At 46.9% G+C, this 65,788-nt stretch overlaps 4 protein-coding genes across 10 annotated transcripts in view; 2 read left to right on the top strand and 2 right to left on the bottom strand.

Annotated features, from left to right (window-relative positions):
* Positions 1–7,960: 7,960 nt before the first annotated feature.
* Slc13a5 (solute carrier family 13 member 5) lies at positions 7,961–32,307 on the top strand. 4 transcript variants are annotated; one of them, XM_021213529.2, is made up of 12 exons: positions 7,961–8,096; positions 12,425–12,553; positions 12,827–12,963; positions 14,207–14,394; positions 15,457–15,625; positions 17,136–17,258; positions 21,246–21,464; positions 22,287–22,387; positions 23,683–23,801; positions 26,254–26,415; positions 28,878–29,015; positions 30,709–32,307. In XM_021213529.2, the coding sequence occupies exons 1-12, from the start codon at positions 7,995–7,997 to the stop codon at positions 30,838–30,840; spliced, it is 1,719 nt and encodes a 572-aa protein (XP_021069188.1). In that variant the 5' UTR covers positions 7,961–7,994; the 3' UTR covers positions 30,841–32,307. The 4 variants fall into 4 exon arrangements, with proteins under 4 accessions (XP_021069188.1, XP_021069189.1, XP_021069190.1 ...); XM_021213530.2 differs by having other exon boundaries at positions 14,258–14,394; positions 30,709–30,968; XM_021213531.2 differs by lacking the exon at positions 12,425–12,553 and having other exon boundaries at positions 30,709–30,968.
* Positions 32,308–55,349: 23,042 nt separating this feature from the next.
* Positions 55,350–58,395, bottom strand: C14H17orf100 (chromosome 14 C17orf100 homolog). 4 transcript variants are annotated; one of them, XM_029546164.1, is made up of 3 exons: positions 57,698–58,210; positions 57,515–57,613; positions 55,350–55,969 (listed from the first exon to the last, which is right to left on the bottom strand). In XM_029546164.1, exon 1 carries the CDS (start codon positions 58,197–58,199, stop codon positions 57,798–57,800), a length of 402 nt encoding a protein of 133 aa, XP_029402024.1. In that variant the 5' UTR covers positions 58,200–58,210; the 3' UTR covers positions 55,350–55,969; positions 57,515–57,613; positions 57,698–57,797. The 4 variants fall into 4 exon arrangements, with proteins under 4 accessions (XP_029402024.1, XP_021069219.1, XP_029402025.1 ...); XM_021213560.2 differs by having other exon boundaries at positions 57,515–58,395; XM_029546165.1 differs by having other exon boundaries at positions 55,350–55,966; positions 57,515–58,395.
* Positions 57,947–61,841, top strand: Med31 (mediator complex subunit 31). The gene is made up of 4 exons (XM_021213562.1): positions 57,947–58,577; positions 59,577–59,654; positions 59,886–59,982; positions 61,494–61,841. The coding sequence occupies exons 1-4, from the start codon at positions 58,550–58,552 to the stop codon at positions 61,684–61,686; spliced, it is 396 nt and encodes a 131-aa protein (XP_021069221.1). The 5' UTR covers positions 57,947–58,549; the 3' UTR covers positions 61,687–61,841.
* Positions 61,842–63,853: 2,012 nt separating this feature from the next.
* The window catches only part of Txndc17 (thioredoxin domain containing 17), a 2,199-nt gene continuing 264 nt past the window's right edge, over positions 63,854–65,788 (bottom strand). Inside the window, exons 2-4 of the mRNA XM_021213534.1 lie at positions 65,278–65,359; positions 64,828–64,903; positions 63,854–64,226 (exon numbers count right to left, since the gene is read on the bottom strand). Coding sequence (XP_021069193.1) covers positions 64,158–64,226; positions 64,828–64,903; positions 65,278–65,359 — 227 coding nt within the window. The 3' untranslated portion in view covers positions 63,854–64,157. The remainder of the gene's footprint in view (positions 64,227–64,827; positions 64,904–65,277; positions 65,360–65,788) is intronic.

Genomic DNA, 65,788 nt, shown 5'->3' with positions numbered 1-65,788 from the left:
AGTGCTGGGATTAAAGTCATGTGCTACTACTGACCAGCTAACACATACCTATTTAATAAATTCTTCATAGCCTATATCCTATCAGCTCAAACAGAATCCTGACTGATACAGATATGTATTTTTTTCTAGTTTTTATCCAACTGTTAAAATAAACTTAAATGAGCCAGCAAAATGGCTCAGTTTAACAGCCCGTGTTCAATCCCCAGGACCCATGTGGTGAAAGGAGAGAACTGACTCCTGCAAGTTGTCCTCTGACTGCCACACATGCTTCATACATGAACTTGAATACACACGCACATACAATGGCACAATGCAAGTAATTAATACAATTTCAAAAAAATTCCAAAAAGGGTCTCATTATGTAGCCTCAGCTGGCCTGGAACTCTCTGTGTAGACCCGCTGGCCTCAAACTCACAGAGATCTGCCTGCCTCTGCCTCCCGAGTGCTGGGATGAACGGTGTATATGGCTACATCCAGTCTGCGATCTAAAACTTTTTTAATTAAGTGAACATAATTTGAATATTTTACTTTTTAAAATGTATTCATAGGTCGGGTGTGGTGGCGCAGGCCTTTAATCCCAGCACTCAGGAGGCAGAAGCAGGCAGATTTCTGAGTTCGAGGCCAGCCTGGTCTACAGAGTGAGCTCCAGGACAGCCATGGCTACACAGAGAAGCCCTATCTCAAAAAAAAAAAAAAAAAAAAAAAGTCAAAATGTATTCATAGGACTCTAAACAGCACGGTAATTTAATCTTTTTTTTTTTTCCCCTGAGACAGGGTTTCTCTGTATAGCCCTGGCTGTCCCGGAACTCACTGTGTAGACGAGGCTGGCCTCGAACTCAGAAATCCGCCTGCCTCTGCCTCCCGAGTGCTGGGATTAAAGACGTGCGCCACCACACCCGGCTAATCTTTTTCTCATTACTTTGTATTTCCATTCTACTTAACTCATAAAACTTCCATTAGTGGATGGAAGGACATCTCAAAGGTGAGCATGAGGCCTTGAATTCATTACCTACAACTCCAAGAAACAAACAATAGTCCCATTAATATATTTTATTAAAATCTATTGCCCCGCTCAGATCTTCCCATAACAAAATTATGTGTATAATTGGAATATTGCTTTCAAGCTTCTTGTGACAGTAAGATTTAAGTTTAAACATTTTCCTTGCTTTGAGTCATCATTATGTAGAGATCATAAGTGTGCATTTAATCAAAGTAACCCAGGGGTAGCAGCACATATTTGGGCAAATTATTATTATATAAAAAGTAACCTTTGCTTGGGCAGGGAGCCCAGCTGGGCTGGGGGTATCTCCACCGGGTCACTGGGTGGTGTTTCCTGTCACTAGTTGGAAGCAGGTCTCTGAAGTTGTCCCAGCCTTATGACCTGGTGTGAATGTGCTATTGGAGAAATAGTTCCATGAAATGAAAACACAGGAATGAAAGATGACTTCTTAAAGTAGCCTTTCTAAAATCTATGAGCTTTCCCCAAGTTATACAGCCCAAATCATATAATGTTTAGCCACAGAGATCTGTTTGTTTATTTTCTTGTCGTATCACTTGACAATTCAATTGAGGTTTCGTCTGTCTGTCTGTCTGTCTCTCTCTCTCTCTCTCACTCTCTCTGTCTCTCTATCTCTCTGGCAAATACTTAGAAATCACCTGACTTGGGAAAGTATTTGTTGTTCTGCCTATTGTAGCTCTTCACTCTGCTTTTGGGAAGTACAGTCTTAGCATGCTTTGGCTGGGTTGACAAAGTACTATAAAATGAATATCCTATGAAAGAGAAGGGGCAATGACTGGGGTTTTGGCAATGGTTTATCAAGAAAGACAAGCAATGCATTAATCCTACTATAGAAAGTATTTTAGGGGCTGGTGAGATGGCTCAGTGGGTAAGAGCACCCGACTGCTCTTCTGAAGGTCTGGAGTTCAAATCCCAGCAACCACATGGTGNCTCACAACCATCCNTAACAAGATCTGANNNCCTCTTCTGGAGTGNCTGANGNCAGCTACAGTGTACTTACATATAATAAATAAATAAATCTTAAAAAAAAAAAAAAGAGCACTGACTGCTCTTCCAGAGGTCCTGAGTTCAATTCCTAGCAACCACATGGTGGCTCACAACCATCCATAACAAGATCTGATGTCCTCTTCTGGAGTGGCTGAGGACAGCTACAGTGTACTTACATATAATAAATAAATAAATCTAAAAAAAAAAAAAGAAAAAAGAAAAGAAAGTATTTTAGGTAGATTACTAAAAGTATATGTCAGGTTTTAACAGAACTTTTTTTGGTCCCCCATTAAGATGAAATAAAACTTTTAAAAACATATGCAGCCTTATTTAAATATAATGTAAAGGTCATAAGCCTGTATTTGATCAAAGCGACATAGATGTAACAGCAGATATTTGGTCAAATTAATATTATATAAAAAAGTAACCTTGTCTACAATGTATGCATGCATTGAAACTTTACATGATACGCCAGAAGTCTGTATGATGCTTTTATGTTTTCGTATATCAGTTAAAATTTAAAAATAAAGTCAAAATTGACATTGATAAAATATTACCAACTCAACTAAGGACCATGCTTAGATCTGATGGTTTTTACATATGCAGTTGGTAAGTGTGTAAGTGTGTGTGTGTGTGTGTGTGTGTGTGTGTGGTGTTTCAGAATTCCATCACACATATAGATTTGGGTGTTGGTCACCACAATCTGGCCATGAGCCTGACTGCTTACCACAGAGTCACCCTCTAGTTGTCTTTTTTTTTTTTTTAAAAAAAAAACAACCCCAAACCACCACTAGTAATATTCTTCCTTCAAACCTCACCCCTGGCAAACACTGGTCTGTTTTGCTTCTCTTTAATTTTGTCACTTGTGGCACATTCTATAAATGGAAGGACACCATATGTGACCCTCTGAGATGGCCTTTTCATTCAGCTCAGAGCTCTTAGTGGTGTTTCAGTCTGTGCATATGTGTCCCCGTCATAGCTGGAGAGTCCCCCTGTGTGGATATGCCTGTTTATCCACCCATTCTCCCGACAGGGACCTGTGGGCTGCTTCTACTTTGGGACTGCTATAAATAAGCTGCCAAGGACATTCCTCCAGAGGTGTGTGTAGGAATGCAGGTTTGCTTCTCCTGAGGATAAGTACCCAAGAGAAGACCCGGGTCCACTGTAAATGTATATTTAACCTGCTAAGAAACCTACCAACTTCAGCACCCCTGTAATGTTTTACATTCCCAGCAGCAAGGAAAGAGAGTCAGAGATTGCCTGAGTGTTCCCTGCGCAGTGCAGAAACGGTTTAATTCCTTGCGGTCTCACTGGTCAACGCTTGCCGTAGTTTCCCCGAGCTGTTGGAGCCCTCCTTGGAAAGTCTTTGCCCATGGCTATATCTTACAATGCCCGCCTTCTGTTTTCCTCTGCTGAATCCTGCTTGGCTCCAGACAGTCATACCTGAGGCTTCGAGAGAATGGAGAAAAGACAGCTACGTGGACACACAGAAAAGCTGGGACCAGGTAGACTGGGTTTTCTGTTGGAGAAGCCCCAGCGCTCTGGAAGTTCAGTGTATTTATTGTGTAAATTTGAAGAGAGAAGGGAGGTCACTGGCTTTAGCTGGATGAGGTGGCAGGGCTATTCCATACCTGTAAATGAGGAAGCAGCATCAATGGTCTATGTCTGGATCAAGGAGACAGGTTTAGCTGACCTGGCTAGGAGCAGCCACTGGCAGGGGGTGGGGTGTGGGGTGGGGGGTGGGGAGATTTCAGGTCATAAACAACTGGGGGCAGAAAGCCTCTGTGGACATTTTCTGTACAACACTGACACCTGGACTCCACAGGAAGGCTCTCTCATTTCTCTGGACTTCACCACGGATTGTATATGGGTGTTTTGCTAATTTCCCTTGGCTCTAAGCCTATAGTCCTTTGACAGGACTGTCCTGGGTCAGCAGCACACTCAGGGCTACACTCACTCAGGGACTTCTCATTTTTCCCACATCCATCTAGCACAGTGGTTCTCAACCTTCCTAATGCTGCGGCCCTTTAATAAGTTCCTTATGCTCTGGTGACCCTAGCCATAAAATGATTTTCATAACTACTTCATAATGGTAATTTTGCTACTGTTATGAATTGTAATTTTTTTTTTTTTTTAAGAGATAGAGGTTTGCTGGAGGGGTCATGACCCACAGGTTGAGAGCCACTGCTATAGTAGTTTCAAAGTTGCATGTTTTTAGGACTTCAGTCCATTTTAACCTTCTTATTGTACAGAGAGGGGGCGGGTCTAGTTTCATTCTCCTATAGATTAGTACTTTTCCCAACACCGTTTGTGGAAGTCTGGCCTTTTCTCCAAGGGATATTTTTGGTAACTTTGTCAAGAATAAAGTAACTGTAACTGCTAGAACATTCCATGGATCCATACACACATCTGTTTTTATGTCACCACCTTGCCATTTTTGTTTCTATGGCTCTGTAGTACAGTTTGAAATCAAGTGTCAAGAGCCCTCCAGCAGCGAGGTTCATTTGTAAGGTTTCTCAGAGTAGACTTTGATTGCCTCATGGAAACATCAGGTTTCTTGACTCTGTTGAGACTCTCCCCGCCCCGCCATGTAAAATCAATGGGTACAGTTTTAGAGGCAGTTTCCCACTTCGATGCTTCTGCTCAGTGGATGGTTTAATAAGCCATCAATTTTGTTTGTTCCCGGTCTGATTTGCTTTGTATTTGGTGTTTTGTGGAGCTGAAAGCTTTTGCTGGCTGGGTTTCTGGTTTGGAGATCGTCTTTGGAGAAGTGCACCTGCTGCCTCACCGCGTCCTGGAGCATTCTCATCCCTGTTTTTGTCACATCCCTCTTTGTAAGAAATCTACCCTTTGGGGCTGGTGAGATGGCTCAGTGGATAAGAGCACCTGACTGCTCTTCCAAAGGTGCAGAGTTCAAATCCCAGCAACCACATGATGGCTCACAACCATCCTGAACAAGAGCTGACTCCTTCTTCTGGAGTGTCTGAAGACAGCTACAGTGTACTTACATATATAATAAATAAATCTTAAAAAAAAAAAGAAATCCACCCTTTGATTGGTACATTTTCAAAACTTTAATGTTGATGTTGTTTGGACCACAGAGTAAAGGCTACACTTTGAAGTTGGGGCTAAACTGGTGAAGGACTTTATTCTAAAACTCTTGTACTAACAGTAGACTTTTGGTATGTTAGTCTTAAGATTAAAATGGTTTGAAATGATTCAGCAGGAGGCAAAAGATGATCATACTGTATAACTGTATGACCCCAAAACAATTTTATGTGCACCATGAGTATTCTTTTCCGTTAACAATTTGTGAGTTCAATAAATGCATCTTAATGTTTGAATTCATATTTTGAGAGCTATTATTTTCAGTTGAGAGTGTGTGGCTGGAGAGATGGCTCAGCAGTTAAGAATGCTTGCCACTCTTCAGAGAACCCCCATTTAGTTCCCATCCACTTTGGGTGGCTCACAAGCATCTGTTATTCAAGTTCCAGGGGGAACCTGACACTTCTTCTGCCTCCTTGGGCACATGTGCGCACACTCACGCATGCCAACACACATGTACATGTAATTAAAATAAATGTAAAATCTTTAAAAAGACATTGAGTACAGAGCTCACCCCGAGGCAAGGTTACTGATGTGGTCATAGAACCATCAAGATTCTAGAGATGCAATGTAACTTACGTGCTTTATAAGTTGTCATGAAAGCTCATTTAAAAAAAAAAAAAAAGTCTGCCCTTGTTCGAATGCAATGTGATGTGCAGCCAGACTTAGTTGTGGAGCAGGACACAGATGGAGCATCCCTTTGGTAAATGGAGTGCACTCGTGGATGAAAATCCCTTGCAAGGTGGGGTATGGGGTGCTGGAGAGATGGCTCAGTAAAGCGTTTACTGCTCAAGCTTAAGTACCCGAGTTTTGTTCACAGCACCCATGTCAAAGCTGTGTGGTAGTCTTCTTGTCCCTGAACCTGGTATAAACTCTTCACTGACTTGTGTTTTGCTGTTGGGACACTAGTTTCTGATATCCCTGAATTACCTTGGATAAACTGCTTTTTGAAGTTTACATTTGACTGATTTTTAGGTTAGCATTCAGGGTACTGGGTTTCAATGTGGCATCTTCATGCATGTGTGCCATTTGTTTCTGTTTGTCCCTTCCCCTGTTGCCTTCTCTGTGCCTCATCCCATGGCTCCCTTCACTCCCTAGGCAGTCCTCCCGTCTACTTTTAAGTCACATTATGGATCCTATTGCTGTCTTTCCACCTCTGGTAGTGCTCCTCCCCCAGGATCTTCCTGGTCTCACAACCCCTTATATGTTAACACACACACACACACACACACACACACACACACACACACACACACATGCAAGCAAAATACACATACACATGGAGTCTTGAAACATACACCCACACAAACAAATCAAAGCAGGAACTCTAGTTTTAATTGCCTTGGGGGAAGGGATGGGCCCAGGGCCCCATAGATGCAAACAAACAGACCCAAAATAGAGAGGGCCTGAAGACTGCAGTTGCAGACTTGAGGGCAAGGTGACAGACAGGTCACAGGAACAGAGTCAAAATCTCGTTACAAATGTGTGCTCTGTTTTAGGGCCTCCGACATTCACAGGCTGAGAAGGTGGGGAATTCAGTAGTTCTTACTTGGTAGTGGTGGCAGGGCTAGGGGTGGAGAAGTGGTAGGAGAGGTTAGTCTGCATGATTCGTAGCAATTGCATATAACCTATCCTTTACTTCACCTCGATTGCTTGCAACACCTAACACACAGGTAAATGCCGTGCTAATAGTCGGTCTCTGTATATAGTTTAGAGTACGCCAATGGTTTCCATGCTTAGAACAGAAGCAGCCATCCTAGGCCCACACATGCTAACCTCGTCAGCAATTAGACAGCATCTTGATCAGTGGTGAGAGTTGACTGTACAGGAATCTGGACTCAGCCATGTGTCAAGTAGTCTGTGGTGCATGGGTAAGACTCCCCAAAGGAGAATGAGAGGCAGGCAAAAGAGAGAAAGAAGTCACCGAGGCGTCAATAATGTCATTGCACCCTCTTGTGTTGGTGTCCCAAACAGGGCTTAGCACAGCAGGTACTACACACAGGTCTGTTAAGGGGAGGATTAATGAATGAACGAATACCTCTCTCGTGGTTGGCAGGATTATGCCCCCTCTTTTCTAAGGCCCCGTCTCCCACCATAAAATGACACTAGCAAGGTGGTCGGTAAGTGGGCAGCAGCAACTACCTGCGCCTGGGGCAAAGACCGCCGGCTGCGCAAGCGCGTTCGCTGGAGGATAAAAGTCGTTCGGTCTGCGAGGACAGCGACCGCCTTCCTTAGCGGTCCCTGTAGAGCGCCTAGGATGCGCTGGGTGGGAGATGGCACGAGGAAGGAAATGGGTTCTATGTCTAGAGTAGGGCTAACGCTAGGAGGAAGCCAGCGGATCTTGGAGGTGAGAAGACCGCGGTGGCTCAGGGCTCGGTCATCGCCTGTAGGAGACGCCCCTCCGGGATAGGGATGAGAAGGAGAACGCTTTGGAGAGAGAAGCCTGAGAATCCTACAGGCTGGTGTTTTTCATCTGGGACATTCCAGAGTCCAGGAGAGAGCAGGTGAGAGTACACAAAGGGTCCTCACGCTTAAGCTGGCTGAATGACCGGCACACCCTGCACGGTACTGACGACCAGAGCAGCGCCAACGGGCTGGCGAGCGATGAGGTACCAGGGTCCAGTCTTCTCCATAGACGGCTGGTGCCAAGCACTGAAATCTGCAAACGCCTCCCTCTGCCGCGGGGTGGCAGAGTCCTGGGACAGACACTCCCCACAGACACCGAGGGGTGGCTCCGCCCCAGGACCGCAAGGAGGCCTGGCCATGGGGGGTGGAGTTGTAGCCGCCCCCAATCCGGTGGGACCGCGCGGCCCCCTTTTAAGCTCGTGAAGCTTCTAGCTGACTCGCAATCTTTTCTCCCTCCAGTCAGTCTCCCTTTCACGCGATGGATTCGGCGAAGACCTGTGTGACCAAGTTCAAGTCCTTTGCGATTTTGCTCTTCACCCCGATCCTGATGCTTCCACTCATCATTCTGGTACCTGACAAGGTCAGTTGCGTGTCTGGGCAGCCTGGCGGAACCCGGGTGCCCAGTGCAATAACGGGCACGGAACCCGGGGACGCTGAGCTGGAACGCACGGATTCCTCCGTGGGGACAAGCTCCACGGATTCTTCCGTGGGGACAAGCTCCCCTGGGACGCGTGCTCAGACGCTCCAGGCACCAGATAGGAGGTGCTCTGCAAAGAATCCGAGGGACGCAGAGACCCTAAGGTGAACACATCCTAAAGTGCACCGATTTCAGGGCGCAAGAGCCGTCTGGGCAAACACGGAAACCTGGACGTTAGAACAGATCTGAACCACACAGACCCCTCGACAGGCTTAGCCTCTGACTCAAAATCTCCTCCCAGAGTGCACAACCGACGCTAGTCCAGCTCAAAGATAATGCTCGAGCTAGTAGGGACTCTGAAGGCTGGGCTTTCCCTCTGTGCCTCTTCTCCAGGGAAGAGAGATTTTCTAGCTGTAGATGCCCTCAGGCAGGGAACTACAGGAACAGAGTGTCACCTATGTGGATCCTGCCTTTGCCATAACCTGGCATTGATTTTTGAAGCTCAGGTTCCCCATCTATGATCTATATTTCTTTCTAGCTCGGAAGCCAAGGAAGCCACTCAAATCCTGCTGCAGCCTGAAAGACAGGTCAGGCACTGCCCACCGCCTGCTGTGGCCGTGGCAGGAGGCAGGACGTGTTCCCAGAGCTCACGCCTTGGGTGGCATGGCTCTGGGTTGCTGGGGAAGCCGAGAGTCCCATTCCCTGGACTCCCGGGTGCTCCTGGGAGGAAGGGAGAGAATGAATGGCCTTGGCTGCAAAGCAGAGGAGGGCGGCTCTGTCAGGCTGTGTGCAGCCAGTTTGGCGAGGCCGGAGCTCTTTGAAGCCTTATGTGGCTACCCTTTCACTCTCAGCCCAGACAGGAAACCTTGCTCCGATCCTGCTTCCCCTCCACAGGCAGGTTTGAGAAACAGTGGCTCTCTTCAGGGAAGGTTTTGAGAGGAGAGGGGTGTCCCCGGGTGGGCTTCTAGTCATTTCACATTGTGCCTTTCAGCAAGACCCTTGGCTTTCTGGGCCCGGGTGCTTTGATGGGTACAATGGGGTGACTGGATTCTGGGAGTAAAAGGGGATCATTCCGGCTCCTAGGATGGGGGAAGGAAACCCACTGAGCAGAGGCTCCACATGGGCCAAGGAGAGCGGAGCAGCTGTGCGGACTCTTCTGCTGCCACTCTGTTCCGAGCATCCAGAGATTCGGGGCCATTCCTGTCTGTGGGAGGCATCCAGGTTAGGAAGCTGTGATTTTAGCTCTGCCGGTGGGGAGTGATGTTCCCTGGAATAATTATAGTTGCCTGCTTGACCTTTCTGGTCGAGGACAGTGTAACCAGGATCCCACTTTATCCCTGGCACATGCATGTGCGTGCGCACGTGTGCATACACACCACACACACACACACACACACACACACACACANACACAGAGAGAGAGAGAGAGAGAGAGAGAGAGAGAGAGAGAGACAGACAGACAGACAGACAGACAGACAGACAGGCAGGCAGGCAGGCAGGCAGAGGGGGAATATAAATATTAGTGAGTTAGGTTCCCAACCCGGGGTGTATTAATACATCTATATGCCCTGGGAATGAAAATTTAGGGACTGGGAGGCCATAGTGAAGGTTCTTCCAAAAATCAGTCTTCCTGTACCTTCTCTCCAAGTGGCTTGGCACCTAGAAGCCTGGGTCTTTGGCTCCCTATTTTCTCCCTCTGCCCCTCTTTTTGGTCACCACCAAAGAGCACCCTGTTCTCACTCGCCATTCCACCTTCATTGGGCAAGAAGACCCAGAGATACAGAACACTCCAGGACAGAGAGAGAGAGTCAGCCGGTCCCCAGGGGCAGCCTGACTGTCACTGTCCCCACCAGATGATGGCCCCCAGCACACACTGCCATCTGTGCTCCATGGCCCATCTCCAGGCTTTCCTCTTCTCTTCCACCTTTCTTGCGTCTTGGTCCCCCCTCTGATCCACTTTTTTCTCTGAGCCTTCCTCTGCTTCTAAAACCCTTTTTAATAAAACCAGTGACAACTTTAATCATGTACCTTGTTAATCTTGTAAGAAATCCTTATTTTCACAAGTCTAAAGTATCAAGTAAAATAAATAAAGTACCCTCATTGCCTTATTATTAATGTTTTAGTGGGCAGATAGTTCTCCAAATACCAGACACACACACACACACACACACACACACACACACACACACACGGGAGTACAGAGGGACAGGGGAGAGTTTTGCTTACTCCATTTTCATTCTGTAGCATGAACCATATAAGGGTATTTTACTCAACACTGGTCTCTATTTCCAGTTGTGACTCTATCAGATTGAATCATAGAGTGATGTCATAGCCACATCACTCTGCCTTAGTTGACAATAAAGATGCCACCTAAGGCTTAGAACATGCCCCTTTTAGACCAGTGTGTGAGTGTCCTTAGGTGAACTCTAACCCCTGGCTGATTACACTGTGCACCTCTATGTGCTGAAGGTGGGTCTTTCAACTGCAGTGCCTCCTTCCATCTCAGCTTCCAGTTGCTTTTCCAGTACGCCTTCTCAGTGCTCCTGTGTGTGTGTGTGTGTGTGTGTGTGTGTGTGTGTGTGTGTGTGAGCTTGCACATTGGGGCACCGTTTCCTCAGCTGCCATCCAGCTGTTTGTTGAGGCGGGCTCTCTCAGTGGCCTGGATCTGGCCACACAAGCTGGGCTGGCCTGTCTCCACATTCTTAGTGCTGTGCCACAGAACCTGGTGTTTTCCTTTGTTCTAGGGATCAAGTGCAGGTCCCCATGCTTACAGGGTAAGATGTTCCCGATTGAACTCTCTCCAGTTCCCTCCCCAGACTTTCCCAACATCCCATTCCTACTCTGCATTCTCCATGGACACTGTGGGAGTTTGTATTAGGGAGGGTCTAGTATGTTAATTGATTCATCAGGGCTGAGACATCTCCTGGGCTTCCTGCTGGTGGGTGGAAATGAGGAGTCAGTTGGCCTAGTGGTCCGTCTTCTTCTGGGGTGCCCTAGGACATCTACTGTCTGAGTTCTGAGAATAAAGGTTATTAAGAAGTTTCTGGGTGTCACACATTCTGTATGGCCCCTCTGAAGTCATCAGTTTACAGATAAGGATGGGAAAAGAGGAACTAAGATTGGGAGTGGGAAAGACTTGTTAATGACAATGTTTAGAACTGTTATAACATGGTGGTAGATGCAGGCTGACTTTTAGCATCATTACTTAAAATTACTCTACAGCATACTTCTTTATTATCCATGCCCCAAAGGAATCCCCTCTACCACCCATCTCTGGAGCTCACCCCAGTGGCTTTCAACTGCTATCTATCCTATAGGAGATAAAGAGAAAGCTCACCTTTGCTCTCTGGTCATAGAGTAATAACTGAAGGGGGTGGGATCTACAGGTTCGTTATTTACAGGAAATGGTTCCTTCCCCATAAACCATAGTGACTCCAAAGCTCACATACCCTGTTCCAAAGGGGTGGGGGACCTTGGGGCTGTAGACGTGTTTTGGGGGAATATGAAATGGTTTTTAGGGTACTCTAGTGAGGTTAAAGAGACAAACAGTGGCCAAGGACAAAGACCACTGGGTCTCACAGAATAGACAATGAAATGGTGCCTAAAATGGAGGGCAGTGACATTTGACAATTGTTTCTAAGGTATGTTGACAATCCTTGCAATTTTGGTTGTCACGTGATCCGTAGCTTTGTTATTGTTTCCATGGTAGTCTAAGTTGTCCTGAAGCTCAGCTCACTATATCAAGCTGACATCAGATTTGCAAATCCTCCTACTTCAGCCTCTGGATGCTGGAATTGCAGGCATGTGCCACTGAGCCCAGCCAGACTTGGACCCTTTAGGAAGATAACTCTTTGTTGTGACTAGAGAGACCACCGCTGGCATCTATTGGGTGGAGGACAAGGGGATGCTAAACATCCTACTGTTTTGAGAACAGTCCCCACAACAAGGACCTGTCTCTGCCCCAGAAGCCAGGGCACAGAATGGGGAAATACTTCTTTAGTCAGCAGGGAGGTGTCCTGGGATGTTTACGGGGTGCAGTCTTTCTTTGAGAACATTTGTGTGTTTATTGTGGCACTAGGACCACCCGGAAGGAAAGGGGGTGACTGGAAAGGTTGGACTTGGGGACAACCTGGCTCTCCTTGGCTGTCCTTAGCCTTGGAAAGCCACCCTACCCACGAGCAGGACATAGCCTTCCCCATCACAGAGGCAGGTGCCCTGCTGTGAGGTTGGTATGCAGTGAAGCCTGTGAAACCTCAGAACTGTCTCTTCAGTTTGCCAGGTGTGCCTATGTCATAATCATCATGGCCATCTACTGGTGCACAGATGTCATCCCGGTGGCTGTCACCTCCCTCCTGCCTGTCTTACTCTTCCCACTTTTGAAGATTCTGGACTCCAAGCAGGTGAGTAAGCCGAACAGGGGCTGGCAACGTCCGGTTCCCTCCAGTGTACTTCCTAACTCCTCTGAGTCCCTCTGAGCTGCTGAGGCCTAGGGATAGCTACAGAAGTCCAGAAGTGGATCCCTCAAGGATGAATATGGAGACAGATCACTTCAAGCTGGCTTTGAAATCAGTATCTGTCTTGCTTAGCTATCTAGAGGACTTGGGTAGCAGCTTTGGACCTGTGCTGTATGTGATTGAGGACTTCTCTGATGGGACATCCCTGTAACCCTCCAGGTATGCATCCAGTACATGAAGGACACCAACATGCTGTTCCTGGGCAGTCTCATCATGGCTGCCGCTGTGGAACGCTGGAAACTTCATAAGAGGATTGCCCTGAGAATGCTGCTCTTTGTGGGGACCAAGCCCTCACGGTGAACACACTTTCTTTCTCTGGCTACACGGCTCTCTAGGGGACCCTGGAACAAGGGAGTGGAGGGTGACAGATCAGGACATCCAAAGACAGGGTGGAAGGTTGACCTCTGGGTAAGGCAGAATGGTTCTGCTTAGGTCTTCGGGATTTAGGAGAGAAGAGGCTATGTAGGACAGTGGTGATCTTCTAGATCGAAGTGGAAAGCTAAACTACCTACATGTGGAGCTGCCCTGCCATACCCTGGGTCTTGCTAAGCCAAACTTCCCTGCTAAGTGGGAGTTTCTTAGATCCGCAGTTGAGTTTGAGGCCTCTTGCTGACCCAACAGCCAGCAGTACAGACATCAGCAGTGTTTGTGAGAAGGGAGATAGCAAGGAATCCATAGTTACTGGTTTTCATTGTCTGACCAAATCCTAAAAGGGACAACTTGAAGGAAAAAGGATTTGTTTCGGCCTATAGCTTTGGATGGTGGCCAGTCCGGGCTTGATTGGTCTTATATACCTAAGCAGAATATCATGGTGGCAGAAGTATATGGTAGCAGAAATTTACATTACCTACACCAGACAGGAAGTAAGAGAGGAACCAAGCGCTAGTGGTGTAAGATACATACTTCCTTCAACTAGGCCCCACCTCTTTTATGATTTGAGAACTTCACATATGCATATAATGTGTTTTTTTTAATCAAATCCACCTCATCCTTCCCCTCCCCCCAATTCTCCTGCTATTCACCATATGGCCTTTGGTGTAGCTGTGACACAAATGTTACGGGAGTGACTAGCCACTTTCAGATTGGACTTACAGACTTCTCCAAAAGATGGAACTCATGTCTGGTACCATTAACAGTGCCCCAATCCCATGGCTGGCTATGTCATAGACTCCACTTCCTTTGTTTTACCGCCTCCCAATAATGTCATCATATTATAAATCCATTGAGGGGTTGGTTAATCTGCCTGTTATGCCAGAGCCCTACGATCTCATGGTCTGCCCTTCACAGTTACACTCGGAGTTGTGCTTCCTGATCAGGTATGTCTTAATAAGTTGACCATGAAAATGAACTGTCACAAAGAGGAAGGGGGAAGGGAAGAGGGGAAAGAGAGAAACAAGAGCCGATTAAACTGCCACACTGTGCTAGAATGCCTGGTCTTGAGTTGACAAGAAGGGTGGCTCCAGCCCCTAGTTATGGCCCTGGGATGTGTCCAGTACGGTACGAGGGACTCTGGCTTTGCTCTCTGCCCCTCCTCTGCAGGCTGATGCTGGGCTTTATGTCCGTCACGGCCTTCCTGTCCATGTGGATCAGCAATACTGCCGCCACGGCCATGATGATGCCCATTGTGGAGGCCATGATGCAGCAAATGGTAGCCACCAATGCAGCTGTGGACGCCGGCCAGGGGACACTGGAGCTGCTGGACAAGAACAAGGCCAGCGAGTTGCCAGGTGCACCCCTGGCTTAGATTTTGCAGCCATGGCCTTCTCTACTGTTGCCAGATGCTACGGCTTCCTCCTCCCTCCCAGTCTCCTCGTGCCATTCCTTAAACATGCGGAGAAGACGAAGAAAAAAATAGGGAAATGGTTTTGTTAGTATTAGTATTAGTTAGGACATAAAAGACAGATCCTTTACTCAAGTTTACAACACTAGCTAGAGATTATAACTGGGCTCATGATAGAAAGCATTGAGTATTCATTTGATAATCCATTTAGCCATCTTTGAGCACCTGGTGGATGCTTCTCATGCTTGGTCCCAAGATAGAAAGCAAGCATTGCGTTATTAATTTGATAGTTCATTAAGGTATCTTTAAACACCTTCTGGATGCTTCTCATCCTTGCTATACTTATTTTCTTCAGGACTGCCTTCTTGGCTCTCCTTGAGTCAGTCACCCTCGCTCCATTCCTATAGGTCTTGGGCTCTGCTTCCTACCAGGCTCAGGACTCAGAAGATGCAGGATAGGGTCTGCTTCTCCCTCTGCCTATTCCCTCTTCTTCCCCAGTAGTCTGCACGGGAGGACCTTGGGACCTGTGCCCAGATTCTAGGTCCTGAGTGAGGTCCAAGCAACATGGAGGTGACCACTCCACTCTTGTGGAGCTCAGTAGGATGACCTCAGTGGGTAACCCTTACCCAAAGCACCTGCTTCAGGATAAGCCTTAGGGAGGTTGGACAGCACAGCAGCTCAAGGAGGGAGGACCTCTCTAGGAGGAGAGCCATCTAAGGTAGACTTGGATGCAAGGGCGTGGCCTGAGAAACAGTGAGGAGCCAGGAAATGGACACATATACCTTAAGTTTCTGGGCTTGGCAAGTATATTGAAGATCCCCCAGGGAAGCCATGGGAAGGGGTTATGGGAAGGTAGATGCCCGACTGTGGTTCAGGGCTGCAGCTGAGGAATGCATGTGCACCTGGCAAGGGGTAAGCCCGATATCACATTGGTAGAAGTGTAAAGAGTTTTGAATGGCTGAGTGGCCCTCAAGACTGACAGAACTAACAGCCCCGTGTCCACCCACAGGAAGCCAAGTGGTATTTGAAGACCCCAGTGTGCAGAATCAGGAAGACGAAAAAACAAAGAATGTGTACAAGGCTATGAACCTATGTGTGTGCTATGCAGCCAGCATTGGGGGTACAGCCACCTTGACCGGGACGGGACCCAACGTGGTGCTCCTGGGTCAGATGCCGGAGTGAGTCATGACTGTGCCTTCGGGAGACATCGCCATGGGTTTCTGGGGCTGGAGGTGCCTACTCAGCTCTCTTTTCCTCCTGTCTTGGCCTGGAGCCATCAGTCTAGTCAGGTGGAAGGATGAACCCACATAGTGTCTATGTCCCAGCATCCCTGCACCCACTGAGTCTTCCCCAGGAATGGAGACCTGATGCACTAGAGCTCGTGGACAACATGGCTTTCTGACACTTGGCAAGCCCAACTTCTCTCAGTGGCTCGGGGGGGGGGGGGGGGGGGTTCGCTCAGGCAGGGAGGGAGGCCTAGACTCTGAGCTAACATCATAGGAAACGGCAGCAGCACAGCCACTGGCAAATCCAGCGGGTTGAATTCACAGAAGAACAGACATTTCTAAAAGAGCCCCTACCAGCTCACTGACATTGGCTGATAATGGCCAGGATCCTGTGATCTTCAGGGTCTACAAATGGCACAGACAGGTGGCGTTGGGCCACTAATTGCTACGCAGTCTCCCATCACATAATCCCACTGACTGGAGGTCTCAAGTGCACTCTAAGCGTAGCCTAGAAGTGTCCAGCTTTGACTGAAAGGGGACATAGGCTGTGAGGATCCCCTTGTTTGAGCTTTGCCTTGTGTTGGGTGGGCTCGGAAGATCATGGAGGAAAGAGAAGTCGAGGACACGCCATAGGCTTTTCATGGTCTGCTGAGGGTGCCAGACACAGGGGGTTTCAAGCAGCCTAGTGAATACATGTGTTAATCGGAGCATGTACAAATTATCATGGCAAGGAACAAAAAAGGAGGTGGGGCCTCTTTTGTGTAGACAAGAGCTTTGGACAGGGGTGGGAAGGGCAGCTGGCACTGCAACTGGGACTTGTAAAGGACGGAGTGGCAGACGGAGCAACAGCCAGTTCTTCAGACCAGAACCCTGAGGTTCAATAACTAGGGTCATTTGATCCTCGACATGTTTCCTGTGATCACCACCCTAGAGCTTACCCCCTTGAGTTCTGCTGCAAGAAGGGACTTGCCTAGGCTGAGTGGGGCAAGTCCTGGGTGAGATTTGATGTCTTTTGAGCCAGACAGGGCTAAAAGGCAGCTTAGGGAGGCAAGCAAGGCTTGGAGATCATCTTCCAGTCCCACTCTGGGAAAAAAATCCTCAGGGAAGTCTCCCGTAGAGACACACAGCGTGAGCTTTCAGAGGATCCATGCACTCCCTCTAGCTGTTGACCCGACCTTGTGCATGTGTGACAAAGGTGTACTTTTCTAGATGCCTGGGCGGACTTTTATGAGACATTCAGTAGGGTCTCTAGTCACAGAAACGCCCCTGGCCATTCATTCTTTAGTCTTCTCTCTTGCCGAGGCCATGTTCTGGGGCCCCCCAACACTAATGAACTGTGGTGTCTGGACCCCAGGTTTATGTGGCCTGCAGTCAGACCCATCTCTCAGAGTTCCCCTACCTGATCTGCACCCCACGGCTCAGCCTGGCAGTGGAGGTACAGACCAACCTTTTCTCCTTTCAGATTGTTTCCTGACAGCAAAGATGTCCTGAACTATGCATCTTGGTTTGGATTTGCCTTCCCTAACATGGTGTTGATGCTGATGCTGGCCTGGCTGTGGCTCCTGTGTTTGTACATGAGGCCCAAGTAAGTGTGAGCTGCTCTTGGGCTAGCATCTGATGGTCTCAGACCCCTGCACCAAGCCCCTCAGCCCTGGGCCAGTCTACAAAGTTCTTGCACCAGGCTCTCTTTCTCTAGCCTTCCCTGCCGGCTTAATCCTCTCACCATGGCTGGAGGCTTGCTGTACCTTTATTGTTCCAGCTCTGATGGAGACTTCCTACCTTCCACCCGCTCACCTCCCCAGCACTGAAGGCTGCTCAGGGGCCGCCCTTTACTGGCTTTTCCTGCTCTCTCGCTCACCATAGAATAATGCACTCCTCTGAGCTTCCAGTGGGTGTATCCTACCCCTATGCTTTGGCACCTATCCTTGTGCCCCAATGGCGCCCCTTGGCTGTGAACCAACCCCCCCCCATGACTCCTACACACCTCCTGTCTCAGAGAGAAAGAATAATTTGGTTCAAGGCAACTGAGGAGTGGCCTGTCCCCCAAATGCCAAGCCAACATGACTGGACACATTACCACTTGGTCATGTGGCTCTAGTAGGCCAGGTCACAGTGATCCTCTTGATGCAGGCTGAGTTACCAAGCTCAGACTTTCACCAAGTTCCTGTGGTGTTCCCCTGCAACAAGCCAAGCCGGGAAAGTTTACTTTCCTATTCCCAGCACACTGTCAGGTTCACCCAGAGTCACCTTTGAGGCGGCCAGACTTTGGACAGAAACTATGACGTGGGGCCAGCAAATAGTTTTGGTTTGTTTGTTTGTTCATTTGGGTTTTTTGTTTTGTTTTTGTTTTTGTTTTTTAAAGACAGGGTTCCTCTGTGTATCCCTGGCTGTCCTGGAACTTAATCTGTAGATCAGGCTGACTCCGAACTCAGAGATCCACCTGCCTCTGCCTCCCGAGTGCTGGAACTAAAGGTGTGCACCACCACGACCACCACCACCACCACCACCACCACCACCACCACCACCTGGCTAAGCTGTTGTTTTAAAAGACACAAATTTACCAGTGGCACAAAGGTGACTCTGCCACAATGGGAGGAAAAGCTGATGGTAGTAACCACCAGGGGGCCTGTGCCTTCTCTCCAAACCTAAAAGCACAGGGCCAGCAGTGGTACAGGGCCTCAGCAGGTAAAGGGACTTGCTGCCAAACCTGATGATCTGAGTTCGATTCCCCAATACCCACATGGTGAGAGAGCTGATCCTACAAATTGTCCTGTGTCCTCCACACTTGCACTATAGCATGTGCATACACACATGTGCACACACATGTGCGCGCACACACACACACACACACACACACACACACACACGAAAAACAAACAAAACCCCAAGAGCTAAGATGTGGCCCAGTGGTAGAGCACTTCCATACTACAGGACTTTGGATTCCGTCACCAGCACAGCCAAAAGGAAAAGGACAGGAGACACGTTGCATGCCAGACACTATTTTAAGCACTATACATTTACGACTTAATTGTCATGATAACCTGTGAAGTATAGTTATTGCCACTATATAGATAAAACATCTAGAGATGCTGTATGGCTTCTGACACATTGTACAGCATGGAAGTGGTAGGCCTGAGGTTAGAGCTCCAGTCAGTCAGCTCCAGGGCACGTGCTGAGCATTGCTATCCTGGTGTTAGGAGGATTCCCCTATGGCCTTGGATGTCCCCCAAACCCTAAGGTCAAGTACGCAGATGGAGCTGGCTGGGCAACAAGACTATTAGGACACCATCAGCCTCCCAGGTAGCAGGTGACAGGGACACAAGGGGCAAGAAAGCTCAGCTGACAGCCCCAGACATGGTTCACTCGGCTCTGCACAGCTTCCGCTGTTCTTGTGGACCACAGGAATTCTGAACAGCGCTTACCATGAATCTATGGGGACTTCTGGCTGCAGGAAGTGGAGGAGCGTGGCTTTCTTCTACCCCAGTCTTCCTTGGTGTGGCCCTAGGACTCAGACACCAAGTGCAGTGCGGCTCACAGGTAGCCCAGATCTGCAAGGCAGAGAATGGCCTGGCAGAAATAGGCGCCCACCCCCAGGAATCATATTTCCTAGCCACAGGAGGAACCTCTACTGTTCCTTGTGTCCTTATCATTCTTAAGATTCTCATGGTCTCAAAGTCACGGCAGAAAACCTGTTTTACTTGAGTTCGTGGGTAGTGACAGACATTCACCCAGGACCACTAAGAATGACATGGTGTGTTATAACTGTCTTGTACTCAAGCTTCCTGACCAGGCTCAGCTGAAAACGGGACAAGTGTTCTTTCTGAGAGTTCTTCCTGTCTGGCACCATGGCGAGGTACTTGTGGACCCAGAGATCCCCCTCTCCGGCCCCTGTCTCTATGGCTCTGGGGCCTGTCCAGTTCACTGTGATGCACCATGATGAAGGCCACTCTTCGGCAGGACACTGTGGTCCCTAATATGACGTCAGGATCCCCTTGCCTATCTCATGGGCCACCAGATAAAATGAACCCAGAGAAGTTGCTCTGTAGAATTGAACAAGGGTGTGTGGGGGGGTGTCACTACCACAGTGACCAGCATCAGAAGACTGACTATTGCACTTAATTAACCACAGTGTCTGTGCTGTCAGGAACACTTTTTTTTTTTTTTTTTTTTTTTTTTTTTTTTCTTTTTTTTTTTTTTTTTTTTTTTTTACCAGNTTTTTTTTTTTTTTTTTTTTTTTTTACCAGCACCAGTTAGGCCCAGGCTTTTCACTGCCTGTTCTATGCCAAGCAGCTAGAGATACCAAGGCCACACCCCTTATCCTAGAGATCAGGAGTCCCCAGAACAGGTCTGAAGTCCCTAAGCTGGCGGTTACTAGCAGGTCTGCGCTTAGAAGAGGAGCATAGACTCTGGAGCCAGTGATGGCAGAGAGGTCCCCAGGCATGCCAGCAGGACCGTCCCTACACATCCCTCAGTTCAGCGTGGAGGTCTCAGCTGATGGTAGACAGAAGGTCCGCACTGCTGCCTGCTGCCTCCTTCCCTGGTCCTGAAGTACACCAGGAGGCCAGGGTCTGATGTCCCGGTGTCCTCGGGAGGCAGCCACGTCCCTGGGGGCTACTGTTGCCACACCCACCCTCAAAGGTGGTTCACACTCAGCACAGCCCTCCTGTGACTTTTATGTTGGGGCCTCGACAGGGTTCTGGAGGGGAGCGCTCTCCATAGACAGTGTCCTTGCTCCACGGCCTTGGGGCCAACTGAGGCGGGACATATGTGTGACATAGTCTCTGCATCGAAGCCTGCATTTTATTCATTGGTAACTCCAGTTACCCAGTCACCTTTCCCCCATAAATCCCCTTCCTTTTTACCACTTCAAGCCAACACCACCTGAGGAGGGCCTTGGAAGCCATCCGGGCAGGCTTATTTATCTTCCAGTGGAACACCCTGAAGGGGCCATCCCAAAGTAGAGCCTAGGCTGCATTCTTTCCTGTCCCAGCCTTAGGAGCTACCTACTCTATATCTCCTGAGCCCTTGATCTTACACCCTTGGCATTGTGGAAGGCAGCTCCGGGCTGTGACGGGAAAGCCTGGGGATCCTGGGTGGATCGTGTGAGTCTGGATCTGGGCTCTAGAACTTCCCATCATCTTCTCCATGGGGACCCTGGAGCATAGTCAGTCTTTCCTTCTCTCATAGCTATGTCAGCTCTGCCGGTGAATGCAATTAGTGTGTTCTGCTCCCACCCACCATGCCCTACTCTGTGCCGCCTCTCAGCCTTTTAACCTCTCCTGCTATCCCCTGTGACCGGTCTGAGATGGTGGCACACACCTGTACCACCTCAGCCCCCTCTGCCCCCCAGCTCTGGAAGTGCCCTAGGCCCTCAGTCTCTACTTCTCAACAGTCTCTCTGTAAGATGATCTGGGGGCAGCGGTGAGGGGGGTGGGGAGGGAAGCTGATGGAAATCAGAAGAGGGAGGGGGTGGGACCCTCAGGCTCTATCCCAGAAGCCCCCCACCCCGACTCCCGCTCCCCCACAAGTCATTCCATCTGCCTTGCCATTCTCTTATCATTACATGGTGTAGTTTAAAAAAAACTTGCATCTGCTGTGGGGAGAAGAAGAGGGACACCGAGAAGATTGTCTACAAGGTGCTGAACGAGGAGTACCAGAAGCTGGGGCCCTTGAGCTACCCTGAATGCAGCGTGCTCTTTTGCTTCACCCTACTTGTCATCCTGTGGTTCTCCCGAGACCCCGGCTTCATGCCTGGCTGGCAGTCATTCGCCTGGACCGAGGGAAATACCAAGTAAGTTGATGCAAAGGAAAGCCTTGGTTGAGGATAGTGATGTCTAAATGTCACCGTTGTCCGCAACAGGCCGCAAGGGGAAGGTACAACTTGGACCCCGTGTTCTGGAGCTAGGCTTTAGAGGAACATCTCCGTTCTGTGGGCTTTGGGGTGCATTTGTTTCTGTTGCTTCCTCGTGTCCCCTAGAAGGCTGAACCAAGAAAGTGTATTGGGACAACAGTAGGCTCCTCAGAGCCCTGGTTTCTGCCTTCCTCCTTTCTTAAGAACCTATCCGAGACACATCCTGGTTACTTAGAAACCTAGTTGGAGGGAGGGCATGTATGTGGATTCTCTCCTGCCTCTGTTAGGGGGATCCTACAAGAAATGCTGAAGAATGACTACCCTAGGAAAGGCAGAAGATGCGGGTGAGGTATCTGTCTGCAGCTGGCTACTCCATCTTGGTCACTTAGCTTAGCACTACAGTCCTTGAGGTTGACGGAATCCAGAAGTCTAGATCTCATGGTTGAGAACTCATGACGTTCACCCATGGAGCAGTGTAGGCTGGGGTTGGGGGGAGAGGGAGCGCTGAGGTTCTTTGTGTGTGTGTGTGTGTGTGTGTGTGTGTGGTGGGGGGAAGGTGGAAGACTTAACTCAAAGTTGGAGGCCAAGAATTTGAGGATATTAGTTATAGCTAAGACTCAGCCTACCAGCCTTTGGGGCCTCTGGTTTTCATACCTCACAGAGCCTGCTTCTTCCTGAAGGAGCATTTGGACACGGAACTGTGGGTTGGGGCAAATTCGCTGTATGACTATCACTGAGTTCCTATGCGTGTTTTCCTGTCAGGCATATCACAGATGCCACAGTAGCCATCTTTGTGGCCATTTTGCTTTTCATCATACCTTCACAAAAGCCCAAGTTCAACTTCAGCAGCCAGACTGAAGAAGGTAAGGTTTCTTTCACGGCTTTACGGCCATCATAATTGGGGTCCTGAGAGCAAAGGGCCCCCATGGAATAGCCCCTGGGTCTAGGGGGCTGAGGATTCTGTCCTACTGAACAGGACTGACCACGCTACAAAGCCTAGGGAACTGGAGATTTGTTAAGAATACTTGTGTTATCCTCTAGACGGTGTAGAGTCTCTTCTTGTATTTAAACATTTAAAATATCATTTATACATCACAACAGGTGTAGATGTTTCAAATTCTCCAACATGCTGTCAATATTGTCTCTCCCTTTCTTGTTCTTATAATGTGCATTCACACTCAAAAGATGTCATCCAAGTACACACAGCCTGAGCCCCGCTCCTCATTGTTTACCGTTTTATCTTGGCTCTGGGTTTTACTACAAACATTCCCACTACACTACCTTGGCTGCCAAATTGGCCTCAGATACTTCATCAAACAGGGGTTCAATAGCCACCCTGCTGTGGAGTATTTTGACATTTTGAATTTTTCTTTAAAATAATTTTAAATCGAACCCTCCCCCGTCTCGTGTGTGTTTCTATGAGTCATGGTGCATGTGTAGTGGCCAGAGAATAACTCTTGGGGGTTGTTTCTCTTCTTCCAACCATGGGTGGGGGGTCCCAGGGATTGAACTCAGGTTGTCAGGCCTGGTAAGAAGTACCTCTTCTCAGCCGGGCGTGATGGCGCACGCCTTTAGTCCCAGCACTTGGGAGGCAGAGGCAGGCGGATTTCTGAGTTTGAGGCCAGCCTGGTCTACAGAGTGAATTCCAAGACAGCCAGGGCTACACAGAGAAACCCTGTCTCAAGTCCCCCGCCCCCCCCCAAAAGAAAGATGTGCTCTGGTTCACCCATGATTAGAAAATGAAGAAGTACCTTTTCTCCCTAATTTTCCCCCAAACTTTTCATGATGATAAGTTAAATATTCTGGATATAGCTTTTTCTTCAAAGGTGTTTCTGTAGGCTAAATGTCATTGTTGTGGATGTCATTGTTGTGGTAAAAGAATACAGATGACCTAAAACATCTAAATAGTTTTTAAAATATATGACCAAACAGCTTTTCTGAAAAGGTAGTTTTTGACTTAAAATGTCCTCCCTCTGTGAAGCATATAACCAAATCCTCCCCCCAGGAAAGAGTACAGTGATTATTGAGAATTTTAGCTCATATGAAGGAACAAACTGGTACCTCATTATCTTTATTGGTTTATCTTTCCTGATTGTGTCTCTTACTTTCTAATGTGTGCACGCACACCTATACACGTGTGTGCTTTCGTCTTTCACAGAAAGGAAGACTCCATTCTACCCCCCAGCACTGCTGGACTGGAAGGTCACCCAAGAGAAAGTGCCCTGGGACATCGTGCTGCTCCTGGGGGGAGGCTTTGCTATGGCAAAAGGATGTGAGGTATTCATCCAGCCCTAGGTAGCCCTGGGATTCCACTAAGAGGTGGCAACTGTTGCCATCCACTCCCCAACTCCCATTCCATCCCTGGGTGTGTGTCTCCACCACAGAGCTGTGTATCCTTTAAGCAGGGGACTCTGTGTTGTCATGAGGAATAGCAGTGCCCTGCAGGGTTAAGCATGGCTGGGGATGCTGCAGCCTTGATGGACCCTAGGCATCCATCATGGAGGACTCGTTTGAGTCCTTATATATATTTTCACCATGTCCTTTGGATCCTCTACTTGCTGAACTTCTTGTTGACATGGCTTCAGGATTCCAAAACTCTTCTCTAGCTAAGAACTTAGCGGCATAGAAGATCAGCTTTTAAGAGAAAATGCAGTTCAGCAATAGCCTCAGCCAAAAAGGCTGTGTTCGTTTGGGACCACTGTCTATCATCATCCATCTCCCTCAGCCCATCCCTCTGGCTCCCTCTAGCTCTTCTTTGTCGTTCTCTTCCACCCTCCTCCTCTCTCCCTTCTCTTCCATGCCTCCTGTCCCACTCATTCACCTTCTCTTCTTTCTTTTCTTTCTCCTTTCTCCTTTCTTAATTCTTCCTTCTTTCCTAGTCATCCATTCATTCTATCCATGTCTGCCTCCACCCAACACATCCAGCCATCTTTCCACCAATCCAGAAATGTGATATAACAGATAAACTTGGTCTGTATTGTGTTTACAGTTTCCCTAGCATCTTGGGCAAAGACTGGTGTACCTTGAATACATGCATGCTATTTCTTTAATGCTAGGGATCAAGCTCACATAAAACACTATACCACTGAACCATATCCCAAACCTAATGTATAGATCATATATTTATATAATTCAATACACATTTCAGATGAACAAATTCACCAGGCTAGTTACCCCTCTCTCTATCATTCATCTGCCCACCAATTCCTTTCCCCATGTGGCATTTTATTTTACTCATCAAGCCTTCCAGTATGTTCCTAATGATAGGCCAGGCACAGAGGTTACAGAAGACATTGAGGCAAGGTATCTGTTTTTGAAGACTTGACAGTCTAGAGACCAGGGCGTGTCTACAAGAGCCTTTTGGGATGAAGTGAGATAAGATCAAAGAGGTACCTGGTTGAGGCAATGAAGTTGGAGAAGCCAGCATCCTAAGGTCTGCTTTAAGGATATCACGCACGGCCTTGAGTCTGAAGGCAAAGGGGAACAGCCAGAAGTGACTTGGTCAGATGTATACTTGAAAGCAGCCACCCCATCATCTTGAGTGGTGGTCTGAGGCCAGCAGGGGGAGAGAAGAACCAATGGGCTCTCTGTAGTCTTCATCTGACTCCTCTGAACTTACCCATTCTCTTCTGGATACTTGTTGCCCTTCTGACCTCCAGAATACCTCTTTCTCCTGCCTTCCTTCTCCCATGGCCCTTGCTTAACTGCCTCTGCTGGCTCTTCTTCAGTTCTCCCAAAATATGCTCATTTCCCAGGCTCTGCCCTTGGCCTCTTGTCTGTCCACTTTCTGCTCTTGTCCTCCTATCTCAGAACTCCAAGACTAAATCCTCGATTTCTGGCCCAGATCATTCCTCTAAGCCTCAAGAGTGTGGAAGACTAAGGGGGAGAAGGTGGAAGAGCCATTTAGGGTGACGTGTGACTGACTAGGTACCAGAAATTAGCAGGACAGGCACTCTTCAGGATGACTCCTAGCAGCAGGGAAGGGCTCATCAGCTTCAGATCCCAGAGGAAGGAGCAGATTCTAGATTAGGGCACTGTCTCAGCCAGGGTTTCTACTCCTGCACAACATCAGGACCAAGAAGCAAGTTGGGGAGGAAAGGGTTGATTCAGCTTACACTTCCACACTGCTGTTCATCACCAAAGGAAGTCAGGATTGGAACTCAAGCAGGTCAGGAAGCAGGAGCTGATGCAGAGGCCATGGAGGGATGTTACTTACTGGCTTGCTTCCCCTGGTTTGCTCAGCCTGCTTTCTTATAGAACCCAAGACCACCAGCCCAGGGATGGCACCACCCACAATGGGCCTTCCCTCCTTGATCACTATTTGAGAAAATGCCCCACAGCTGGATCTCATGGAGGCTTTTCCTCAAGGGGGGTTCCTTTCTCTGTGATAACTCCAGCTTGTGTCAAGTTGACACACAAAACCAGCCAGTACGGGCACATTGAGCCTGATGGGGACATTTAGACAGACACTTCCAGGTGACTTCTGATGTTTGACTCTAGTTCATAGATCAGCTGTGCCACAAGCAACGTGGCAGGAGTCAGGAGATTAAGGAGGAAGAGGAAGAGGGGCAGGGAGGGAGCGGGAGGGGAAGAAGGACAATTGTAGGGATAGGTTAGATTATTACCTATGTGCAAGGAAGAGAAGTGGAAGTGGAGTGGACTAAGCTCCCTGGACCCTGGAGGAACTGTAAGCCAGGGGCCCTGAAATGATGGTCTCTGTGCTTCCTAGACTTCAGGGCTCTCCAAGTGGATGGCAACACAGATGGAACCCTTGAGATCAGTGAAACCTGCGGTCATTACCTTGATCTTGTCCTGTCTGGTTGCGATGACCACAGAGTGCACAAGTAATGTGGCCACTACCACCCTGTTCCTGCCTATCTTTGCCTCCATGGTAAGTTAACTCTTCTGGGGAAGGGAAGAACATTTGGGGGGAAATTGTGAACCCATGGCCATTTTCCTGAGGCTCTAGAGAAGCTGCAGAATTTGCATCTGGAGCTTCCCCGGGCCTGAAGACCAGGCTCTGTTGTGGACTTTCGAACACTTGATGATTCTGGTCCCGAGGCCCTCCCTCACTGCTTGGTTCACTCTTCTTTGTATTTCCCCACCATTTCTCAAACCATCAGATGTGGACCAGGTGCTTAAACTTTAGTGCATCAGTGGGCCAGATGGCTTGGGGGGGAGGAGGCAGTATGGTTGCAGGTTCAAGGTCTATATGATCTACAGGGTGAGTTCAAGTTAGTGAGGTCCTGTCTCAAAAATAAAAATAAAAATAAAAATAAAAATAAAAATAAAAATAAAAATAAAAAAAAGACTAAGCTCTTGTCTGACATGTGCAAGGCCCTGGGTTCAGAGTACCATACACACCACTACACACTCACACAAAGCAACAACCATGCAACTATTATATTCATCTAACTACCTGGGTTTTTTTCAAGATGGTGGGAAGAGGACATATATCATGCACTGAGACTATAGAAAGAAGCCCAGGGAGTGTGGGGACTTGAGAAGGGGAGGAAGGGGCAGGTCTTTCCAGCAGGGTAGGGAGAGGGCAGGCCTGAAGACTTCCCAGGGAAGAGAGGGGTCACTGGGATCCGAGACAGAAAATGGAGGTGGCGAAGGAAAGGCTGTCAAAGGTTGATTCCAGTGTCCTATGGGCAAGCTCAACTGTGAGCTGGGGAACTGAGGAGGGAGCCAAGCCTGCAGAGCAGTCGGCTGCCATCTGCTCTCAGGTTCCTCTGTCCCACATCAAAGGTAGTGCTGACCTCACGGGGTTCAGGAGGTGACAGAAGATCTGAACGCCCTCCTAGAAGTGTGATGAGAGTCGTCCTAAGACACACGTGGGCTACAGAGAACCCAAGCGAGCAAGCCACCAAAGTCCACCCTGGAGAGGAACAGGAAGCGGCTATGATTAGTCTGAGCTCAGAGGCAGACTCACGAAAGATCTAAGCCTAGCGCTGACGTTGGTAAATTTCCATCCAAGCAGCATGGGGCACCCAGTTTTTTGTTTTTGTTTTTGTTTTTTGTTTGAGAGGTTTTGTTTTGTTTTGTTTTGTTTTCCTCTCCCCAGAGAAGATAGAAGCGTTTAAAATAGAAAGGTAGCTGTCTCCTCCCCTAAGCAGGTTGCTCAGGGTTAAGAAAGTGGAGAAGGAAAGTGTAGAGGAGGAGGAAGAGGAGGAGGGGAGAGAGGAGGAGGACTGGGGAGAAGGAGGAGAGGGATATGATAGGTGGAGGAGGGCAGGAAGGAGAGGGAGCAAGGATGGGGAGCAGGGTCTTTTGGTGCTGGGCACACAATGGGGGTGCTCTTCTCCTGAGCAAAGATCTGGCTTTGTCATTTCCTGTGACCCCTGTGAGCACAAATAGCCCCAGTTAGGCAAATACAAGCTCTATGGGGCTGGAAAGATAGCTCAGTGATTAAGAGCACTAGCTGCTCTTCCAGAGGACCCAGGTTCGACTCCCAGCACCCATATGGAGGCTTACAACCATCTGTGACTCCAGTCCCAGGAGTCTAACACCCTGTTCTGGCATCTTCAGGCACCACACACACATGATGCATAGACATACATTCAGGTAGACACTTGTACATGTAAAGTTTAAAAAAGAAGTCGGAAAAAGGAGGCTCTTCTAGAAGCCAAAATTCTGAGTAAATTGCCCAGAACTACCAGTAAGGCCCTCCGTGTTCCTGCCTGGACACTCACATGAGGAAAGTGAGCCATGAGCCAGGTGCTATATGAATACAGTATCCTGAGGTTGCTGGCCATGGGGTCAGTTTCCTGCATTTTGATGTCAAATTGTTACAGTGAGATCTCTGCAGACGTGTGTACACATGGAAAAACACATGGCAAAGCGTCTCATTGACAGTTATTTAGATTATGTTATTTATTTTTTCACTAAATCCATAATGATGATGGAGGTAGCAGAATTTTAATACGTAGAATGAAAGAGGTAGACACCAGGTTCCCAATACAAAGGGATCCCATGGAAGCATCTGCAAGTAAGAAATCTTTAATTCTGTAGTCTGCTCTGCCTGTGACAAAGCAGGCAGATGGATCACAGTACATTTTAAGATACAGTGCAATCTAGAGGTACACCAGCTTCTGGCTCACAGTAAGTGCCCCCCCCCCCGAAAACATATGGACTAAATTGAAGCCAAAAAAGGCCTCCAGGGGAGGTGGCCTCCAAGCTCAGCCTTCTGTGGTCAGTAGTTATCATGTAGAGAAGTTCAAAGCTCAATGGGACTAACCAGACACAGATGTGAAGGTTGGAATGTAACCCAGGCCCTAGGGATTGTGAAGTACGGCCTGGGAGCTTCCATGTGTGCTGTACTATGAGTCGCAACGTCGTGTGTCTCTCTAGGCTCGTTCCATCGGGATCCATCCTCTGTACGTCATGGTTCCCTGTACCATGAGCGCGTCACTTGCCTTCATGTTGCCTGTGGCCACCCCACCAAATGCCATCGTGTTTGCCTACGGACACCTCAGAGTTGCTGACATGGTAACAGCCCCTTTGATTTTTGCCTATTAGATGACGAAGCCATTTGGTATAAGGGATGTCCCATCTACGAATGATGTGTGAGTTTCAAAAGGATGTCGGATGGGGCTGGGGCGGTGGCTCAGTTGACAAAGAACTTGCTGTGCAAGCATGATGCCCTAAGTTGGTGTTCTCAGCACTCACACTAAAAGCTAGGCATGGTTGTGGCGAAAACAGAAAGCTCTCAGGCTCCTTGGCCAGTCAATAGAGCTGAATCAGTGGGCTTCAGGCTCAAGGGGAGACTCCGTCTCAGAAAACTTAAACAGAGGGCTGGAGAGATGGTGCCAGTGGTTAAGTGTACTCACTGTTCTTACAGGGGGCCCAGGTTCCATTCCCAACACCCACACTGTGGCTTACATCCACCTATAACTCTTCAGGGACCAGACACAGACATTGTACAGGTACACACGTGCAGACAAAACACTCATAAGTATAAAATGATTCTAAGAACTATTTAAAGGCAGAGAAAGAGGGGGACACTCAACACCAGCTCCTGGGCCACAGTCATCCAAGCATGAGTGAGCACACCTGCATACACACAAGGAGAGAGTGACAGAGGACGTCATGGGATCTGAGAGCACCACAGGGCACCTAAGCCTATAGCTGTCGTTTTTGTTTATGGTGCATCTCTTATTTATTTATTTATTTATTTTTGGTTTTCAAGACAGGGTTTCTCTGTATAGCCCTGGCTGTCCTGGAACTCACTTTGTAGACCAGGCTGGCCTCAANAAATCCGCCTGCCTCTGCCTCCCAAGTGCTGGGATTAAAGGTCATCTCTTGTTTACTGAAATGACCTCGTATTTCATACGACATCTGTTTTCATGAAGATGCCAGAAACCCCTATCTGGAGAAACCTTTGTAGGTCCCAGGGAAGTCCTGGCTAAACACTTGGAAGGGATGGAGTGGGACCCTCACATGGCAGTAGAATCATAACTAGCAAGAACCCTGAGGACACCCAGGAGGAGCACCATAGTAAGAAAGGCTTATAGGGTATCTGAAGAGGGGATACATAATGGGGAGCCTGGGTTTTTTGTTTGTTTGTTTGTTTTTGTTTTTTGTTTTGTTTTTGTTTTTTGTTTTGGAGTCAGTGATGCCTTGGAAGCAAACACAATCACAGGCAAAGCGTTTCAAGCCAGGTACAGTTTTCTCACCTATGATGGGGGAAGGACAACTCTGTGACTCTGGGTTGGGGATGAACTGAATAGGTAAGAGGGGGACACCAGACTGATCCTTACCTTAACCAGTCAATTAGTAATGATCTCAGATCCTCTACCAGGGCATTCTGAGGGTTCCTCCTGAACATTCTCATTATGTAATGGATTCCATATGCTGCAGATTTGATTCTGGACCACAGGAAACATTCCATGCTGGGGTGTTGGAATAATGGCTCATGAGTGTCAGGAAGGCATACGAATTGAGTGGCAGAAAGAGCTATGGGAGAGTCACAAGAAGTGGCTGATGTCTTACACCAGCTCTCTGAAGTCACCTTCCAACATCACAATGGGTATAGAGAACCCACCCATGCTGGCTCCTTCCAAGGGATTCCTTAGTGACAATGACAATTTGCTTTGTCCGGAGATGAGAGGAGCCCAGAGTGCAGGAACACGAGGCCTAGTCAAGACCTGAGTTGCTGACTGATCCTGTTTTTATTCCCTAGATGAAAGCAGGATTCATAATGAACTTCATTGGAATCCTATCTGTGTTTCTGTCAGTCAACACCTGGGGACGGGCTGTGTTTGACTTGGATAACTTCCCTGACTGGGCAAATTCAACAAGTGTTAACACTTAGGAAGAGCCTCAAGAACACAAGCCTGCCCCCCCCCCAACCCTTTTGAGGACTATGAACCTTCTGGCACACCTTGCACAGAGCACTGGTGCTCATACCCCAGTGTGATCCAATTATGTCAACACCCCAAGAAGATCTACCCAACTGGATCAAGTTCAGAGATGGAGATGGATGATGGGAAGATAGTCTCAGAAGGGAAAGGAACCCGTCTGAGAGGTCGTGAGGCCCATCTTTACTAGGACCCTTCCGTCTCTCCTGGGACAGGCAGGAACCAGAGGGACCAGGGCTCAAATCTTGTACCATGTGGCTTTGAAAGACTACTGGCTCCATGCTGGGTTGTCACATGCCTGTTCCCATGGTCTCCACATGGGGGTGGGGTGGGGGTAGGGGGGAGCAGATCACCAGGCTGAGAGCCCAGCCCCTGTGCCTCTTTTGGATGTCCCCAGATCATCATCTCTATCACCACGAAGGAACTTCCTACCCACGGCAGAACTCTGATCTTGAACACTTCCCACTGCAGAGTGAGAGTGGGAGTCATGGCTTCCTGAAGATTTGGACTCTGCATGGTGCCATCACCAACCATTGAGCGACCCGCGGTGCTAACATCACGGCCCTCCTGCTCACTCCTTGGCTGACCTGTCCCCCTACTTGCCTCATTTCATATTCATTAACAGTTTGAGCTCCCTTCCCAGCTCCCCAGTAAGCCCCCCTTCAGCCTCTAGATCCCCCCACTGGCTGAGGCTCCCTGGAGAAAACCCCTCCCCCCCCCCTCCAGGGAGCTCAGTCTGATCATTCTGGTGCGGCTAGGATCACACTTCAAGGATGGGCAGTGGTGTCTCTTTGGAAGATGGTCTTCAAGTGGGATACCTAAGTCTTCCCTTGGCTAGATCCAGAGCAGATTCAGCTGCTTACTTCCAAGGGCTGGGCCACTGCGTAGTTTGTCTCCTCCTGTTGGGACTCTTGAACTCCTCTGGGAAGGCCTTTCCCTTGCTGGCTGTGCATTGTGGCCAGGCCTAGTAGCAACAGAGCATGGCTGAGAATGAGCAGCGCTTGTTGGTGTCTGAGCAGACAGACCCTGCCAGAGTAAATTGGCTGAGCGGAGTGTCCATGGGAACCCACAGGACCCATCATGTGAAAGGGAGACAGGAGGGGAAGATCTCTGTTGTCCTTCAGTGATACCCTCTTCCTTGCCTAATTTGCTCTGAAAAGAAGCACGGTTGTGTAGATGAGGCCCAAGGATGTCATTTTTTTTCTGGGTAGAAGACAGTATGGGGACCCAAGAAGTCCCCATCAAAGACCAAGTATGTGCCTGGCTCCTTGGGAGGGATGACTCCTGACCACACTGTTGAAGGCTCGCTCTTGTCAAATACTCTGTCTGCTATGGAAAGTTCCAGTGTGCTGACTGGTCTGTGATTTTGTACCTTGTGAAGGAGACAGAGGGAGGCAGATGAATAAACAGTTGCTCTGTCCGCCTCCTGGGTGCCTGGCCTTCCTGGACCCAGGGAATTCACCAGTTATCACATTCCACATTTGCGGCTACCCTGTGAGACAGCCGGCATTAGGATCCTCATTCATCCTTGGAGAAAAACAAGGCTCACAGCATCCAGGGGATGAGTCCTAGGTCCAGCTAGTTGGCAGTTCTGGAACCCATAAAGACAGGCCTCGCCTTCTCTCCTTCTTTTACCCATGGAGGGCTTTGGTCTTATTGGGCTTATAGGGAGAGGTAGGTGGCTGAGAGCCAGCCTACCCTAAGATCCTGCTTAGCCAGGGAAGATCTCTAATCATGAGACCCTCCTTGCTGTTCCTTCTGAGATGGACTCAGGACAGTGCTGAAGCAGACAGAACTGGTCCCTTCCCTCAGACTCTTCCCGAGGAAAGTGTGATCAAAATAGTGAACTCTTGTCTCCCTTATCACATTGACAACCTCTCCTTACCTAACTTTCTGGTCTCCACAGCCCTATTATGACTGACAACCCCTGACTGTTCTTGGGTTTTAGAGCCACCATTGTGACTGAGCCAAAGCAGGTCACTCTGAGTATGACCGATAACTCAAGGACTGGTCTATATAGAGTAGGCTTGATGCGGTGAGCCATGCTGGGGCAGTAGAGCAACTCAAGTAGGATGGCCAGTGGGGAGGAAAGGTTTTGGTAGGGTGGGTGGAGGGCTCTACTACTAGACACTACCCAGCTGAGGACCGAACAAGAACTTCTGGAGAGCAGGACCCATAGTGGAAGAAGATGACTTAAGGCTGTCTGAGTGACATCTCTTGCAAATGGGTAGAGGTGCACCAACACACATGGCCTGTGTTCGTGTGGGATGCTTTGGGTTATAAATGACTGAAAATCAAGTGGATTGTACATTGCCATAGGGCCCTTCAATGTTTACTTAATGGGAGTGTGGAGGTAAGACCATCCAGTCGCCCACCTAAGCCACCAAAGGCTTGGACTCCACAGTCCCTTCTGTCATCCTCAGGGAATTGGGCTTTCACTGTCCCACTGCAGCGGCGGGTCACATCCACATCTATGTTCCTTTCAGGAATGAAGAGAGGGTGCAGGAGTCAGGGGTTCCAGTGGTGCCAAAGTACATCTTTCTCTCTTTTGTTAGGGAAGACACAACCTCTCTCAGAAGCCATGTGGGGACTCCCTTTTATGCCTCACTGGGTAGAACCAGGGTACATGTGCTTCCTCTGACCAGACACTGACAAGAGGAGGTGGGTTTCATAGATCAGGAATTGGCCTGTGTTTCCTGATCAAGGGAATTCCATTCACTTAAACAAATGAAAAATCTAAATCCTAGCAGCAAGGGCAAGGCAGGGGGAGCTGCTGGGTAAGCCACAATCTGGCGTCATCTCTCCAGGCCACTTGGTGGCTCCATCTCCACGGAATGCAGCAGGAAAACTTTAGAAGACTGCGAGAGAGCCGGAGGCTTGATGATCAAGGAGCTTCGGGATCACCTCCATCTTCTAAGGGCCAGGCTTCCTCTGAGGGGCCCACTGGACCTCTATGGTTATAGTGTGCCGCATAGATGCAGCTGGGTCCCCACATATGACATGGAGCAAGTTAATCTGCATTCTGGGTCTCAGCTTCCACTGTGGAAGGGCCAGATTGGAAGGGCCTTTCCTAGAGTTGGAGATGCCCATCTTGGGTGACCACTCCTCTCCTTCTGTCAGCTATAACTCTTCCTCAGAATGCCTGCTTCTGTCCCTGTGCATCAGCTGAGAGTGAGTCTGTGACCTTCAGTTCCCATCTGAGGTTTACCTAGTTGCAAAAGGCAACCTTTGGGCAACACCTATATTTGCCTTCAACATTTTGTATCCAGGCCCATCCTCTTACCTTGTGAACCAGACATTTGGAGTCACAATTAGCTGAACCCAAAATTCTGAGCACTATTGTCTTCTGAATGTACTTGCCGGGGACTTAGGAGTCCATAAAGACCTCTCATTCCAAAGGCCTTGGCCTAAGGGGCTCCTGACCCTCTGATGGCTAAATTATGAGTCTCCAAGGGCAGGCTATGGGTGTCCTTTTCTGTTCCCTCTGATCCCACAGTTTCTTTGGGGACTCTACCTGGAACAGGTGAAGTCACATTTCCCCAAACCCCCTGCTTGCAATAGACAAGCTTTGGCTCCAGATTCTAGGCAGGACATCAACTCATTAACAGAGTCACCTCTGCCAGGCGTGGTGGTGCACGCCTTTAATCCCAGCACTCGGGAGGCAGAGGCAGGGGAATTTCTGAGTTCGAGGCCAGCCTGGTCTACAAAGTAAGTTCCAGGACAGCCAGGGCTACACAGAGAAACCCTGTCTCGAAAAACCACAACAAATAAATAAATAAACAGAGTCACCTCTGAAATGGATAGATAGTCTTGGTAAGACCATGGGTATATTCTTATTTATAGAAGTAAAGGCTGACTACTGAATTGTCTGGTGAGAAACTACATCTAGCTTTCCCACCCTAAAGCAGAGTCCCTTCTTCCCAGCAACCTCTTCCCAGCCCCCACAGCATCTTAAAAGCCTTGTCTCTCAGCCTACCAGGGGCAGGTTCTAGTTTCTTCACACCCCAAGCCTTTTACACAGATGAATCTCCTCACATCACAGGAGGGAGCTTTTCCGTTCTGCCACTGGAGGTGTCCATCAGCCTGAAGTCTTTGCAACAAGATTTTCAGTTAAGTTCCATTGGAAACTATGGAGGCAGGGAGGACTCAGGAGCTTGGGAGATTCATGATCTGTCTGACCAAATGCCATTTCTAACACGGAACCTCAGGCTGCCATACCTTCCTGATCTCAAAGATAGAGGTTGGAATTCAACCTCAGAACACCCTGTTATCCAATTAAGACTTTAAATCAGGCTTCATAGCAACAACAATTTTTTTTTTTTTTTCGTTTTTTGAGACAGGGTTTCTCTATATAGCCTTGGCTGTCCTGGAACTCACTTTGTAGACCAGGCCGGCCTCGAACTCAGAAATCCGCCTGCCTCTGCCTCCTGAGTGCTGGGATTAAAGGTGTGTGTGGTGGCAACAACAAATTAATATGAGCAAACAATAAGAAATCCCGACAGGTCAAAGAACTATCTTAATGGTTCTCCTACTTCAGACCCTGAGTCCACCGCATTTCCTCTTCAAAGGTCACTGCCAACTCTGGCTCACATAGCTTTGTAGAAACATTGCATACACACAAGATTATGTAAAAAGAAAAACTTGGGGCTGGAGAGATGGCTCAGCGGTTAAGAACATTGACTGCTCTTCCAGAGGTCCTGAGTTCAATTCCCAGCAACCACAGGGTGGCTCACAGCCATCTGTAATGGGATCCAAGGCCCTCTTCTGGTGTGTCTGAGGACAGTGACGGCATATTTAGATACATAAAATAAATAAAATCTTTAAGAACAAAAAAAGCTTCCTCCTTATGGCAGATAGAAGTCTATGGCATGTATATTCTGCCCTGTTTCCTTCCTGCCATCACACATGAAATCATCTATTTGGGGATTATTCTATTTCAAGGCATATTAAACTTGGATAAACTTTTTTTTTCATTCAATAGTTAATTTTAAATTTGAATTAAGATAAAAACCAAAGGGGATGGAGAGATGGCTCAGTGGTTAACAGCACTGGCTGTTCTTCCAGAGAACCTGGGCTCAGTTCCCAGCAGCCACACCGGCAGCTCACAACTGTCTGTGACTACAGTTCCAAGGAATCCCGTATCCTCTTCAAGCCCTCAAGGTCATCAGGCATGTGTGTGTTACACAGGCATATGTGCAGACAAACACTGATAAACACAAAATAATATATATTTGTAAAAAGATAGATTTTGTAGATGATGCCGTCTGTAGCGTGTGCAGTCAGTCATCTACCTTGTCAGCCATGTCCTGATTAAATCACCCTCCCCTCAAAAGATTTTCCCATCTCTTTCATCAGTCTGTGCCTCCTATGGGGGTGGGGGGGCAGGGCCTGGTTTGTCTTCTTGGGTTGGTTTTTGCCCACTGAACTTGACCAGAATGGCATCATACAGCTCAGTCTCTTGGGTCTGATTTCTTTTGCCTAACAAAATACTTTTGCGATTTACTGCTGTGCATATCTGTTTGTTTCTTTTCTGTCCTTGCCATGTAGTATTCTGTTGTGGATTTGTGACAATCTGTCTATTCTGTTGGTGGACATTTGGGTTTCCAGTTTGGGGCTATTATGAATAAATCTATTATGAGTCTCTGGATACTTTGTTTTCGTGGACATACGCTTTTTTTTTTTTTTTTTTTTTTTTTTTTTGAGGGCCTGAGAGTGAGACTCCATCTTTAAATATCTGCTCATGTCTCACCGTAACTGTGCAGTGCAGAATAAACAAATCCCCTGTTGGTGGACATGTAGGGTACTTTTTGTGCATGGCTGGTGCTACACAAGAGAAATCTGTGCATAATCTGTGAACTAAATTTGTGCACATAGGTAAGAAGAGTATGTCCCTAGAATGACATGCTGGCTTGAAGGATGTGAATTTGATTCTGAGATACCAACATGAATCATATTCAACCCTTGTTCCTTTATCTTTAAAAACTGCTATTTCATGGCATTCATTCATTCATTCATTCATTCATTCATTCATTCATTCATTCATGTGATGCCAGGGCCTGATGAATGCTTAGCTCCACCACTCAGATATAACAGCTGTATATTTCTTTAAGTTGTGAATAATGTTGGATATTTCCTTGTTGTCTATAGACTTAGTCTCTTTCTGTAAGATTTCTGTTTCTTGCTCATTTTTATTTTTATTTTTAGAAAGGCTTTTAAAGGGTTCTTTCTAGAGCCAAGTGTTGATGGTGCACACCTTTAATCCCAGCACTTGTAGGACAGAGGTAGGAGGATCTCTGTGAGTTTGAGGCCAGCCTGGTCGACATATCAAACTCTAAGACAGCCAGGGCTACTTAGAGAGACACTGTCTACAGATTGACTCATTTGTCAGAACTCTTTCCAAGTGGAAGAAATTAGCTATGTCATGAGATTTTGTATAAGACTCCCTGAAACTACTTATTCTGGTTTATTCTTCTAGTTTTTTGTCCAAAGCTGTTATCACATAGTTTTCCATAAGAATTTCTGAATCAGCTTCTCTGCTTCCAAAACAACTCCGTCTCTCTGGCCAGCATCTCCCTCTCTGGCTCTGGCTCCTATTCCACTGCCCCATCTCACCCCAGGGAGCCTTGACCTCAGCTCCACGGACACTTTGGATGGGATAACTGGGCTGTAGGGGGCTGCTGTTGCTGGAAGCTAGTGGGTTTTATTTGCTGCACGCCAACAGCAATTCCTCCTCCAGCTATGACAATGGAAATGTCTCCCAGACATTGCCAGATGTCCCCAGGAGGGCAGCATCCCCCGTGACTGAGAGCAGTGCGCTCCCTCACATCTAGCTGTATAGGCTTCTGGTTGTTCCTTCTCTACCTCAAATCTTTTCTTAGAAAAACTTCTTAAACTGCTTCACATTGCAACCCCTCCCGGCCCACCTGGCACTCTCCCCACCGCCCTTGGCTTTTCTCCATGGTGCTTTCTCCTTCTAACTTGCTCTGTAATTTACCTATTTCCTTCTATATTCTCTCTCTCTCTCTCTCTCTCTCTCTCTCTCTCTCTCTCTCTCTCTCTCTCTTCCATCTCTCAGAATGAAAAGCCTGTGAGTATATGTCCACCTGTGGGTCATCCTATGCCTAGAACATGGTATGCCTGGCACATAGTAGCTACACAATAAATTCTGGCTGGCTGGCTGGACCAGGATAGATTTGTACATCACCAGGTGGTAAGTGATACCTTTACAATGTTACCTTCTGTGAAAAGACGCCATTTCATCCTATAGTCACGTGTTGTCTTATTGCCTTGAGTATGTAACAGTTTGTTTTAAAACATATTTTAAAAATCATTTGCAGGTGCCAAGGGTGATGGTTAGGGGTCCTTTCTGAGTGAGCTTGATGGTTCAGTTCAGTCCTCAGACTCAGGTTAGAAGCCAGATGTGGTGGTTTGCATTAGAAATCCCAGAGACCCTCAGCTGGAAGTCCAAGGGCTAGCTGACCCTGAGTGCACAGCAGACCAGCAGAAGAAAACAAGAGAGACTCCCTGTATGATGGATGGTCCCTCATACCCTCCAAGTCTTCACCAGGTAGTCTGGGAGAGTCTTGGAAGAGAAACCTTGTCCTGGCAAACTGAGAGGAAGGCTCAGCAGAAGAGCCCCGTTATCCCCAGACCCTTCCAGATGGGCCCGTCTTGTCTAGTGTGAAGTGGAATGCCCAGGATCCTGGAAAGACAGCCAGCTCCAACCTGTGCACTTGGACACAACCTTTCCAAAGCTCTGAGAGCTCTTTCTTGGCTACTACTCCCCAGTGTGGTTCTTGCTGGGTCTGTGATAAGGAAGAGTCTCAGACCCATCCCAACAGATGCAAGGTGACATTGACAGTATCCAAGGCACCCTCCAAAGACCTGGAGCTGTGACCTACTGCCACAAGCACCGAACACCCAATGCGGTTGCCAATGACGTCACAAAACCAGGATTGTGAGATGAGCCCCTAGACTTTCCTCAGGCCACTAGACTCGTGACAGTTGTACAGGGCAGCAGCCTCTGCCCTGGACACAATGGTGTTCTCTGAGAAGGGAGCTGGGTTTCCGAGACTTGGCAGCCCAGGCCTGCAGCTGAGCCCGGGCTCCAGCCAACTGCTGGGCTGCGGCAGTGTCTGGCGGTTGGCCACTTCACAATGAGGGCTACAAGGCTTCTCGATTTACTGTCCCTGTGGTGGGAAACCACAGCTATGGTCTGTTGGAGGCCTGTCTGAGCGTTGTGACAGAAAGGCCCAGTGCCCAGCCTTGGGCTTATGCTGGTCTCTTCCAAGCACATCAGGGAAGTTTCCTCAGACACCCTCCTCCCACCTGATACTCTGCTAGGAGCAAGAATCCTGCCAAGGGCGATTTGGTTTCTGTGCACTGGTGAGGGGCCCATGATGACAAGGCTGTGGATGGAGAGCAGGGGACAGGGGCAGGTGACAAAGGGCCTCCTGATCCTTGGGTGCCTTGTCAATGTTTTTTTGTTTTCTGAGCCACTGGCTCCTTTGCAGAGGGGTTCATCTGGTGGCTCACAAAGCCAGGGTGACACTACCTGGAATTTGGGTTTTGGGTACACAAAATGATTTTGAGGACAGGCAGGAAGCATCAGGACAGAACTACAGCCCTCTGCGCTGTGTCTTTTGGGCTGCTAGGTTTCGCAGAGGGGCTCACTCTGAACCTCCCAGTTTTACCATGAGACTAGCTGGCTCTTTCAGCAGGTGACACTCTTTAAACCATGGAAGAGTTGGGCTTAGGACTTGAGCATAGAGAGTCTTGTAAATGTTGGTGACGATAGTAAAGAGAGGCCTAGGACAAGAACCCTGGGTCCAACAGTCCTTCCTCTCACATTCTAATGCCAAACCACCCCACTGATGTTTGAACTGTAGCGTGGGGTCCTCTGGCTTGGCAGGACCTAGCTCCTCTGTGTATCCAATAGTCAACCTGCCCAGCATTGGGCCAACCAAGGAACAGTTGCCCTCCCTTGCCTTGCCTGTCATACCTTCTGTCCAAGAGCCCTATGGCTCTGATTTGGTTCTCACTAACTCCTGGGTCAGGGAAGGAGAAAAGGAGGGAGGGAAGGAGTCTGGGCTCAGGTCTGAGACAGGCCCTGGGCTGTCTGGAAGCTTACACCCCGCAATCCAGGGAAACCCTGCAGGGCGGACAGGAGGGGAGAGAGGGCAGGCAGAGTCATGATTACTGGGTGCGGTGCAGAAGGAGCCTGTGGGAGGGCAGGGCCCACCTTGAGGAGGCTGTAACCTAAAAATGGAGCATAAATGTTGTATAAATAAAATACCTATGGGGTGTGTTTCTTTTTTAAAGTTGGGATTTATTTTAGTGCTCCCATTCTTAGCTAGCAAACAGTCCTCTCATGCCAGCTTCTGGCGGTTTTCTGGCCAGCCAGCTGGTTCAGATTGGGTGCCCTTAATCTCTGAGTCTACAGGTGTGTGTGTGTGTGTGTGTGTGTGTGTGTGTGTGTGTGTGNGTGTGTGTGTGTGTGTGTGTGTGTGTGTGTGTGTGTAACTGTAAGGAGCAATGCAATTCTACTTTTACTGACCTTGCTCTGGGCCAGCTCTGTTCTGAGGTAGGAGGTCACAGAAAGTATTCTCCCCCTGCCTTGGAGGATAAAGCCAGGAGATTGAAATTAGCTTCATCCACGTGAGCTACAAAGAGGGCCTTGTAGAATGGACTCTGTAGGCTTAGAGTTTTCAAAACCTACTTTAATAAGAGTTCTTAAACACTTCAACCTCCCTTCCAGCCCACCTACCAGAGAGGTAAGGGGAAAGAAAGGTTAGTAGGTAGCGGGGGGGGGGGGGGGGGGGGGAGGGGGATGTGGACCTGTTTAGAAGTAGTTCTTTGGGGGATATTCCAATCTTTGTTGTCAGGATATTAGTAGTCCAGTACAAAATACCAGACATGCATCAGTAGCAGCAGCTGGATCCAGAAGAAACCTCGAGGCTCCACTGAATCTGTGAGAAGCAGCCAGAAAACCACAAGAAGTTCTCTTTTGGATAGCCCTGGTGCTGTTTGTATTTTGATGCTAATTCCTCTTCCTCTGGAGGGGTTGCCTGGGACAAGGAGTGAATCCTGTACTCAGGTGACTTCTTGTGAACCTTTCCCTAATGAATAAAGATTTCAAGGAACCAATCACTAGGCGAGTAGGTGGGACTTCCAGGTTGAAAAGCAGGACCAGAGGAGTCAAGAAGACTTGGCTGGTGAATAGGAGGCAAATATAGGTAGCAGAGGCCCCCAGTTCAGGTGGTGGATCCACTGGGATCCACTACCAAAGGATTTAACTTGGAAATGGCTTACACATTAGGATACTAGTTGCTGCATCCAGCCATTCAGTTACCTGTTGATTCTAAACCAAGATTGTGTGGTGTTTTCCTTCATGCAGAGACTCAACAGGGTTCCAGAGAGAAAGGTACGGGCAGCAAAGCGTGGGTTTACAAGAAGTGCACCCCCAAAAACCATGGGAATCTGGAAGCATGGGGCTGCTGTGATAGGGACCTGCAATGGGAACTTAGCAGCTAGCTGGAGAGATTTCGGAACCTCGGGTCAGAGAGTCAGCGGAGATGCGAACAGGTCGGCCTGTCTGCGGTGCACTGCTGGCATAGCATGTATTGCCTTTTTAATATTTCATGCTACAAAGTTCTCTGGCACATGTCTCTCTATGAAGTCATGACAAGCAGAGATTAGGGAAGACCAGCAAAGTGTTGCAAGATGAACGAATGCAGGAGCATCCTCCCACTCTCTGTGGGGTTGTATTACTACTCTTTCTAAACATCATGGTCCCTCTCAAGTGTTCACTCTAGCAAAGCATCACATTCACAAGACAGCTTCTAGAAAGATACCATGTTGGAACAACAACAGGAACTAACCAGCACCCCTGGGGTTTGTGTTTCTAGCTGCATATGTAGCAGAAGATGGCCTAATCGGCCATCAGTGGGAATAGAGGCTCCTTGGTCTTCCAAACTCTATATGACCTAGCACAAGGCAAGGCCTGGGCCAAGTAGTGGGAGTGGGTGGGTAGGGGAACAGAGGTGGGGGGAGGGGTATGGGAAACTTTCGGGATAGCATTTGAAATGTAAATAAAGAAAATAATAATAATAAAAAAAAAGAAAGAAAGAAAGATACCATGTGTCCATTCTCAGCAAGACATCCTATGTGTGTCTACTCCAGAAAAACATCCTCTCATAAGACAGCTTCCAGAAAAACATCCCACGACACAACTGAGTCTACAAAGAAACCAGAAGTTTCCACTTCAGGACTCTAAGCAGCGTTTTGAAAGCAAATGGTTTTCCAGTCTCTCTCTCTCTCTCTCTCTCTCTCTCTCTCTCTCTCTTTTCTTACAAGAGACAGTTGGGAGCACCTGCCTGTGGGCCATGTAAGGGCAAATAACAGAGAGACAAGACTCAGGCCACGTCTTGAGAAGTCCAGCAGAAGATAGTCATGCCTACCTTCAGGGCAAAAACGAGAGTATAGGCAAGATGTATCAAATCAGGAAGGGAGAGCCTCTCGTCTATGTAGGGTCATGAGAACAAGGGCCTAGCTTGATCTGGTTTGATTGGTGCTTAGGAGCAGTGCTCCAGGACACATCATACTGACACACAGATTCTGAACTAGGCTTCCTCCGACCCAAGTACTTATTAGCAAAGACATGGGAGCAGCCGAGGGGGGCTGCTGGATCAGGCTAGAGGTTTCAGGACAGTTCTGTGTGGCCTGTGGTGTTCCGACAGTTGGTTTCTAGATCCGTCTCCTTACGAGATAGGTGGCATTTTGTGGCATATTTTACATCTTTGAGCTTCATGTCCTCATGTCTAAAAGGAAGTTTTGTTGACTTGTTACAGCTGCCTGGTAGAAGGATGTAAGGCAATGAGAAGGCTGTGCTCAGTGCCTTTGAGCCACGGTCTGCATCTTTGGATAGACGGTACCATTCAGTCTTCACCAAAGGGCTGCCAGGAGGCTGGACCCAGCCTGGGAGGACTCCTCTGACCCCCACTGGTGATGCAGATTCATTCCCAGGAGTACCCAATCCCACCTTGGCTCTGTTGAGGTATTATCTTGGGACTAAGAGGTGGTACTCTCTGGCTGGTCTGCTGGGAGGGGAATCTTAATTGGCCCAGGCATGGTTGGTGAAGGGGGCTATCCACGTACCTAGCTGTTGTGTATTCTTTTGATTTTCTTCCCTCCCTCCTTCCTCCCATCATTCCCTTTCCCCCTTCTTTCTTTCCTCTCTTCTTTTCTAGACTTGGCAACATGAGGCTGCCTGTAGCAACCATGCCAAACAGCCAAGCAGTGGCCCATCCATCGATGCGGGTTCAGATCAGGAAGTTGAGCAGCATTCTGGAATTTTCCAGAGGGCAGATGCTCTAAGACGGGCTTGACCCAGGCCTGCTCCCAGGCTCGCCCTGATGTTCCAGAGCACAGACCTGAGGCCCAGTGCTGGGCTTGGGCAATACCACAGCATCCCAGCTGCTTGCCACCTTCAGTAGCCTTCTGAGAAACTGCTGCTGACTTGGCCTTTCGAGCAGGCTGCCTGGGAGGGGCTCCGACAAGACTGGCCTTGTGAAAGGCCTGTTACCTGCCAGTGCAGGACATCCAAAATAGCCTCTCAAAGGGCAACAAACCCTCTAATTCCATGTGTCCCAACAGCAGGTCGGTGTGTGGATAACTGTGATCTGGCTGGTCTCAGGCTATAATTACGGAGTCAGAATAAAAAATTACAGGCATTGTGTGGGCTTGTTTTAAATATAACGTAATCCATACCGTCCTCTCTCTTATTTTCTAGATTTGAGGTGAAGTCTTTGGCAGCTGGCATAGGTTTTGCCTGACGTGTAGCAGATAAAAATGGCCCTTTCTCAGTGAAGAGGGCTCTGTGGGAGGCCTCCCCAGACCCTTAATGTTCCTCACTGCCCTCTGCCCACAACCACACATGGGTACACATCCACAGCAGTCCTTTCTGTTGTTCACATTCTCCGTATGTGATTTTTCTTCCCAACTGGCCTCTGAGTCTCTCGTCTTCCTCGAGGCAGCCTACAGAAGCATCTTTGTAAAACTTGGCTTGATACTTAAAGCTCTATTAATGGTGCCCCTCTGGGTATAGGGAGGCTCAGATCCAAGTTCCTCCTTGACTTCCCACAGCAAGAGCACAGAAGTGGACGGTGAGGGCCCTGGATTTCCATAGCACTGGGACAGACACTGGCTGCTTCTTGTGTGTGCTGTGGACCTGGACAGGTTATTGAACTCCAGTGTTTCATTCACCTCTCTGCCTAGAGAGCATACCAGCATCTCTCACTGCAGACCAGAAGCTTCAAAGTCAGGAGGAGATATATATATATAAAATCAATCACAAGTGGGACATTGAAAGAAGTCAACCTGTGGGTAATACATGGCTTATGATAATGTTGGCCATATTGTGCTCTCACACTTAATAATTATTAATGTAAATAATTAAGGGGTGTCCCTTCAAAAGGCTGTTATGCAGTCATTGAAAGTATTCCTGAAGGACGTTTCCCTATTCCTTTATGAGTTCAGATGCGCATAACCTAAAGCATGAAGGCAGACAGGACAGTACCCATGATAGACAGTATTAGTGAGGAGAATGGGCAGAAGTGAGAGAGAACCAGAAAAGCAGTTACTGTGGACGAGTGGATAAAGAGTTGATATTTTCTGTATAGTTTTTGATATTTTGTAAACATTGTAGAAATGGGCATATGCTTCCTGGGTAACTTTTTAAGAAAACTACTAGAAGTTAAAAGTTAGGGAACCATAGTTTAGTGGTGAGTTCTGTCCGTGGTTCTAGTGCTCTGAACTACTCATGGTCTAGGAGATATACACACGCTTGAACTCTTCAAACTCATCTGCCTCTGTGCACTAGCTGCCAGCATCAGGTGTGCTGCCAGGGCCAGGTGTGCTGCCAGGGCCAGGTGTGCTGCCAGGGCCAGGTGTGCTGCCAGGGCCAGGTGTGTGCTCCCAGGGCCAGGTGTGCTGCCAGGGCCAGGTGTGTGCTCCCATGGCCAGGTGTGCTGTCAGGGCCAGGTGTGCTGTCAGGGTCAGGTGTGCTGCCAGGGCCAGGTGTGTGCTCCCAGGGCCAAGTGTGCTGCCACGGGACAGCCATTTGCCCTCCAAGTGCATTCACCATGTGCATTTGAGCACACTTCCCTCAACATCAGCTGTCTTGATGCCTTAAATCCTCCTGGATGCTATTGGAAGGTTGGGAGTGGCAAAAGCCCAGCCCTGGCCATGCTGTTTTAGAGGGCACTTCTAATGGCCTTCTGTCTGCCTGGGGCTAAGTAGCTTTCCTGTTTGAAGGCTGAATTCTTTCTATTAACTTTAGGTGAGGGGCTGGTGGGAGTGGCAGAGCCACTGTTGTCTCTATGGTGCCCTGTTGCCCACACATTTGATTTCTGAGGGACCTACTCACTCGTTGGCTCTTTTTAACCACAAATTTCCAACTGCCCGGACATGAAACCCCATTTGGTCAGTTGCCTTGAGGTGTGGTACTTGGGACACCTCATTGGTGAGGGTCACAAAAGGACAGTCTGGCCACTCCTAGCTACTTCTTTGACCTTAGTGCCACTGACTTTAAGCTAAAAGTTCAACTCAGGTGAAGGTATCTGGGCAAATGAAAAGGGTTCTTGTTGAGGCCCAGGTAGAAAGATGGGTACCATTGGATTTTAGAGGAGCAGTTACTTAGGGAAAAGCATTGTGCCCAGAGGCTAGCTTTCAGTTAAGCAGGACTTACTTGGACCTTGATGAATCGGTCACATCCCTCACTGGTTAGAATCCAGAAAAGGAGCTAAGAGATGGAGACAGGAAGGCTTAAGAAAGCGGGTGAAGACAGAGGCCGACAGTGGTGTGGGAATACAGACCAGAACAGTAGCTGGGAGGCTGTGGGGAGCCCATCACAGAGATACTTATATTAGCACCTACAGGCATGTTCTCTCTCACTATAATCAGGCAAATTAGAGGAATCTTGATGTGCCATTTTACACCCACTAAATTAGCGAACATTAGCAAAGTTATAACAGTGCATGCTACTTATATGGTAAAACCAGCTTAAACATATTGCCAGCTCAAGTGTGAATTAGCGCAGCCCTTTAGGGAAGAAATTGGGTGATAGGGTTCCAGGGCTATTAAGTCGCTCAGACCTTTTTTTTTTTTTTTTTTTTCATGCTAAATTCCACTTCTGGGAATGCGTGGCAAGGAAATAATTCAATAGGACAATAAATGCTTTGTACATAAGGATGACTAGCCTAGGCTATCTGCTGTTCCCAGTGTGTTAAGAGTACATGTTGTAAATCATCTTGTTTTGAGATAGGGTTTCACTCTGTAGCCCAGGCTATCCTTGAGCTTGGAATCTCCTTGCCTCAGCTTTCCCAGGTCTAGGTCTGAGCTGTCACATCTGGACAACTATTTTTTTAAAATAGGTACTATAATAACTGGTTGATCACACTATCATATTTCTTGTGTGGAAGTAAGGACATCTGTACATTAAAATTAATAATTACATAAAATGGCTGCCTGAAAACTCCAAGCAGCCCTGCCCTGCTGAGGTCCTACATTCTGGCTGTCCATCTGGTCAACCCGTGGTCCCACCCTTGCTGTACTCAGCCTACCCCGCCACTCCCTGTCTAGAGCTTCCCCAGGTGAACTTGAAGCCTAATCCACAGCCCTCAGGCTGGAGTGGGTGGGGCACTGTGTCAGCCCAGGGATTTGGAGAGGGTCTCTGTGAGTCACATCTGGAAAACCCAAGCCGGGAAAGATAAAGGATGCAGGATGGGGGTGTGGGGCTTCATTTAAGAAAAGGGATAAGGTGGTTTCCAGGTTCTGAGGCATCTTGCTGTTTGCAAGCACAGTGGTCTGACGAAGCTGGCTGGTGTCTGGGTTCCTAGCTGGAGGAGCATCATGGGGGCGAAGGCAGCTTAGACTGAAGATCAAAGAGATACTCCAGGGTCACATGCTTCTTGGCCTGCTCTGACTCAACATTAGGCACAATCTGCACCTGAGCCATCACTCTGGGTTGTCACCTTGTCCCTGGTGCCCACCACGGAAGCTGGCAGTCAGGAGAATTCAATAAACTGGGCGAATGAGCAGGCACAGGGACAAGGCCATGCGGTATGTGAATGAGTGAATCGGCAGACAATGGCCTCTTTGTTCAGTGCCTTCCAAATGGACACAATTCAAGCACAGGGGACGCTGTACCCCTTGTGTCTTGTTTTCTGCCGAGAGATGTCCCACCACACAGAAGCCAGGAATAGTCAGTGAGCATTTCCAGGTCCACACAAGCCAACCTTGTTCGTTTGGTCCAGGGGTGTCCTACTGAACACAAAGAGGCCCTATGGGTCCTGCTTCTGCTGCTTACAAGTTATGGAAAGGACAGGAGCTAAGAAGGAAGAAACTATGGAGCATGCACAGACGAGCTGTCAAGAGAGATGGCAGTGGTGGGGAGGGAAAACACCAAGAGGTGGACTTTGGGGTAGAGGGCTGGGTCAGGTTCCTCTGGGAGACAGAACTGGAACAGGGCCTGGAGGACAGGCTGTCTGTCTCACATAAGGACCACAGGAGGTCCATGGCAAGTGTAAGTCTATCTGAGCCTTCCTTGTTTTTTTTGCCCTTGAACCCACCAGTGGCCTTGGCTCAATGCCAGTCAATCTGGCTCTGGCTGGAGTAGAGTCCAGCATCAGTCTTTGTGACCAAACTCCTAGGACTCTGAATTTATCTTGGTCATTCATTCATTCATTCATTCACACACTCATAGCATAGCGACTGGGTGCCGGGTACCTTTACAGGTTTGGGGATACATGGGGAACAAGTTTAAGTCACTGCCTTCCAGTAGGCAATGTAAGCTCCGTGAGGGTTGTAGCTGCTTGCTGCAGTAACTGCTGTGTCACAGTGGTGACTGGGGATAGTAAGTACATTTTAGGAAGGATTTTGTTTGCTTTTTTCCTGAAACCAAATGCGTCTTTTTATAGTTGCTCACCCTTTGATTCTGGTTCTATACTTGAAGTCCTTCTTGAAGCGGAACAAAGCACCAATCTGGTCTTCCCGCTGTAGGATTAACTGTCGGTGCGCTCTCTGATGACCTCCAAGGCTTCTCCTGAGGGTACTGTGGAGGACTGGGTGTCTGTTCCATGCGCAGCAACAGCTGGTGTTTAAGCAGACCAAGCCAGAGCAGCCTGGACCCACGTCTGGATTCTGACATTGCTTCTTCCTGGCCAGGAATGCTAAGGCAACTCAACCTCTTGACCCCTAGTCTCCTTGACCTACCCCCATCCAGACCCGAGAAAGGTCTGGGTGTACCTGGGGCAGAGTGAGTCCCAGTGCTCAGTAGCCAAACTTCTGAGGGTGTCGTCAAAATGGCCCCCCAGAACTAGGCCGATCAAGAGTCCTTTGAGTCCACAAGATGACCACAGCTGTGGCCCGAGTTTCCAACACAGGACCTCATCTGACAAGAAGATACATGAAGCATTTCAAAGGGGGCTAGAAAAATCTAGAGTTAAGAACGGATTCAACGGGAGTGGTGAGTGGCTGTAATGCTATGGCCATGAGTGTCACAGTGTCTCATTCAGAAGCAGCCACTTCTGAAGGCCAGCAGGCTGCGTGGCACTCTTGGTTTCAGTTGCTCTGAAGTGCAACCTTTGTGGCTGTGCGGGGATTGACTGCCGCCTGCTGTCCGTTGTCTGTATGGCACCAAGTAAGCTGACATTGGACTCCAAGCCAGTTCTCAGGCGGGGAGAGTCCCTTTTCTGCACTATTTGTCATTGACTCTCAGTAGAAATGTATTCTACCACTGTGACTCTACACAAACACTTCACAAGACAGATTAAATTTTCACTGAGAATTCTGTGAATAGAATTTTTTCTATTTTATCTCATGAACAAGAAAATGCTAGTTATGACCCACTAATTTGGCATTACACTTTTATGCTTATTGAAACTTGAAAACTTACTCAGTCTACCAGTGAGTCCTGAGTGGGATTCTTAACCTTGGTGTGTACCAGGCCAATCCAGGCCTTTAGCCACACCCAAGACCAGGTATACAAACAACTGGATTATCATTCCTCTAAATCAATGGACATGCCCACTCTGGACTGCATAAAATATTGGTGAAGTCACATCACTGAGGATATGTGTTTCCCTTTCCCCAGGGAAAAATAAAAATAAAATTAACTATCAAAACGATACAAACCCGTGTTTCTATTCTTTCTGAGCTCACCTTTGTATTTCATGCCACAGCTGGAAAACTAGGGATTCTGTCCAAACACAGTAGGGGAGGTGGGCCACCTGTAGGTGACTTCATTTATCTGCAGAACTGTCCAAGTGTCTCAAAGGGGAGAAAGGTGTGAGCAGCTTTTACAAAATGCTATGCTGGGTCACTCTTAGGATTTTGTAGAGAGCCCCAACTCTAGACTCTTCCCACGGCAGAGTGCACAGACCCTGTGTAGACCCACTGAAAGGTCCCACCCATCGTCCTTTCCCGAGGTCTTGATTTGATGGGTGATTAAAAAAAAAAGGAACTGATTCACACTGGAACTTACTACTTTTGATTTTATTTTGAAGTCAATGAGCTCTTCCAGGTCTTGACTATTTTTGTAGGTTCTTAGCAAATTCTTGACAGGATTCCAGCCTGTCTTAACTAATGGATAAAGCAGCCTTGGGGTTAGGAAGCCCATAACCTAGGAAAATACATTTTTAGGAACTTTAAGGCTCTTTCTCCTGGTCCCTTTAAAATACAATGTGAACAGGGCACTGGGTTTCCACTGCCAACTCTGCTGATGAATGGGGACAGTGCCCTGCAGATGACCCAAGCTGCTGTGCACCTGGCAAGGGATTTTAGCTGTTTCCTCGCAGAACAAAGGGGTTAGAGTAGCTTGGTGATTTTGGAGTATGTTATTTTAGCGCCAGGACCCTTGTGTAAATGAAATTGTATGAAGTGCAGAGCTGAGCTGGGGTGAGCAGATTTCTCAGTCTAACAGATATTTAGACAAATCTGTGAGGGTATTCAGAGGAATCCCACCAAGTGCCTGCAAAAATACACAGGTTTTCTCCAGACAATGGCAGGTGTCTGGTATTCTTGGACCCATGGAATTCTTGGACCCTTGAACAGATCGGTGGCCAGGTATGATGGCCATTTGCCATATAATGAACGCAGGGATTAACACCATAGTCTAAGCACTCAGGAGGTAGAGGCGGGCTGAGCAGGCTGGTCTACACAGTGAGACCTCTATCTCAAAAAGGGGGATAGAGATCGAGAGGGAACATAGTGGTTTTCATACCTCTTTGACAGTAACACACATATGTTCTGAAACACAAGTTTCCTTAATATATGTCCTTACACTGTAAAAGATTATCCATATATGGTCATGGGTAGGGATGCTGTATAAATACAAACCACGGGCTTCTCTTTGGGAACCAATTACCTTACCAATAAACACAGAGCAATTTTCTGACAGATTTTTAATGGGACTACCACCTCTTCTGAGAGACCAATTACTTATGTACTCAGTTCCTGGCAATCCTGTGAACAAATGGCCTGTAATGTCTACCAATCCTGAACTGGACTTGGGGCTTTCTTTAGGTTAATAATGCTGTTACTGTCCATTTCCTGTCAACTGTCCTATTACTAGACACTTATTAGATGGCCTTAGTAGAAGCTACAGTAAAAACTCTGGCCCTGGGCTGTAACTGAATTGTTCAGTGCAGCTGCCTCTCCTTCTTATCTCCTCCCTGCCCCAAGCAATGCAATGCGTTTTAAGTTATTTCCTATTATTATTGTATGTATCTATGACAGCTCCATGCAGTGGCACTTATGCCACAGTGCATGTGTGGAGGTTGGAGATATGTGTGTGTGTGTGTACATGTGTGCAGGTATCTAAGGGGGCAGGAAAAGGGTGAGACACCCCATAGTGTCAGAGTTACAAGTTCCTGAGAGGTCCCCATGTACTCAGTACTCAGAACTGAAGAGCAGTGCTCCACTGTAAGAGCAGCAAGTGCTCTTAATCCCTCTCTCCCTCTCTCTCTCTCTCTCTCTCTCTCTCTCTCTCTCTCTCTCTCTCTCTCTCCCTCTCCCACTCCCTCCCTCTCCCTCTCCCCCCCTCTCCCCATTTGAGTCATCTCTCCAGCTCCCTCGTTTTTAAAAAATGATTTGTGACCCACTAAATTGATTTCTCCAGCCTTCACTAGTTTTGACTGGGAGGTCAGTTTATGAAGACAGAAACCCTGTTGCCAATCATGAAATGAAACCAGAGAAAGAAACCAAACTAGAGAAGGGCATACAGTAGGACACGAGAAACTGTCTTTTGATATTTAAAAAGATGGGCTGGAGAGATGGCTAAGATGGGCTAAGAGAGCTGACAGCTCTTCCAGAGGTCCTGAGATCAATTCCCAGCAACTACACAGTGGCTCACAAACATCTGTGATGGGATCAGATGCGCTCTTCTGGTGTGTCTGAAGACAGTGACCGTGTGTTCATATCAAATAAAATAAATCTTGAAAAAAATTTAAAATTCACAATTTTAAGAATAGGCATGTAGGGGCTGGAGAGATGGCCCAGTGGTTGAGTGGTGCTCTCACAGAGGACCAGAGTTTGGGTCCCAGCACCCAGCACCCTCATCAGACAGTTCACAACAACCTCAAACTTCAGCTCCAGGGAATGCCACTCTCGCTTCCGGCTTCCATAGGAATCTGTACACACATGGCTTACATTCCTTCCTTCTTTCTCTCTCCCCTCCCCACCTCTCTCTCTCTCACATACACACACACACACTCACACAAATTTATATCTTTATTTTTAATGGGAATATGTACATAATGCTAATAAAATCTGAGCTTAAAATATTTAGTACTCAAACAAATCAGTAAGAAAAATGAAAAGAAAAACAACCAAAGGCTATAAACAGGCAATTCGGAAGGAAAAGAAGGGAGGGAGGGAACCCATGTGACAATGACCAAGTGGCAGACGAAGAGCGGAGACTGAGATGACTACAGCTGGGAAACTCAGAAGAACCCTGCAGAGCATAAACTGCAGACTCAGAACGGATGACCGGCTGCTGCTGGTGTTGCAAGGTTAGGTTTAACAAAACGAGTTCTTCAAACAGAAAACTGCCAAGTGTACTCAGCTACTAAGGGAAGGGAACTGCAGCTGCCAGGGTGAAGTGTGGCTGGTTCTGAGAGTTCACAGCATAGGAGGCACAGTGGAGACAGCAGCAGGAAGAAGCTACTCTGGTGTTCTAGAGAGAATGCGTCCTACAGCGCCCTCTAGTGGCAAAATTGCAGAGCCACAAGTACCAAGGCAGAAATTGAGGAGGGTCGCAGCCAAGGGGTAAACTCAAACTGGTACAGCTAGCATTGATAATCAGCACTTATATTCAAGCTCACATGCCCAGCTAATATTTTTGTATTTAACTATTTCTCACAGAAAAAAATGATATTTCCATCTCCTCAAAAAGAAACAATGAGCCAGGCAAGTACATATATGTAATCCCAGCATACAGAGAGCAGACACAAGAGGATCGAGAGATCAAGGCCAGACTGGGCTATAGTGGGGCTCTGTTCTGAAAATGAAAGAGAGCAGGTCAATACAGTAATTACGTCCATCTCAGAGACTGTGTGGTATGTTCCATCTCTGCCCTATGATAACTACTATAATGATCTGCTTACAATCCCACCCAAATATCCTGTTACCTAGAAAGAAATGGTAATGTTAGGCTCCAGGAACTTAAAATGTTAAATAATAAGGAAGACTTAAGGCAGAGTGGAATATCAGGCTTCTCTCTGGCTTGTTATGAGTAGGAAAGTAACATAAGCTATGTGGCTGCCCTTGCTCACTGCCCAGAGGGAGGTTTCAGTCCGTAGCACTGAGTTAAGGAGGGAGAACTGAAGGATGGAGACCTGAAAACAGGGCCTCACATAGAAACAGAACTCTAGAGACTGCACAGGTGCCTACTGAGCATTCGGCTGAGCACTGATCACTGTTAGGGTAGGAAACCAAGGACAAGGCTTGTCCCCCTAGCCAATCTCCTAACTTAGGGATATCCGGAGAAGACAGACACAGTTTTTGCCTCAGAGAACATTAACCATTCATTTAAAACTAATCTGGACTCATGGAACAACTTAAAAGTAGATACAAAGAACAAATTGCTTGCAAATAACTTGTAAGTGACTAATCCAAAGTTTAAGAATTATAAAAATATGAAAACTACACAACACTCAAAAAAAGTTAAAATTTACTATGCCTGGCATACAAATATCAATAACCAGGCATGAAAAGTAACAACCACAAAAATGCAACTCATAATGAGAAGAAAAATCAATGAATAGGCACTGTCCCAGAGATTATACAGATGACAGGATTAAACAAAAATAAACAAAATCATTATAAAAACAAAATTACGCATGTTAAAAGTAATGACAGGGCAGGCCAAACATGCCAAAAAGATATAAGGAATTCATGGAGGAATTAGTTTGTGTGGAGGATATTTTAAAAGATTCAAGTTGAACTATGAGAGATAAAAAAGTTTTAAGTGAAATTAAAAAAAAAATTAAAACCATATATGGCACTTATGATAGGCTATAGATTGTAGAAAAAAAGATTAGTATAAACATGAAGACAAAAGCAACACAAAATATCCAGTGAAATATGAAGAGGAAGAAACCAGAAGAGCATCAGCTTCCCATGGCTTATTAGACCCATGATTTATGCCCAGAGAGGGCCAGGAAAAACAGTGGAAGGAATAGTGGCCTCCAAATTTTATGCATTTTATGAAGACCATAAAGTCAAAGTTTCAAAGAGTGTAAGCAACCCTAAAAAATAGGACAAGGGAAATAAATTACACCAAGGCGTATCACAGGGTGCTCCACCAACAACACAGAGCAACACCTTAACAGAGGCCATGGACACCTTCGTGTGGAGGAAGAAAGGCAAGGCTGGAGCAGTGCTGCTGTCACTGCTGCTGTGGGGACCAATGCAAACCAGAAGAGCGTGAGCAATGTCCTAAATCTGTCAAAGAGGGGAAGCAGACTTCCTAACCTGTAAACATGTGCTTCACATGTTCTCCTCCACAGCATCAATGAGAGGAAAGGCCCGAGCGGTGACCACCAAGCACTGGTCAACTGGTCAACAAGGCAAGAAGCAAAGCCACTGCTAAGAATCTAGAGGACCACTGAAGATCACCCGAAAGACATCACCGTGCTTGGAAGCAACTTGTAGAAAACTAGGTTGGCTCACTGAGGTAGTTCCCAGCCTTTTCCCTTTCTCCTACCACCATGTATGATTCAACTTGGGTCAAAGCCATACACTTATAAGTCCCTGGTAAAGGAACTGGAAAGTGTTTCTCTTTCCAGCTAACATGGCAAAACACTGGTAGGAAGAACAATTACCCTGCTCCTTCTGCTGTGCCTTCCATCTGAGAGGAACGCAGGCAGGAGCTTACAGACACACAAGTATCGTGTAACCATGAGGTAGTGAGCAAGTGTACACACAGAACGATGCGCTGTGTCCAGGTGGTAAGGCAGTCAATAGATTACTGGATGATATACTGTGTGATTTACTGTAGGAGAGGCAGATTGCTATTTATTCCTGCCACTCTGGGACAGGTTTTCTGTTTTGTTTATTTTTGTTGTTGTTGCAATTCTAAGCATTGATTATGGTGCATGTTAAGGACTCAGGCGGGGGAAACATATTTAGTCCAGTAGAGGTTGGGTCAGACATCCAGGCCTTGGATATATGCATTAGCTCTTTTAGGATGAGAGCAATAGAACAAAGGAGGGAACAGGAATTCTGTAAAGTCTAGAAAAAGATGTGAGAAAAATACCTCATTAATTGAATTTCTGGTTCTCCCATGGCCTGTGTAGTCTGGGGAAAGAGGATCCTGTCAATGCAAGCCTTAAATTTTTTTAAAATTAAATATATATTTGTTATATATTAATTTACTATATTTTAAATTGTATAATATATACTTTTATGTGTATTATAAATTATTATATATTATATATATTAACTTATAGAAAATATTATACACACATTGATATATGTGCGGAGGTCAGAGGACAACTTTTGGGAGTCTGGTCTCTCCTACCATGTGAATCCCTGAAATCAAATTGAAGTTATCAGTTTTGGGGGCAGGCACTGTTACACTCCAGAGCCATCTGAGTGGCTTTGCTCGCTCTCTCTCTCTCCCTTCCCTCCCTCCCCCCCCCCCCGTATTATTTTTTGAGACAGGATCTTGCTATGTAGTTTTGACTAGTCTGGTACTTTTTATAGTCATATAGTCCTGGTTGGCCTTAAACTCATAGCAATCCTCCTGCATCAGCCTCTCCTAGTCCTGGGATTTCAGGTGTGTATCACCACACCCAGCCATTTCTTTTTAATACATTAGGCAGTAAATATTATACACCACTTACAGGTAATATATAAAAAAAGAGTATGAGAATAAGAAGTGACTTCTTTACAAGAACTTGCATTTATTTAGTTTTTAAAACTAGCCTGGCTGGCACAGCTGAGGGCAAGACACAACTATTACCCAGCATAATAAATCCAATTATTAGACTGTCATTAAAGGCTTTCTCGGCTGCAAATGGAGAATATTGCTCTTCATCTATTATTGTTGCACATGCTGTCTTTAACACTGTGTAACATATGCCAGGTATAGCAGCTCTATTTCCTACAGAGAACAATGAGGAAGACACACAGCATGGCTAACAGTAACACGCACATTTACAAAGTGCAACAGGTACATCAACAATTACCTTCATTGACGCACACTGTCATTTTGAAGCTGTGGAATGTATAATATAGATTTATGGCAAAGATGTTTCATTACATTCTCTCTCTCTCTCTCTCTCTCTCTCTCTCTCTCTCTCTCGCTCTCTCGCTCTCTCGCTCTCTCGCTCTCACTCTCTCTGCATTCCAGCTCTGGAACATGAATACGTGAAATATGGAGGAAGAATCCTAGATAAAAATAAGACAAGGACCACAGGGAATCTACCGGGATCCTTCCCACGCCCTTCCTGAAGCATCAGTGATCCAGAAGCAGGTGCCTGGCTTTTCCAGAGTCACATTCGGCCAGTCTTCCAAATACTACTAAAAGAGGAAACAGAAGCAGTCATTAATGGAGAAAATTCTGGACAGACAAACACATTTCTGACATTATTTCCAGGCTAGTAATGGACAGGAGCTATGATACTGTATTGAACGTTATGTTCACTTACTTCATTACATTAGACACCTACCACTTTTGTACCAAGATGAGGAACACTGTTAAGGAGAAGCAACTGCTCTGTTTTTTATTTGTTTATTTAAGGCACAGTTGGCCATATTAAAAAGAATTAGTAAACTGGAAAAGACTGACAATTCTTTGCTATTAGCTAATTCTCTGTTACTAGCAGTTTTGTGAGGCAGAGAGGCATTCGGGTAGCCTTGGGGTAGTGGTGATAGTTATAACATCTATAACAGTTATGACATTTCTTCTGACCCGCGCCCCCATTCTGTGGGGACAGCCCAGTATACTTCCTGGGCCTAAATTAGTGCCCGGAATCAGTAAGTGCTCTAACCCATGAGGAGTCCTGCTGAATCAGCATCATCTGCAGCCTTCTGCTCTAGTGGCAAGTAGTACATGCGTTACTGAAGAGGGGTAGTGGGTTCCTCACAGAGCAACACATCCTCTTCCTCTGAGAATGCTTGCTTTGCTCCTCACCAGAAGATGCTCTCAACACACTTCCATGACTGTCTTTCAGGCTTTCCACAATTCTGCTGTGCAGAAGTGAGGGGTTGGCTTAGGGGACCACCCTCTAGCAAAGCTGCTAGAAACCTCGCTGTTTCTCAGCTTCACCAACTACGGCCTTTCTCAGCACAGCGATTCTTTGTTGGAGGAGGGACAGGGTGCTGACCTGGGCACCACAGGATGTGAGCAGCATCCCTGGCATCTAGACGCTTGAGGCTAGCAGTAGCACCTTCCAAGCCGCCCCAAACACACACGTCTCTGGAGACAAAAATCATTCCCAACTTGGGTACCAATGCAACATTGATGGCTCACTGTTCACCCGCACAAATCTCGGACCAAACGTAATCAGCAAGGCTTTCCCTGACCAGATTCTCTAAAGAGCTCCCTACTCTCTACCACAAGACAGCTTTTCCTTCACAGGAATACAACAGAATATTGTCTTACTTTCCCCTTTGTTGTATGCCTCTTCACTAGAGGAAGATCTCAGTCTTTTCCACTGCTAACGCTGACATGCTCTAACCACTACCTAGCACGCAGGAAGTACTCAGTAACCATCCTCTGTCGATCTCACACCTCAGGCCAAGTGTCATGGCTTCTTTACTTTCCCTTCCAAGATCATTAAATTTTTTTTATTGTTTATTAATTGTCCTGTTTTTTCTAAACCCTGATTTATTTTTTTCAAGTGTAGATGGAATACCGTGTATGACAACATGAGAAAATGTATCATGAAATATAAGTACTAATAAAGGCCAATTAATAATGTATGAAAGATGATACCTTGCCCCGTAGGTTTCAAGCAGGTATATGATCAGGCCAGTGGTCAAGAATCATGACAAGTTTGGCCCCTCTTTGCAAATTTCAAGTCGTCAACACATCCTAGAGCGACCTAAGACTATAAAACTTACCTGATGTAGAGACTCAAAGAATCTCTTTGTCCATCAGCTGGGTTTATACAGCACCACAAATCTGAAACCCTTCCGTGCTGGCTTCAAGTTAATAGTACACTGGGGACAACAGTAGGATGGTCTAAGGTGCTGCAATGTCAGTACATGTTAACAGCTCCCAGAAACCCACAGCTTGTTTCTTACACTGATTTATGGGCTCTTTCCATGAAACCAAAGATGCTCGGCTCTCTTGAAAGCTGGCTGGCTGGCAACTCTTCAGTCCTGGCTAAGGACCTTTGGCACTTCATCGAGCCATTCTGGCACTCTGCCGAGTGGCTTGCTTGTCTCGCCTGGCTGGGCTCTCTACACGGTGCACAGTAGTCTCCACCCTCAGGGATGACGACGCCCTGACGTGGCGGGAGGACGTTTCCGTGCACTGCGAGGAGGTTTCCACGTGCTGGGAGGACACCTCGAGGAATTGAGGGAGTCGCTTCGTGGAGGGGGTGAGGGAGGGGCCCTCTCGGTGGCGCTGGGAGGTCTCCACCTGCCGGGAAGACGTTCGAACCTGCCGGGAGGACGTCTCCACGCGGTGGGATGATGTTTCCTCGCGGTGGGACGACGTCTCCACGCGGACAGTCGATGTCTCCTTGTGGCGGGTGCTTTCCACTCGCGGGGAGGAGGACTTGCTCCTAAGGGGCGAGGCCATCCTGCCCGTTCACCTTGGTCAGGAGGGACAAAGAGGCCCAAGGATCATGCTCTGCGTCACATCACACATGGAAAGGTGACGCCAGGGTGATGTATTACGTCGGGGTAGGCAACAGGACTCTGAAACCTAAAAGCAGAGAAGCCCTCCGGCACGCCCCGCTCGATATCTGCGCGCGCAGCCGGTCGGGGCGGCACAGATGGGTGGGGCTAATCTTCCCATAAGTGAGGTTGTCCCCGCCCTCGTGTCCCACTTTGCCCCGCTACCGGAAGTAGGAGCCGTGGCTTCCGGATTCTCACCAATCGAAGCGGCGGTTCGGTCGGGCTGGTGGTGTTCGCGTCTCTCTGATTGTTATGGCCGCGGCCGTCGCTATGGAGACAGGTGCGTTGTGACTTGCACCCGGAGTCTTCGCCAAGGGAATGGTCCTACGCCCCGAAATTCTCTCCCGTTTCCCTTTCCCTGCGCTGTCTTTCGGGCTCAACTTAGCATCCTTAAGAGTGGGGACCGGCGGAGGAGAAGGCGGTGTTGCTTCTCAGACTATGGCCTGTGAGAACATCTTTGCTCCTGGGTTGCTCAAACCCCTACTCCAACCCTGCCTCTTGGGGCAGGGCGGGACTGTGGGAGAGGACTGAGACCTTCCACTGTCTGCTCTTTGGAGCTTCTCTGGAGAACTTGCCCGAAATATCGATAACCTGTATATTCCAATGCGGACACCGCCTTCTCGCCGTTGTTTAATCACTTTGCATCATGCTTCGGTTTTGTGTAGCACGTTGTTTTTGCTTATCGTAAACACAGTTGATAGTAGTAGTTATAACAACATAGGGAACCGCACAGCTATTACAGACTGTCCAGTGATCTTCACTAACATAATGGCCTGCAGGTGGTAAATTCCCATTCTGCTTATTTTTTCCTCAATTAACTTTAAAGGATTTCTTTTCTATTTTTTTGTTTAACTATTTTTTTCTATTTTTGTTTTGGAAACAGGGCCTCACTATGTAGTGTGTGTGTGTGTGTGTGTGTGTATATATACACACACACACACACACACACATATATACGTACATATATCTTTAATTTCTAAGAAAATCTCTTCTGCACTTTGATATTTGAGTTCATTCATTTATGTGTGTGTGTGTGTGTGTTTATGTTGGGGGGGGCGGTGACTGTGCATGCCAAGGTTAGAGGACAACTTGCAGGAGTCGGTTGTCTTCCTGCAACGCTGTGGGTTCCAGGAATCGAACTCAGGTCATCAGACTTTGCTGAAAGCACCTTTACCTGCTGAGCTGTCTCTCCTGCAGTTTATTTTTGTTTCTACAAATCAACATGTGTATTGTGACTTTTATTTTAGGTGATTTTTTTTTAAACTGTCTTTTCTCCTAGATGATGCTGGAAATCGGCTTCGGTTTCAGTTGGAGTTGGAATTTGTGCAATGTTTAGCCAACCCAAATTACCTTAATTGTAAGTTAAGTGCATCATAACTTAAGCAGATGGCCCTTAATGTCTGAGAAGAGATGCAGTTTGTAATACTATTTACTTACTTGGATGAGTTTGTTCTGGTCTGTAAGGTAACTGGACAAAGGCTTGTGTTTTGTTAATTCCTTCTGTTGTGTTGGTAGGGATGTTTTAGAGATTACCAATCAGTAGTCCAGCAGTTGGTTGACATACAGATTGTTTCTTTGTGTCTTTCAGTTCTTGCCCAAAGAGGTTACTTCAAAGAGAAAGCTTTTGTTAATTATCTTAAGTACTTGCTTTACTGGAAAGAACCAGACTATGCCAAATACCTAAAGTAAGTTTAATTTTTATAATCCTACATCTTTGTATACTTTATTATAAATGCAAAGTGCTGATATTGAGCAGTTTTCTTTGTGTGGGAATGGAAAATGATATTTTGAATCTTTCTTTTAGTTAATGTAAGATACTGTTATCTGTAACTTGGATTATTATAGGAATTGCATCTATTTCTGCTACCATTCTTACTTTACTCCCTTCAAACAGAACTAAACAACTGTCTATGTGGGAGTCAGCTTACTAAGTAATATAAGCCAGAACATACCACTTCTGTTCATGCAGGTTAAGATCCAGTGAACTGGTTTTTAGATTATAGTTCTAACGTAATTTGTGTCTCACCTTGTCTTTGTGGATTTTTAATGCCTACCAACCTATATCTAGGAAGGTAGGAAGTATTGTTTTCTGGGAGTTTTAGAGGTGCTGCCCTTCTTTATAGCGTTCTTTGTTTCAAGCACTGTGCTAAATGTATTGTACACATTAACTCACTGTAAAAGAACAAACACAGACACTATCAAACTCAAACTCTGCTTTGACTTAAAAAAAAGAAAAAAGCTGGCACACACCTTTAATCCTAACATTTGGGAGGCAGAGGTGGGCGCATCTCTGAATTCAAGGCCAGCTTAGTCTACAGAGCTACTTCCAGGGCAGCCAGCTCTACACAGGTCAACCCTGTCTACATGTGCCTCTCAAAGGAGGGGACAACAGAAAAACCAGAAGTTTAGCCTGCCACTCCTTTAATCTCAGCTCTCAAGAAGCAGGGTCAGGTAGATCTCCATGAGTTTGAGGCCAGCCTGGTTATGTAGCAAGTTTCAGGCCAATCAGGTCCACACAGAGAGACTCTTATTTTAAAAATGAGAGTAAACTTGAAAAAAACAAACAAAAAAGAGAGTAAAAGATTTCAAAACTTTATCCTCATTACTTTTCTGACTTGATTTGCTGCCTGTAGATTTGTTCTTCGTGATACAATTATAGATTTCTTTAGGAATCCAAATGATAGACTTGAAGTTATATTAGATTATAAAATGTTACATGCTAGCAAATTTTCAGACTGGAGATTGAAAGCCTGAGCCAACTTCAAGTTCAGTCTCTTCCAGCCAAGCTGTTGAAAGATAATTATCTCCATTCTGGTTGGAGGCTTCCTGTGAGCTATATGTCCCTCTATTAGAGGCAGCTTACTCCATTGATAGCCAGAGGTTAGGGAGCTCTTCCTTATATTGTGCTCAAATACACCTCCTTGTAGCTCTAACCTGTTTGTAGGTTTGTTTCTCTTCCTGTTCATATGTGTCTGCTTGGAGGTAACAGCTGTAGATGTTTAGATTCAAGAGAGGTTGTGAAATAACTTCATTATATCTTACATAATGTTCTGAAGTAACACGGTAGGAGTGATATTACCAAAGATTCTATAGTAATAGAAATGGTAGGCTTGAGATCGTTTTTTAGGGGAGTGTTGAGTTAGAATTTGGGATGCCTTAAATGATGCTGGTAATTAACTTATGAACTTAAACCCAGGTACCCTCAGTGCTTGCATATGTTAGAACTGCTCCAGTATGAACACTTTCGAAAGGAGCTGGTGAATGCACAGTGCGCGAAATTCATCGACGAGCAGCAGATTCTACACTGGCAGCACTACTCGAGGAAGCGGATGCGTCTTCAGCAGGCCCTGGCAGAGCAGCAACAGCAGAATAACACAGCAGGGAAATGAAGAGCTGGGGGCAGACCAGGCTCTTAGGACATGTATATAATGTATCGCTGTTGTACAGAACAGAGAAAAAGATTCTTCTGCCCCCTTTACTGTAGCACTCAGAACTGTTAGTATTTTTTAGTTGGCAAATTTTTTATTAATAGATTATTTCTATTAAACCAGGATTGCTCCACTTTTATTTCTCTGGGGATTTGTAAATTTCAGTTGCATTTAACAGAACCAAGTGAATAAGAATGGAAATGTTAGGTGTTTTAGAACAGTTTAAGAACAAAGGGGTGACTTACAGTAGTACCCTGGGCCATATCATTAGGAACCTTACTGAGATCAGTTGATCCATCCTATATTAGTCAGGGTTCTCTAGAGTCACAGAACTTATGGGATATCTCTATATATTAAGGGAATTTATTGTAATGACTAGTCACTGCGGTCTGCAGTCCAACTAACCCAGCAATGAGCTCTGTGAATGCTCAGTCCCATGCTAGTTGTCTCAGCTGGTCTTCTGGATAGGCTAGACCTCCAACAGAAGGCATGGCCCAGACTAAAGTTGTGTACCACTATACCTGGATTTGGAACTTACTGTCCCAGGCTGGATTTGAACTCAGAGATGTGCGTGCCTCAGTCTCCTGAGATTTATAAAAGTCTCCTAGGATTACTTCACCTGGGCGTAAGCTTTTCATGGCAACTATGCCTCAAGATCTGGATCAAAAGCATGCCCTCCATTTCTGGAGTATAGTTCATTCCAGATATAGTCAAGTTGATAACCAGGAATAGCCATCACACACCCGTCCTGTTTCGGGAGAGGGGACTGGAGTCAGGGAGTTCTAAGTGCCTTCTTTCTGCAGGAAGAGGATATACTCAATTGCTCCCTGTTTTGTAAGATAGCTGACTAAATGGACTCTTGTCCTTAAAGATGAGCCTCAAACACCTTTGGGAAAGTTAGCATTTATTTGGTAAGTACCATAAGTAGGCACTGTCTTAAAACACTCTGAATTCTCTTTTAATCTATTACAAACAGATGTTTATGTATCTGTGTTAATTGCTCTCATCCCGAAGGAGGACAGGAGAGGACATCATATCCTCTGGAATGCAGTTGAAGATGGTTGTGAGCCACCACATGATGCTGGGAATCAAACCTGGACCCTCTACAAGGGCGGCAAGAACTGTTGACCACCAGTTTTTTGAGATAGGTTCTCACTTTGTAGCCCAGGCTGCCTTGGAACTTGTGATTCTTCTACTTCAGTCTCCTGAGTACTGGGCTTCAAGGTGGCTACTGGCCTCTTTTTTTTTTTTTTTTTTTTTTTTAAATGGGTATGAATCTTGCCTACATGTGTATGTCTCACTGCATTCCTGGTTCTCTCAGAGGCCAGAAGAGAGTGTCCCATCCCCTGAAACTGTAGCTATGGACATCTCATGAGCTGCCATGTGGGTGCTGGGAACTGAAACCATGTCCTCTGGAAGAACAGCCAGTGCTCTTAAGCACTGAACCACCTCTTCAGCCCATATTCTTGCTTTCTTGCAGAATAGTTGGGCTTTAAATTTGTGACAAGGTCTGGTTCTGTAGTCTCCCCTTGCCTTAAACTTGTCATCCTCTTGCCTTAGCATCTAAAGTAATAAGATTACAGGTGTGTGTCAGTATGCCTGACACAATTCTTTTTTTTTTTTTTGTTTTTTTAAGACAGGGTTTCTCTGTGTAGCTCTGGCTGTCCTGGAACTCACTGTGTAGACCAGGCTGGCCTTGAACTCAGAAGTTCGCCTGCCTCTGCCTCCTGAGTGCTGGGATTAAAGGCATGTGCCACCACGCCCAGAGCCTGACACAATTCTTACTTGAAGAAATTAAGATTTAGATAGTACTTGGCCTGTGGCTAGGAGAACCAGCCTGTTTGACAACAAAAGAATCACATTTTAGATATTTGTGAAAGAAAACTGCCTGAGTTAAGCATATGAATCCCATGTCTTTCCTAAATGGTTTAATGAGTTTCTCCATTTCAAAGGCAGAAAGGGTTTTGCAAATACACAGAACTTAAGGTAATAGATACTAAAATTGCTGCAGATTTGGAAGTTAATAAGTTAACTTTCTATCTTCAATATTCCCTTTGAGCTACTACCACCATACTGGAGACCCATTTTACTCAAATCTTTTAGATAGCCGTGTGTTAAAAAACTTAACGGTTTGTATTTTAATTCTTTATTGTTTAGACAGACACTGATTTAACATCATTTACTCATCAATTCAAAGCAATTATGTGGCTGCTTTTAAACAAACCAGGTAATCAATACAAAATTGCAATCATCAAGTTTTTTTGGTTTGGTTTGGTTTTTCCAGACAGGGCTTTACTCTGTAGCCCTGGCTGTCCTGGAACTCAATTTGTAGACCAGGCTGGCCTCAAACTCAAAGAGATCCAGCTGCCTCTGTCTCCCGAGTGCTGGGACTAAAGGTATGTGCCACCACAGTCTGGCAAGGTCATCAAATCTTAATCTTCAGAGAAGATCATCTCCACAAGGCGGGCTTGACAGCACTCAGACTCCACAAGTTTTTGAGGCTGTAAAAAGAATGGTTAAGTTTTCATTGCTGCTATGAATATTACTAGGGGTGGAATGAATTCTACTTTGAATGACAAATTTTTGAACATAGAAATTATGCCATTAGCTAGTTATAACAAGCTTTATTAAATAGTTAGGATGCTTGTCTCAAGATGAATCATTAAAACACTTGGCCTGAGAGGCCTTAAATTTCCACACCAGGAAGCCCCATAGGCTGAAAACAAGAGATAGCATGTCTGGTGCCATCTCTTTCCCTCAACTCTTTAACATTCCAGGGGCAGGGCTGAAATAGAGGGAGAGCCCTTTTAAGCCTGAAAAATGGATTTAGAAAACATTGACAAAGGTGCTTTCAGAAATGAGTCAACTTTCTTCTGAACACAGAATCTTAAAAGTGGCTTAAATACACACCCCAGACACTAATATCTGCATTAGTAATAGTTCCTTGGGATTGGCAGAGGAATGGACACCAACTTGTGTGTTTCTGATGCACTCTGAACAACAATGTGATGTTGGAAATCAAAGGTCAAGATCTTTTTAATATGACTAAAACAACTTGAGTCTTAACTACATTATAGCTACAACATAAAGGTAGACACTTACTGTTCCATATTTAAGTAGTGTAGGCACTGCGGTTATTTTCAGTTTTTGTCTGAAGTCATTATTTGGATCTTTCCAGCTGTTCCAAAAGGAAACATAATGAAAAATACTACTTGGTTCATTACAGTTTACTCAACAGTTGACCTATATATATTTGTAACCATTGCTTTTGTTAACCTTTAAACATTTTGAGAACTGTAACTTATGTGTCACTTTCTGCAAAGTTTAAAGTGTGGCTAAGTTAAAACAAATGTAAAGTCAATAGAGTTCTGAACTTATTCTAGACTAAATTCATTAATGATATGTGACTGAACATTAACTGTAAATATGTATTCAGTAATTCTAATGGTTTAGCTTATCAGACAACACCCAAAACACAGAGCCTGACCAATTATTTGAGGTCCTTTCTACCCAGCTTTTTAATAGATACGGTATACATGACTGATCACTTACTAAGGTTTGTCTCCTACTTGGCAGTAGATGAACACACAGTCTTCGGTAACATGCTTCAGCCCCTCTCGAATGACTGGCTCAGCTTTTTTAAAAGTTAAAAAGTAATTACACATCAACCGCGACAGACCCGCGCCCTCCCGTCCCCAGTCTTAGACTTTAACCCGTTGTAAGATAGGATGTTAAAGTCGGGTGTCTTCTGGACTCGGGAATCACTTAAGTCCTAGTCCTGATTGTCTTTAAGACACACTCAGAAAACTCAGCATACATATGTGCTAACGGAAAGATCAACTCGTGAGTCTGGTCTTTATGAAACACTAATCATTTGGGGAACTGAGAATTTTAAAGAACCAGGTTCCAAGATCTGAATCCGTGATAAAAATGAGGGTCATCCTTGGGTGGAGCTAGTAAGGACCTAACGAGAGACGGGATACAGCTCTGGCGCTTCTGCGGGTCTGCAGGACCAAGATCCTCATCTCATCCCACTTTCTGACTTCAGCAGGGCCCTTCCTAG

This window comes from Mus pahari, chromosome 14, assembly GCF_900095145.1.
Source record: "Mus pahari chromosome 14, PAHARI_EIJ_v1.1, whole genome shotgun sequence".
In the NCBI taxonomy this organism is placed as follows: domain Eukaryota; kingdom Metazoa; phylum Chordata; class Mammalia; order Rodentia; family Muridae; genus Mus; species Mus pahari.
Note: the sequence above shows the minus strand (reverse complement) of the source record. Positions and strands in the feature narration are given on the sequence as shown.

Bases quoted from the DNA above. Each gene is read 5' to 3' on its own strand.
- Slc13a5 (XM_021213529.2), top strand. From the start codon at position 7,995: ATGGATTCGGCGAAGACCTGTGTGACCAAGTTCAAGTCCTTTGCGATT. The intron at 15,626-17,135 runs GTGAGTCATGAC...TTCTCCTTTCAG, and splicing joins CTCCTGGGTCAGATGCCGGA to ATTGTTTCCTGACAGCAAAG. The intron at 23,802-26,253 runs GTATTCATCCAG...TGTGCTTCCTAG, and splicing joins CTATGGCAAAAGGATGTGAG to ACTTCAGGGCTCTCCAAGTG.
- C14H17orf100 (XM_021213560.2), bottom strand. From the start codon at position 58,199: ATGGCCTCGCCCCTTAGGAGCAAGTCCTCCTCCCCGCGAGTGGAAAGC.
- Med31 (XM_021213562.1), top strand. From the start codon at position 58,550: ATGGCCGCGGCCGTCGCTATGGAGACAG. The intron at 59,655-59,885 runs GTAAGTTAAGTG...TGTGTCTTTCAG, and splicing joins CAACCCAAATTACCTTAATT to TTCTTGCCCAAAGAGGTTAC. The intron at 59,983-61,493 runs GTAAGTTTAATT...ACTTAAACCCAG, and splicing joins GACTATGCCAAATACCTAAA to GTACCCTCAGTGCTTGCATA.